Consider the following 72,089-nt stretch of genomic DNA (forward strand, 5'->3'; position numbering starts at 1 on the left):
CTTTTTAGTTTTGCATGACTTAAGCATGTGCAAACACCATGGTTGCTTTAGTACACTAAATGATAATGATGATGATTCTCTCTTACTAGGAGGAGCGTTCGTGAGAATGTTCCTGCTTCCACTTATCTTTTTGTTATGTCTGCAGGTTTCTAGAATTGCATGGGCAATTCCCAAAAAGATAGGGCAGTTTCCCTTTAGCTCACTATGCACCTGTTGGAAAAACACTTCTGTTCTTTTCCAGTTTGTTTGTTTGGGATTTTTTTAATTACAATTATTTGTCAAAAATATTTATGCATGCTGAGTTCCACGTTTTTTTGTTTGCAGTCCATAATTGCAGATTGCTGGGTTTTTCAGCTCTTGTAAAGCCGGATGATCTCTGAGGAAAAATATTTTACTGTTGAATTGCCCAATGGTGTCTTGCGGGACCAATTAATTAAGCTTTGCTAACTTTCTGTAGCATTTAGTGCTCATTGATTTACCATAGATACAATCCTTTTGTCATCCTGTTCTGGACACAAACAGCTCTCCCCACAGTCAGGTCACCTCAGAATATCTGAATTTACTGGATTTTTCTCATCTCTTTTTTCAAACTTCATAACTGAATACGAGTTGCAGGGAAAGCATAAGGCTGTGAAAGGAATATGCTAGCTGAGATGGAAAAATTTGTAAAATATATTTTGACTTACTCACATGCTGTTGTGGTGACTACTGACCTTTCTTTTATTTCCTGCAAGTTTTCTAAGTAAAATTAATACAGAAGAAGTAGATTTACTCCCCAGAAAATTTCAGGAGCATCAGAATAAGCCTCCTGCTATTTCTATACCGCTGGATTAAGGAGACCTGGGGACCATGCTGGTCCTAGGCTTACCTGTCCATACTGACACACTGCCAGGGCTCTTTCATCCCAGTTTTGGCCCACACCATCTGCTGGGCAAGAGGTGGGTCTATACCCAAGTTGTAGGTTTGGATTTGGTTGCCCTGTTTTGAATGATAGGATAATTTAGGGGAAAGAATGTGTGCTGTTCTGTGTAGGTTGGCTAGAGAATGGCCTTGGGCACACTGAATTTACTACCATGTCTTAGGCTATCTGTCCTGGACAGACAGGAAGGAATTCATGTTTTACTTCTAGCAAAGAAGTTTATACCTCATGGTGAAGGTCAGTAAAAGGTCACAGTGAAAACTATTGTCCTCTAATTGTTTACACAGTAACTACCTTTGCAGTCTGCACAAAATCCACTATCTCCCAGTGTAACCAGTGCTTTTGAGAGCACTGATATTCACTAGCGATAATGAGAGGAAAAAGACATGGAGCTTTGTTCTTTAGTGTTTGATGCATTTGAACAGCACTGAAGTCAAAGGATTGGAAATTATAGCTGATCTTGTTTCTCAGTAATCACTAGTACACCAAAACATAGAAAGAATATCCTAGCCAAAGTTTTCTGGCCCAGAGATCCTTATAAACTGTAAGTATGTTGTGAGTGGTGCAGCCACTGTCCTTCAGCAAAAATAGTTGTCAACATTGTGCTATTGGTAAGAATTTTTTTTCTTGATTAGAACATTATTAGAAACATTGACCTCTTACAGAGAGAATAATACATTCCCCATGAGACCTGGGATTTAACCTTGAAGGAATACCCTGTGGCTGAGTAGAAATCTGTATCTCTCTAGGTAAATGGAGAGGACAAACAAACAGAATATAAAAATTTGAATATTTCCTTACAAAAGTGTCAATATAGATGTTCACATACTGGCTCCAAGGAATGTCTGATATGTTTGCTGAAAAAATTTAATTTATGGCAACAACCATGTTATTTCTATTGTTAGTAAAGCTTCAAGGAACTAAGTTTGAAAATTTCAAATGAACTACTAGGGTAACATCAGTCAAATATGCCTTGCATATTGCTCCTAGACTGATAACAATGAATACAATATCATGGAATTTATTTTATTTAGCAGCCTCCAAAAAGTGCATGATAAAAAATGAGAAGAGTGTGACTACCAGACAGCCTTTAGCTTTTTCTGACAGCCCCCTTGCAGATCCACTCTTACAGTAGCTTTGGCCTTGCTGCTCTCTTGACTGTAACCCTAAAGTTAGAATCACACTGAGACTCACTTAGGGCCGCCAGCCATCAGAAAAACTTTTTCTTGTTTTCTTGAAAAGAAAGTAGATTTCAGTTTTCTTGACTGTTAGGGAGCACTTGTAGGTAGTCAGAGAAGTGGTTTAGGGGTGCAGGCTGCTGTTGCTGGGTGTGTCAGTACGGGATGCTGGGCCCCAGAAATGCTGCTACAGACTTGTCGGGACACCCAGGCTTGGAGCATCAATGGTGACGAGCAGCTGTAGCACCTGGTCCTCCAGCCCCAGCCCAGTGACTGCCCCAACACCCAGTGGCCCTGAGCCAAGGCAGCTCCAGGGTGAGCTGAGCTGCTGGGGTATCCCAAGGGATTGGGGTGCTTCGGGTGAAAGAGTTGTGGGAGGAGGCTGCAGTTGCTGGGCTAGTGGGCAGGATCTTCACATGCCTGGTGTGCTTGCAGCTCCCAAGGTGAGGAAGGCTGGAAATTTGTGGTGGCTGGCAACAGAAGGAAACCTTTCCCATCAGCAAACGTGTTTGCAGAATACCAGCAGTGTCATGGTATCAAAGAGCTCTTCTGAGGGACAAGGCATGAGAGGTGGCTGAACCAAAGCTGGCAGCATGAGTTGCCAGACCAGTTCCCACTTTTTCACCTGAGGGGCGCACAAATAGTGGTGACCATGGATGCAAGAAGGCAAAAAGGTCACGGAGCAGAGAGGGGAACAGCTCAGTGGTGTTATGAGGACTGCACATGCATCCCACCAAGAAGGCTGCCACAGTAAACTCTGCATAATTCATGAAGTGCAAATCTTATTGCTTGTTTCCCAGTATACTCAAGTCTATCAGGCTCCAAAGTCCTGTTCAAAATCCATGCTATGTGTTTATCTTTGAGCTGGTAGCTTTAACTAAATACAGGGAGAGAGGGAAGGAGATGTCTATTGAAAGAGAAGAGGGAAAAGCAAGAGTGGAAATGTAGAAGGACTCAGTAAAAATAATACAAAAATAAAATTTTTCTCTTCATAATTAATGCTCCATTAATTCTAAATTCTTAAATAAATACAATTCACATTGCTCATGTCTGTATGAGTTCTGCTTCACATTGTTTCAGCACACAGGCTGCTTCATATTCCATTAAAGAAAACACAAACCATATGAAAATACTTAAATGACTGTACATTTTGGTATGTTATTGCCTTTTTTTGATTGATGATGTGAGATTGCACACCTCATTGCAAAGTAATGCTTTTAACTTAAATCAAATCAATTTTAAGTGAACATGTTTTATGCATTTATGCTTGTAGTTTGAAAAAAGTGTTTCCTAAAAAACAGTACTGGCTTTTAATTATCCAGTGAACAAGTCACTGGAGATGCTTGCATGTCTCAACCAGTGAACATTTACCTGTATTGTCATGCAACTGCTACAAGTTTAGGGCTCACAGAGCTGCTGTAGTCTTAATGAAGCAGTTAATGATGTGTGAATTATAGATCCTGACAGCCTCTTTTTAATAAAATCAACAGGACTGCATCCACAGTCTACCATAGCTGCTAAATAATGACAATACTGTCTGCTTAACATAATGCAGTATCTTTAAGTAAAGTACCATTCTTGAATGCTTGTACTGAAAAAATCTCATCAATGTAAAGAGGAATGTGTGCAATGAAGAACAAACTGATGCACATGACACTTCATTTCTTTCAGTTTGGGAAAGAAATGCACTAGCCACAGGGAATTCACAAATGAAGCTTCATGTAAAGCAATGTGTTTTTCATTGTTGTTGTAACAGCACTTCTATGAGATCCTTCACTGGAGTAAAGAACAACATAATGGATGATGGACTTTAACAGTCAAAGTTTTCAGGGTGTTTTTTTGCTTTGTTTTGGGGGTTTTTTTGAAAGCATGTGAACTTTATGTTTCCAACAGCTTTCAATGAACAATTGTCTTCACATTGTAGCTAGCTAGAATGTGATCATTCCACACTTACTTATATGAAAATAGGTACTGTATATAAATATATATGTCAAGGGATTTTTTCCATACATTTAGCTAATAGAAAAAGAGTGATTGTTGTAAGAATGAAAGGGCTGGGGGTTTTTTTTCTTTTTTTTTTCTTTTTTTTTTTTTTTTTTGGTGTTTTTTTGGTGATCAGTCTCACAGCTAGCTAACAATTCAGGGAAAATTTTATGTGCTCCTTGTGCATATATTCCCTAAATAATCTTTATTGCCTGATAGATTGAAACTAAGCACTAAGGACTTTGGAAAAATCCAAGGCTATTTAATGTATGTGTTTGCTCTTTTTAAAGTTCTTTTTCCACAAAGATTTCAGGCAGCTGTCTTTCTCTCACTTATTTAGCAGATACTGAAGCAAAGAAAAGGGAAAAAATCCAAGTCACATTCACTAGCTCGTGTAATCACTTCATTTGCTATCTTGGTTCAGGCAATATCAGAGCAACAAAATACCAAAGCTAGAAAGAAATTGACATGTAAAAAAACCCTCCAAGACAACCCAGCTACAAAAGAAGGAACTACCTAGTCTGTTATGAGCTTGTGAATATATTCAGGATACAATAAACCTGGTCTGCTGGACTGAATTTACCCAAGTGAAATTTTTGTTTCCAGTAAATAAGCTACAGCCTGTAAAGCCTGTTGTAATTATTGTGTGCAAGCAAAGCAGCATGACTTGCTTAGGGAAGCACAGCCAAACATTCCCCAGAAGCTCAAAGTCTGTTTTCCTGCATTGCTGCAGCCATGTACAACAAACATTGGCCATTGCTGTACTCTTGAGCAAAAATCTTGGAAGTGCTTCCTGCATTTGCACCTTTCCACTCCTCTTTGCCTTCTTGCTTTTGTCTCCTGCCTCAGTCGTGTGAGTAGACAGATGAAAATACATATTCATACAAGCAGGTGTTTACATCTCCTTTCTTATGTGTATCTCTTAGTTTCCAGTACTTCATGACTGTCCTCTCTTCTATAATCTTTCTTCCACCCTTCTCAGTTAACAGCTTGTTTAGGCATCCCAAATAATATCCTGTATCCTCTGGTCCACTCAGCAACTACAGGGAAAAACACGACTGCACATCCCTTATGAATTGAGAGACCACCCCTACCAGTGAATCTGTTTTTCCTCCCTGATCCACCCTCAATGCATGGGGTCAGATTTGCTGCGTGGAGCAGATACTGGAGAGAAGATGGTGAAAAGAGAGGCAGACCAGCTGTTAAGACAATTAATCTTCCTACAGGTGAAGAATTTTGGGTGACCACAGGCCTTCCAATCATTCCTCTCTTTCAAAGCAAACCCAATTTTGTATGGAAGAAAACCAATGTGGAGAGGGTGGATGTACTTCTTGGGAAAAAAACTTATGTATCCAGTGCTGTGGATAAGGTAAAGTGCTCAAGCACTTTTGAAATTGAATACATGGAAGGCTTAGAGTCCTAATACCACTCATTATTTTTGCTATTACTAGAGTAATGAAAAACCCCAAAGTTGAGACTCTTTTATAAGCCAAAATCTCAGCCTAGTAGCTACTGTACAGCTCCTTTCACTTGTCTCGTCATTAGCATCAGTGGCAGCAAATCCTCGAAAAGCAGCGGTAGTAAAACTGCCGTCGGAGAGAGGCTGGGAATATGCCTGCTCGGGAGCACGCACAAGAACTGAAACAGAGTAAATCTCCCTCCAGTGCAACATGCCATCCACTTCAGGCAGCCTGAGTGGTGCCATATGCTGTCAATGTTCCTGTTCACATCAGTCACTTCCTTGGAGAATAAAGCACCACAGCTCCTGGGAATTATGGAAGGGCACAGGTCTTGAATTGATAGTCTCCAGCACTGGAAAATCAGTAACAAATGTGAAAAAACTTAATCTGGGGACAAGATTGAAGCCAGCTTTATCTTTTTGGTGAGAAAGCAAAAAGTGTGCTAACATTTTACTTATTTAAGGCTTTTTCATTTAATTATAAGGTAAATATCACAAGCAATATTGCTTTTCTTTTATTTTAGACCACCTACCTAAAAGAGAATAAGAGATCCAATCATGCAATGATCCTCTGCTTCATTACCACACGAAAAAGGTTTAGAAAAGCTTAGGATAAGCAGTGGGATTTGTGAGCATGTTTCTGAGTCAAACCTTAGAGATTTCTGAGTTTTGCTTACAATCCCTTGCCTTTTTCCGCAATCAGACCTTAGAGGACCTTGGAGAAAGACAGGTCATTAAATGATTCAGTTCTAATCTATAATGGCTTCTATTGATATCAGCAAAACCTGTGCTTTCCATGAACCATATCTCTAAGCAGTATTCCTTAACTAGGAAAATACTGGCCTATCCTGATTTTTCAGTGAGATTTTTTTCACAGTGGTACTTTTCTTTTGTTTCTCAGTAGTTTATGTATTCTTCTGTTGCAATGTTCAAGAGAAAATCATTGTGAAGGTGTGTCTTGCACTGCAGATTGCCTTAGCTGCTTCAGAGCTGGCAGTGTGACATATCTGATTACAAAAATGGCAGTATTTTATTATTGCAACAGAAAGAGCTAGAAGGTGAAAATCAGTTACACTCAATAAGCTCTTAAAATGCGTAGGTGCTTTCATTGCTGTTAGTGTTTTTCAGGGTTCTGAGGGGGCCAAGCCAGTTTCATGTGATTTAGGGACTTTTAAAGTCGTGTCTCAGTGGACTGCGCTGCTGTTTTCGTTAAAGCACAGATCTCATTGAGGCTGGTGCTGTAGGGAGTGTAAACTGGCATGATGCCACCAAAATGAATGCAAATCTGCTGCTTTTTGCATTGAGAAGGTTGCCCTGAGATAAAGCAAACTCAATTCATGTCCTATAATGACAATAATGCACCACATAGAAGCACTTTTAAATTTGCTTTGAGTAAACTCAGAAGAAAAGCATGTATCAAAATACAAAAAAAAAAAAAAAAGTGTCATTTGGTCTCACCTAAGAATACATGTATATAAAAGAGTGTAGCTTTGATGGAGACACTAGTGAATTGGTTATGTTTTCATAATGACTTCTTTACATTATTGAATACAATGGGAACTTTAAGGCCAACTGCAATAACAGTTTCTCATGAAAAATTAACAAAGAATTTATGGAAATGTAGAAAAAGTCCCAAAGCAATTAGCTTAGATTCCTCTAGAGTCTGAGAAAAGCCTGGATAATTGCAGACAGAAACTGCATAAAGTGGCTATTTTCATTATCACAGGATACAGAAAGTCCATTTTCCTCACAATGGGGCATAATGATGTTAAAGCTAACATGGAGATCTGTTTAAAGAGATTGAAGCACAGTTTACAGAATGGTTTGATTTACATGGCATTCGGATCCATATTAAAGATCCTTCTCTAAGTGATGCAGTGTTTTTTGTCTTCAAAGGGGTCTTCAAAGCCTCCTGCAAGGTAAGAAAGTAAAATAGATTTCAGTCTCAGGAAGCTAATTGCACATTAGGAGTGGAATGCACAGGAATTAGTTTAACTTGAACAGAGAGAATCGAAATTGGGATACAAATCAGTACATAAATACAGATATGAAAATACTCATTATATATATGTTTATAAGCTAGTGCTACATAGTTTGGAAACAGAGCATTTGTGCAGGTTAAGGTCACGTGAAAATCACCCTTAAAATTATAAGAACATTGCTGAGAGCACCTGTAACACCTCCTCAGCCCTATTTTCTGTTTTGTCTATGAGATCCATTGATGCATTTTATTTTATTTCACTACTCTGCGCATGGTGTGCTCTCGCCAATCTAATTACTCCTCACATGAACTGGAAAGTCATATTCTGGTTGGATGCCCATGCTCAGATGATTTATATTACATAACACAAGCAGCCTATCGTAATCACAGATGTCCTTTGCAATGTCACTCGCTTCAATCTACAGAGTATTTCTGCAAAAGACCTCCATAAATGGCTGTAGGTAAAAGTTTTCTATTACAGCTCAGAATAATTTCTACACTATTACAGTACAGCCCTGTGGTCATTGTGCAGGTGAAGTTTGCATTGGTCTACAAGGGGATTTTGACTACACATTCAGGCCTTATATGTTCTCACAGCTGAGTACCACAAATAGCATACAGTCTAGCTGTTAGGTTTGATTATAATCTTGTTCATATCAGTGTAAATCAAAGCAGCCTTGCCAAAGTTTTGCATAAGTGGAAGTCTGAAGTACAGATGGGCTAGCTTCTTTTTCCACTGGTTTGCCAGTTTACTTCTCTCTGAACACTGATATATATTGGTATAATTATAATTTAGATCCATTTTACAATAGATTAAACATGATTAATATATGCTAATGCATGATCCTTTTCTCCTCCATGAATATTTTGATAATCTTTTTCTCCTATGTGAGCGGGAAGGATAAATGGTGTCAGTGTTTTAATTGGCAGGGAGTTAACATCATAAATCAGAACTCATAGGTAGCTGCTTATCACCTGCATGAGCACAAGTGAATTTATCTAGATACTCATCTGACCAATTTTATCTGGTTTTGTGTTTTCACAGTTTTAAAAGTAAATATGCTCCTAAAAAGTTACCTATTTTCTCCTATCATACAGTTACATTAATTGCTGTATGAGACTAAGTAATAATAAGAGTCAATGCTTAAATATGGCAAATGGTTGTGATCTTTTTTTCCCCAAAGACTGCTTCACAAAAGGAAAAGAAAAAAAAAAAAAAAAAAAAAACAGGAAAAACCTGCCACATGAAAAAAAAAAAAAGCTCCACAAAAATATTTCTATAAGCCTTCAAGGACCAAAACCCAATTTGGATTCACTGAACCAAAAGCTTACTTGAAACTATGCTGAACACAAAACTGACATTAAACACCCTTGGATCTGAAACTTCTGAATGGTTTAGATACCAGTAGGTCAAATGAAGTCATTGCTCAAGGGCTAGTTTAAAACTACTTGTAACATGTTTTGATTTACAGATTATCAATTCAGCTGAGCAGCAGAGGAACATATTCGGGGAATCGCATAAACAAATACATTCAACTGTACTGCGGATTAACCTAAAGTGACACATTTATTTAAAAATCTGCCTACTACTTGTCCTCATTGATTAAATGCCCTTAAGAAAGTGAGTCTGATGAAATAGAAGCCATTAAGATTCAGCACACCTCCTCCACTCCTTTTGATGGTTGACACATTCCCTGGAGTGGGAGATTGGACGGCTGATAAGCTAACACTGAATTATAAGCACTTTGTGCAATGTCACCGGCAAATGAAAGATCTACTGTTTTGCTTGCAAAGCAACAGTGCACCTTAACAGCTCAAAAATATACACGGTGCAGAATTATTTCATCTGCTGTGCTGGGAATATAAATGAATGTATGTATATGCATTTATGTACATCATGTGTGGATTTTTATGGCAGACACCAGCTCACAGCACAGTACAGCTTGCTTGGAGGCACAGTACCATTGATCAGGAATACAGGAGTGTCTGTTTCAGTGTTGTCAGAAAGCCAAACAAGCATGGTGTGATATCTCTATTGTGTGTGCCATGGGAAGATTTTTCCAAAGCCAGTTCAGGGAACAAAGAAATGGAGAAATGTCCTTCTCTCTAAGTCTCACTGGGCTCAGGAGGAGATTATGCTTGAGTTTTAGAAGGACCAGATGAAAACAGTCTAGCGATTACTTGGAAAATGAGCTTTGGCATTTTGTACAGCTTTGCATAACTGTCTTAGGCTGTTGGGAGCCATTCATGCTAATTACAAAACCTTCTACAAAGGTGATGATCTCTGGGTTATTCCAAATGGCCAAATAGCAGAAACTAAACCTACAGTCTCACAACAGTGTGTTCAGTAGCAATGAAGGCGTAGAAAGCTGAGTCTTTCCCTTTCATCAGTCACTCCTTTAGCTGCCAGCCCAGGACACCACCAGGATACAAGATGACCCTGAACTGAGGAGCCAGTCCAGTAGGGAAAAAAACCAAACCTTAAAAAAAAAAGTCATGTGGACCCTACCACCAAACAAGGAACTACAGTCTCCAGTTTTTTACAGAGCTTGGCGTGAGCTCTGTCCTCTCTGCCACAAAAAACCCAAATCAAAACTAAACCATTTGACTGAGCTCTAAATTGTCTTAGCCTGTTGTAGTTCCAAGCATTGCACAGATTTTATTTGCAGGTAGCTAATTGTGAGGTCCAAGACCTGCTGTCAGTGCCTGTGTTAATACCTTATTGGTTTCTCTTGACATTGTTTATTCAATTTGTTGTTAGACACATCTGTGGTGTGGAGCCAGTTTTGACAGCTCCAGATCAGCTCACCTACTCATCTGGGTTATTTAGGGCTCCAAATCAGTCAGCTGTACTGTAGATATATTTGGAGTCTTGCTGTGGGACTTTCATGATTATTAAGAACAGTTGTCAAGGAAAATGTTCTTAATAATGGTAAAGATACTGCAGCATGACAAGCTCTGCCTCTAAAAACATCAGTGTAAATTGGCAGGAAAAGGAAGGGCTAGAGGTGAAGGTGTTTAGACAAATAGAACAATCAAGCACCACATTTGTTAGTTCCATGAGCTTACTGATGGGTTGCTCCTTCTGTTTATAAAAAATAGTTTTCCCTGAATGGGAGAACTAATGAAACCTGTATTTCTACAGAGCAGCATGCTTTATCCTGCATTTACAGTGCCATCCACGTAGTCAGTGCTGCTTCTCTACCCTTCTGCTGACCCCATTGCAAGGGGGACCAGTCTGCTCTGGTGCTGCTTGTGCACTGCTGGCCAGTTATGGCTGAGTACAGCCACTCTTCCCCTTTGCGGGGGCACTGGGAGTATTTCTGGCCTCTATCCAGCTGCCAGTTTTCACACAAATTCTAGGAACTTTATTATCCTGGAATTCTACTCTGCTTTTAAATTCAATGGAATTGGCAGAATTACAGCATGTCTTTTCCTCCTTTATTACTCTACCTGCAAATTTCCCTTCTCAGTTTCCTCCTGGCAGTTTTATGCCTCAGCAATATATGAAGAAACACTCAACATGCCCTCCCACATACCCTATGCTAAATACAGCTCTTTGGCATAGCTGTAAACCAGGACTCTAAATCACGACATTTTGGTGTTCGTGACAGGGAGGACAAATAAAGAATGGACTAGCACTGAAGTTTGTGCAGGTGAGGAGTGTTTCGGGTAGAGAGACTGATAAAAAGCACAGATAAAGGCACGTGATAAATTGAGTGGGTGGCTGGGTATGTGTTACAGGATGACTTTTTTGAGGCCACCACCTTTGCCTTGAAAGATACAGAGAAAGTTGTTAGAGTATCTCCTGACTTCCAGCATGAGACCATCTCCTAGAGTGTCTTTCTGCAATTGAGCACTGATGGACGGACTCAGCTGCCCATATAAGGATGTCAGTGACATGGTTTTCCAGCTGCCATTCCAGAAAGCCACAGGATTCCCAAACACTGACATCACCTATGCACAAAGACAGTGGGTGTCTCAGACACATGAAGGTCTGGGAGTGGCCATCACTTAACAGCACCTGTGTGTAGGCAGTGGAACTCATCCCCAGATTCATAAGTAGTTCCATCAGTGTGGAAGGAGAAAGTGGGATTGGGGATGCTGGGTAAATGTTTCACTTGTGGGGTTTCGCTTGTGAGACCACACCTGGAATGCAGGGAGGGCAAATATGTCCTGTTTTGGTTCCCCAGTGTATGACAGATGTGGGTCCACCAGGGTGGTGATTGGGCTGCAGCACTTGGCATGCTGTGTGAGCTGGAGGGCACTGAGTTAAGACAAACTGATCTTGGCCCTGAGAAGCCTGATCTAACAGGAATGGATCTGACCTCCCTGCATCCTTTCCCTGCCATGCAAGCGCAGGAGCTCCATTCAGGAGCCACGGCACCTTCAGGCTGTGCCCACTCCCCTTCATGTGGGCCAGCAGAAGAACAGGCAGAAGGTTCTGGACCATAAGCAGAGATACTCAGGGACACTGCTGAGCCTCGTGGCCTCTGGGCTCCCAGCTCATGCTGCCACTTGGCCTCTGCTGTGAGAAATACTATCCTGAGATGACAAATTTGTGGTGACTTGGGACACAGAGCTTGACCATCTGAAGAACAGCCTTTTTCCCACATTTTGACCCTATAATATATTAGTTTCAAATGTAATCTCATGGAAAAGCTTTTAAGAAGCATCACTAATTCCTTAGCAGTTGCTAAACATTCACCAGGGGTGTTCTGGCATTCAGACCATTTCTTATCTAACAGCTGTCATGTGAGTGAACCTTATAATAATTTTTGTTCAGCTTCTGTTGCTGTTTTGAAAAGTCCAGATTTACTCTGTCTACCTCTTAAGGCTTCTGAAAGGTACTGGGATACAATGACAACTCTATAATTATTTCTTTGCCATAAAGAAAGTCATGCACAGCATAAAAAAAAGCAGCAAATAACAGAGTGCACAACTCCAGCATGATAAGCTTACATCATGTACTTGATTGATGTCAGAAAACCAAAGCCATGCATTCAAAAAAACCCAAACCAGCCCCACCAAAAGAAGCCATTATTGTCTAATGATATGTCATGGCCCAACCCCAGCCAGCCACCAAGCCCCAGGCAGCCTCTCACTCACCACCAGCAGGAATAGGGAGAGAATTGGAAGCTGGAAAGTTCCTGGATGGAGATAAAGACAGTTTAATGGGGAAAACAAAAACCATGAACACAAACAAATTAAAACAAGGAATTATTTCATTGCTTCCCATGGGCAGGCAGGTGTTCAGCCATCTCCAGGAAAGCACGGCCCCATAATGCGTAACACTTTCTTGGATAAATGTCATCTCTCCAACCTTTCCCCACTTCTTCTTTCTTCCCCCCAGCTTTATGTACTGACCATGATGTCACATGGTGTGGAATATCTCTTTGGTCAGTTGGGGTCACCTGTCCCAGCTGTGTCTCCTCCCAGCCTCCCATGCAGCCCGACTTCCTCACCAGTGTGGAAGTACAAACAGCAGAAAAGGCCTTGGCTCTGTGTGAGCCCTGCTCAGCAATAACAAAACATCTCTGTGTTATCAACCCTGTGTTCAGCACAAATTCAAAACACAGCCCCATACCAGCCACTGTGAAGAAAGTTAATTCTACCCCAGCCAAAACCAGAACATGACAAAAGCTGAAATATTCCAAAAATCACTGAACATGCATCTCAAAAGACCCCTTTTATAGAGATGCCCACTGCCTTGCTGATGATGTTGATTCAAGCGGTCTTTTGGCACAATAGCAGCTTTTAATCCTTGAAGCCTTTGTAGAAAATGTTGCAGAGAGAAAAGATGACCAAATATGATTTTATTTCTTCCTTCATTTCATAATATCCTTGATATATAATCTATACATGCTGCTAAGAATGTATATTTTCAGAGAATAGGTGTGTGTAAGCACATATTTATTTGTTCCAGAAATACAATGAAAATTTCTGTTTATTCATTTTTAATAAGTCAAACTTGGAAAAACTGCCAACTTTTTAATACTTATCCGTATGAATTTCTGTCAGAATATTTAGCATTCAGAAAATATGACTATACTTTGTAATTTATAGCTTTGATAACTGAATCCAGGGATAAACGGCAAGAAACTAAAAAAAAAACCTTATCAATTTAACCAATTTTATCATACAAGTTGAAACTCCTTTAAAATAAAACAAAACTCATAGTGAAAGAAAAAATCTGACCCACTTGTTTTTGTACCTTTAGACCAGAGTAAAATTTTCCAGCATGTTCATTGAGTCTTTGGAAATATACCCAAGATTCTTCATTTGCATAAGTATTTAATCACATAAATACATGTTCCTCCTTACCTGTGTGAGTTCCCCTGAATAATCAAGTAAACCTTGCTCAAAGCATAGAGTCTCTGTGGTTATGTACAAACAAAAGTGATGGTCCCACACTTGTGCCAAATTTATCACTAGGCATTACTTGACCCTTGATGATAATTTTAGTTACCATAGACCAAATTGTCTGGAACTTGATCCACAAAAATAAAGTCTTGATTGAATGATACCGCTTTCCTTTGCTTAGAGTGCCTTTGTGAATAAAGGTTAGATAAAAATTATAAATCTTTTAAAAATATTAGATTCTTTAATATAGCACTGTCAAATGCTTTCTTTCCATCTAAGGACACAGGGATGGGAAGCCTGCCCAGTCCCCCAGCAGACAGTCCTAAATAGGTCAGTGCTTCTGCTCTCTAAATCTTCACTGGTATTTAACACTGCTTGGGGAAAATGTTTGTCATTTCATTTATTTCAGGTACATGTGTTCACAGTGCACTGTGTAAAGTAGTCCTAGTCCTACTTAATGCCAATTTTTTTCAGCTGTGGTGTAATAAATCATGGAAGTAAAGTCTAGATTGTGAGCTTTCAAAATAAACCTGACCTCACATTACTCAGATTATAACATACTATAACTAGCTGATTGTATTTTGTTACCTACACTCAAATCTGAAGATTCTGAAAGATCTATTAGAAAAATCTAAGGAAGGACATAACTGTTAAATATTTATGGACTCAGTTGAAAGGCATTTAAGGCATATTGCTTAAGGAAATAAAATAGGAGTGTTTCTTAGAAATTGAATATGAAGTTCAAGGTTGATACAAATGTGGAAGTTAAGAGCATTTAAATGAATCAGATATTCAAAGCTAGCTGCATGTGTTTGACTGTACTATTACTCTCTGTGTGGGATTGTTTATTAGAAATTCAAAGACACACGAAGACCTAGTATTTGACTTGGCCTTCAGCTGGAGGCGCTCATATTTCTTCCCAGCTGGACTATGTATACATAGCAGGAAAATGCAGACGAGAGCTACAGGAAGTGTGCATGCTGTTATAAACACATAGCTCAGAAAACAGTGTCTCAAAACTACGTTGACAGGGATTGTCTTGATATTAATGAGATGCCTTTCACCAGCACATATTTCCATAAATGCATATTAATATTTAAAAATGCCATCTAAGATTGAAAAAAATATTTTATGTTTGCTTAAACGTCAGCGTGTTCTAGCTGAAGAATACATACTTAAAACACAGTGCTGAAGAATGGATGCTGCATAAGGGTGCAAATGAAAGAAAAGATTTCTACCAAAAATCCCAAATAAATAAACAGAGAAGTAAAGTGTACTTAAAGATCATATTTGGAAGAAGGCTCTTTCAAGAAGAAAAGAGCTATCCATAAAAAGAGAATAGTATTTGAAAAGGCATTTGAGTTGTGGTGTGTTGTGGCTCTGTGGCATTGCACTGCTTGGCTGAAGAGAGGTTATGAAGAAAGACCCACCCGTGGGAAGACACTGAACATCTCATGTGTGTTTCACTGCAGCCTGTATTGGCTTGTAAATCAGTGACAGCCTCTGCAAGTGCAATGCTTTTTGAACATCACTTTTGAACATGGTTTGGTGGCCTGCCTTGACAGAAAATCTGTGATATTGTTTGTGTATTCTCCCTATCACTTAATAGACCACAGTAAAGAGAAACTTACTTATCTTAGGTGGTTAAATATCCTAATGGATTTACTGCAAGTGGTATGAAGCTGGGTGAGTGTGGCAATTTTCCCCCCCTTTCATCTCCCTTTATCTACCTTTTAGCCTTACCTTCTTTGTCATCAGCTTTTATTATATCTATCCCTTAGAGGATCTGATTCAAAAGGTACTGCTGTCAATGGCAACCTCTCACTGACTTCAAAGGACTTTGGATCAACCCCCAAATGACTCATTTTAAGCAATTGTATTACACACTGCTTTTTTGTTTGCTGTGTGAAATCATTTTCTAAACAAAAAGATGTCAGATATTTGCTGAAATGGTAAAATGAGTGATGAAGAAAAATAAATCATTCAAAGGTATTTCTTCTAGGACTTGTCCAAGTTTAACCAGAGACAGTCAGTTTCTAGAAATCCATTTACATGCATATTGATGCAAAAGCTACTCCATATATTAACAAAATGAATATCACTGATACCAATCCCATAGCAGTTTTCACCATGAAAAAAACCCTGTACTTTTCCCCCTTTTGCTCTGTAACATATTATTTGTGGCTTGTCATTGTGATAGGGGTTTAGTTACAGTTGTTAAAGCAGCATTACCTAATATTTTATTCTCATATACAGTGACACACTTGAAAGCACAAGAAAGCAGTGACCACATAGTAGATTAACTGTGGGTTAAACTGTTTCATATGGATGTCACTGGCTTGAATGTAGTGCATTTTGGCACAAATCAAGAAGCATCTGCTCTGAGAAACAGTGGATAATGCAGTGATAAAAATTCAGTCTATGAGACAGCACCACTACTGCCACTGCTACTTGGTCAGCAGTAGGAGATCTCCCTAAAATTGGAGAGCCATTTTGCCTTAGCTCCACATATTTTGGTGATATATGCCAGAAACTTAAAAGCATAACAAAGCTATTTTTACTCACAGTTTATTCAATGCATGGTTTATTGCATGACAGGGATTTTCACAAAGCAAATCTGAAATCTGCTTAACAGCATGGAATTTCTTGGGCCTTTCTCTCTTGCCCAACTCTCCCAGAAGAGAGGATGTATGAGTCTGAATTATATCTTCATGTGCTACAGCAGCCAACTTTTCTCCACTGCTTATATTATCTAGTTTAAAAGCAGGTGATAGTGCAAATGGGTTCAGCATGTGCTAATAAGGCATCATAAACAGATATTATGTCAATTTTCAAAAATTACAGTAGCTCCTCTCTTTCAGCTATAAACACTGCCAAGAGGGAAACAATACACTGCATTGCACGATTCTTAGGGTAAGCTCATACACTGTAAATAATTCAAATTAGTAACATGAAAATCTGTGCAGCTGGGCAGAAGTTAGACAATGTGTCTTTCATGTTGGAAATGATTGATAGGACTGGCCAGTGTGTATGGCAAAAATCTGAGGATGGATTCCAAATAAACCATGTCACACAATTGGTTATAACCCAGTAGTCAGTGTATGCTGGCAAACTGCATAGAAGAAAGGTGTACCCTATCTGCTGGAGGAAAACGAATCTACTTATGTCATGCATTTCTTAGCCTGAACTGGCTAATGAATATTCTTTACATTTTTGCATTATTATTATTATTATTACTGCTACAACTACTACCATTTTCTTTGTGTGCTCTTGTTTTGAAAGAAATTGTACTTGATCTGTAACATTTCCTTCGATGCTAAAATTAAGGACAAAAATTAGCGATAATCTCCTATATTTATCTACTTTCTTGTCCTGTTTGTCAGCGGGACCTCGCTAAGTTCAAGCTTATTTTCACTTGACTCTCTTGGTTTCTCTTCATTTTTAGACTGCTTATGGTAGTTAGTTAATTGTATGCTTTCAGGTCAAGCAACATCAAGACTAAAAATCTCCTAAAACTAAGTCAACCAGTAGAATTAATTTTTATGCTATAGAAAAAAATGTTGCAGTGTCCCCATTTCCGTGCTTGCAGGAAAAATTGAAAATAGAAGCACTAACACTACAAATACAAAACTCCACCTTACTCTTCCTCCAAACTATCATAGAATGTTTGGGGTTGGAAAGGACCTTGAAGTTCATGGAATTCCAACCTCCCACCATGGGCAGGAACACCTCCCACTACCCCAGGTTGCTCAAAGCCTCATCCAACCCGACCTTGAACACTTTTAGGGGTGGGGCATCCACAGCTTCCCTGGATAACCTGTTCCAGTGCCTCACAAGATAATTTTTTAAATGATATTTTTAAAATATTTTTTTCATAATTAAAAACTGAAGTTATGAGAAAGGCAGTTAAAAAGATATCCTTTATAAAAAGAATATAGAAGAAATATATAATAAATAAAAAATAATATTAGCCCTGACAAGATATATTTGAAGCCAAAACAAAAAAAAAGCTAGTAAAGGTTTTGAAGAGAAAGTTATTAAAAGCAAAAAAAAAGACTTTTCTTGCCTTTTAAGTGCATCAGAACCAAGAACCTGTCTAGAGAGCTGATGGAACTCATAGATGATTGATGTGGAAAAGAAAGATAAAAACCATAGCAGAAAAGCAAATTAGATTTAGTTTTGTCACTCAGGAGAAAATCCTAAAGTCTACTGGTTGGGTTCATTCTGCATGACACGATTCTATAGAACAGCTTAGGCTGAATCATCAATGAAACCTGCTTTTAGCAAATCCAGGGGGAAAGAGGATCAAATTACTAAGTTGAACCACCATGAAACCGCCTGACTTTAGGTTGGTGCTTTGCTTCTGTGCCTAATTTTCATTCCTGGCTTCTTCCACCTGCTTCCATTCATCACATATTACAGACTTAGAGCCTTTTGTGGATTTGTTCTAAAAGACTTTACTGACACTGCAATCTAGGGAGCACTCCCAGGAGCTGATGGAACTCAGGCACTCAGATGTTCCCTAAGGCATCTCTCAAGTGTCGGAAAGGTGAGCACTTCACTCATGCAGTCTTTTCCTATTGCTCTAGCCTTGCTGCCAGCATTAACTCAAGACTTTCAAAACAAATCAGATATGAATATGATGAACCACCAACGGGGCAAAAGGAACAATAGCATATGAAGAACTGAGAGCAAAACAAAGAATTGCATTAAGCTAGCATATAAATCCCTGACCACACTTAAAAACCACTAATCTTGATTCCTAAATATATTATCTGTAAGATAATAAACAGTACTGAAAGTGTGAAAAGGAAATGCTTCCCTACTTTTCTTGTAATACTAGGAATAGGAAGTATTCAATGGAAATCCAAGGCAATAACTGTAAGAGAAGCAAAAATTTCTTTTTTTTCTCTATACCACTTCTAACTAACATTGTCCTATTAATTGCTGCAGAAAACTGTGAAGGCCTTGAGCATAAGGGAATTGAAGGAGGGATTTGAACAAAATCACAGAATTAGGTTACTCAGTGACTGTTAAAAATGAGGATCTTGATTCAAGTTCCAATGAGAGTCTCTAGCCCATAAGTTGCCAGAAACAAGAACCTACACTGTGCTGTAGGTCCATTGTGCTAAAGTATGCTGTATCCCACTCTGAAGCACCTCATGCTAACTTGTGCTTGTTGGACAGATGCTTGATTTGACCAGTTGCAGTCCTTTTTATTTCTTTATATGAGTAAAGACAGAACATGGAGCTTGTATTTTGGTTTGCATTTTTTTGTTTGTTTGTTTGTTTTAAACAAAGTGACTTACATAGGATAAAATGTGGCAGCAACTCCAACCTTGGTACATACTGTTTCTTTAATGAAGAAACTAGCTTCATTCTAACCTAAAAAACAAAAAAAAAAAAAAAAAGAGAGAAGGGAACAGTGTACATAATAATTGTGTTATTTATGATGAATAACCTTTTTTCATGTTTTAATTGGAACAAATTGGCAAGCAGCTACTCACAGATTCACAGATACTAATCACAGAATTCAGGCGTTCTAAACATTTCTGACAACATGTTTATTATCTTTTCTTTCACCATTTTAATATTAAAAGGCCCCTACAGTTCATTATGCTGTTAACAGCAGTTCAATATACACAGAGAGCCCATATATAGCTATCGACTATGTGTAAAAAGAGGAAAAGAAGTATGGAGTGAAACTTCTTTTGTATAAACAAAAGAGAATCAAACAGTAGTAAATACATACACTCCAAAGTGCACAACTTTTTGCTAATAAATTCTCCATAAAACATTCATTTAGGTAATGTGAATTTGATTATTATTTGTAGTAGTAATAGTAGTATTTCAGCATATTGGATATCAGATTGTTGTTACTACTTCTGCATAAGAAGATGTAAAAGGGAAAAATCCTCCTTCAGTCTGTGGATCAAATAAGGTAAATTATCAGATAGTCTATAACAATATCTAACACAGATTATGAAACTTGCTATGTATTCCCAGTGTCTCCTGGATGAATATCCTACTTTTGGGCGAACTGCTGAGACCACCTTCATCATGAGTAGAGTCTGTGAATAACATTGACAATCCAGTTTCTAGTCCTGCAAAACAGCTTAGAGACTATTACAAGTAAATAAGTCAAAATGTCCTCACACAGAACAGTGACAGGGGACAATTAAAATTAATAGAAACCCTACCAAAGTCGTGTTTCCTAAGCAGACCCAAAGCATTCAGCCACAAAGGTCACATGGATTTTTTTCTCCAATGAGTAATCCTCTTCCCCAAGTCCTGTCCTGAACACAAGAAGCTGGTGATTCTGTCCATCGCTTCTTTTCATCTGGCATAGAGAACTGGAAAGCAAAGTCTGAAAAACTACATTTCCCCCCCACTCTGCAGTTTCCACAGACAGTGAAGTAGAGAGAACAGAATTTGTACTTGCATATCATCTTTCATAACCACACTGTGAAGCCAATGAAGGTAATATCTTCCTTATATTGGTCCGCATTTATTTCTGAGGAGCAAGTCCAACAGAGGCCTGCCAAATTGGGGGCTGTTGGTTGATGCATTCATTAATTGCACCAAACTGTAGAATCAAATTGGTCCAAACTAATTATAAAAGACATTCCTTCACTCTATAAGTAGACATATTAGCTACATATATATCATGTGATTTGGAATTAGGAGGAACTGCCACCAGTTCACACTTCTATGCATTTTAGAAGCACATACTTTTTAAAAATAGTTGGAAAAATCACGTCCATATAAAGTGTAGCCTTGAAAGTTGAGGGGCTCACAGGTGCACCCATCTCCTGGCAAAATGAGGAATAATACAGTGAGAAAAAATGAAAAGTCAGTGAGGAAAAAGCATAAAAAGATGTAGGAGCAGTAGTCCTGCCAATCCTCAACTGAAGATCTATATGCATTGCAAAGGGGGTGCCTTTTGAAAGAAAATTAGAGGATTTTTTACTTCCCTCAATTTTATTATGATATGTAATTGAATTTGTCACTTTGCCAAGAATCCAGCTAAGGAGATCTTTTTAGCAGGAATGAAAGGTAGGATAATTTTAAAACCAAATCTTTAAAGGTATATGGATTTTGTTTGGCATCATGTGTTTTCCCTGGATAACCTTTATTTTCATTATAAATTGCGTCTCTCACTTCACAAATGATGACTATCACTGTGTGGTGGAGAATTGAGAAATTATGCACACCCAGCTGGTATGCTAATCGTGTGCTGTTTGTTTAACAGCAGCATCAGGAATAAAAAATTGTCTTCACTAGTTCTCTGAAAGCCTTTACAAATAACAACACTTATGTAAAACTTAAGGTCTGAATATTCTGTGTTTATGAGTAACAGGATATTATCATATTAAAATCATTACTAAGCTAGTGCCTGAATATTTGTTCTGAATCCTGTCAATACTCTAATGGCAGTAGTCTTGGAAACTACACATCTGCTACAGGATTAATTACACACATAAAACATTATCATTGCCCTACATCTCCTATGAGGTAGAGAGGCTGCTAGGATGATTAATGGCTCTGTATGACATACAAGGGAATAAATGTAAATGTTACCCAATGGATAGGAAGATCTGTTCCTTGTTTATATTAGAACAAGCTGAAATACCTTATTGGTGCAATATTATTCTTTAAGGTCTGCAGGCAATGTTAAAAAATCCTAATCCACAAATTCTACAACATTTGCTGTACTGTTGAGAGAATTTCTATCTGTCATGGTGTTTTGAAATATTTTGAACATGGAGGGGCCCCCCCCCCCCCCCGTGCTCACAGGTGTATTAACCAGGTTCCCAACTTGGTGAGTCACCTTTCCTGCTTATTGTAAGTAGTGATGATGTTTCTAGGGCCAGTGTTAGACCTAAGCCATTAGGAACTTCTGAATTTTGACTTAGAATAAGTCTTCAGGCACAACAGGGGAAAAGCATTTCCTTTTATAGTACGTCAGGGAGCATAGGATCAGTTGTGACAGAAAAGAAGGAAAACTGGAGGAAATATTTAAAAGACAGTCCGTTGTTTACAATTAAAATTAACAGAGCAGAGTTCAAAGGTGACATACCAGTATGCAATTAAGGCCATGGGCAGCCCCAAGCAAGCAATTAGGTGAGAATTATAACAAATGTAAACTGGAGCTAATCTATTGATCATGTCACTTCTTCACGCTTCATTATTTCTTTAGACGTCCTTTAATAAAGACCCCAAGTGGTCCTCCATACCTTTGTCACTGAAATCTGAAATACTAGATTGCAAAGACTGAGCCCTTTGTTCTTACAAAACTATTTGTTTCTGTCCCTGCTAACTCATACTTCCTTCCTTCGGAGGATCACATCCTACATGTGGGACTGAGAGCTGTGGCAAATCATGAACACTGCAAAGCTGTTTGTCGGCAACGCCCTTAAAGCACAAACACGTTCATAAGCCAAATAAATCTCAGATGCATTTTGTAATTTATACTTGCATTAATATAAAATTTTGCAGCCTTCTCCCCAGGTGGGATACAGCTTGTATGTAGCTCAGCAAGCAGCATTCTGCAGGAGACCCATCACAAAGTAATTGCAGAGAAGGTGGAGCCAGTTGAGAACTGACTGATACTCCAGTGACATGGCAGAGCAAAGAAAGTGGATGCTGAATGGTGCCATAACCTGTGTCATTGCCCATTTTGTATATTAAGATGGCAATAAACTTGCCACTGATCATTTGTATTGGGGTACACAGGAAATATTGCCCAAGCTACATGCCAGTGCAGATGGGAACTCCACAGGTGAAAGAGAAGGTGAAGGAGATCGTGTCCTACCTTGATTTGATGCAAAAGGGATAGGTGCAGACCACAAGTTAAGACTCTGACCCCCAGATATCCTGCCCCTTGATACAGCACTATACTGTTTTTATACTTCTTTCTTATCCAAAGCCACCTGTATTAATTTCTTTTCACAGAGGTGTGAAAATAAAGAATGTGCATTAATCTCTCATATCTGCATGTTCAAGTTCTAACTGCATGTGCTTTTGGTGCTCGAGTGAGCAATGTGGAAACCTGAGCCTGATATAAGCCACTCTATAAAGTGCTTGGGCTCATAGCATCCATGGTAAAGCCTGGAAACAAAATAGGATGGTATATTCATTTTCCACACTTCGTTACTTCTAACTGAATGCTTAAAGCTAAAATCAGACCTCACCCTCTGATATTACCCTCGTACCAGATATTGAAGTCCCAGCTTTAATTCATTTATATATCCCGAAGGTTGTGCTGCCACAGACACATTACGGCCAGGCTACAGACTTCTTTTCTCCCCAGTGAGCACTGTCAGTGGCAGGTTTTGAATGAGTGCCTGCTTTCCTTTTGCTCTTGCTGACTTTATGTGTATGATCTTTTCTATATAAGACCGCTACTTTATCAGAGGAAGGTAGTCCAGTATCTCACTAGTGTGACTCATCACATTTCTCATTTGTGAGGCTGTTGTTGCTACTCCAGAAAATCTGGCTCTGTACATCTGAGAGGTATGAAGATACCAAAGGCATTATAGACTTCTGCAAACACACCTGTGTTTAGCTTTTCCTATCATCTGCATCTGGACTTTCAGCATCTCTCAATTTATCAACTTCATGGATAACTCACATAGCTCAGGTGCCTGCCTAGTTACTGGGAATCACAACATATGAGATGCGCTGTTGCACTACATCTCTGGAGGCTGAGTCGTGTCTTTAAGTGTCTAAATGTGTCTCCACACAGGGCCCTATGCTCCAATTATTTCTGCTAGGCTTAAAATTATTACAATGATTGTCACAGAAGAAGAGATCAAGTCCTGCAGCCCACACACCTTATAAGATATCTGGTCTGTTTACCAAAAGAAAGCAAACAAAACTTTTAGACAGCATTCCTGTCACCATTTTGGACACTTAATTTACTCAAATCTGAAGTCGAATATACTTTAAGTCACTGAGCTCCTAAAAATTACATGGGAAAATTATTACCTATATTACAGAAATCTTGTTGTTGTTCATATAATTGTGCCTTTTTGAGGAACATGTATTATATTAGTGATGAGGTGTAGAGAGTATAAACAGAGTTTGTAATTAATAACAGCAGAGCTTACCAAATTCAGATAAATAAAATTTTGAGTTAAGCTTCATAAGTACTAGCAGCATACAGTATAAACAAGACATCTTGTGGTAGGCTATAATGACCACATTATCCTAATCAGCACAGTTGTACTCATCGTTAAAATTTAATTAAGGTTTTCCCTTTGCTTTGTGTAATTATTAGAGAACCTTCCTGTGAAGTCTAATTGCCCTATCATAAACAAACAGAAAAGAGAAAGCTCCTTTGTCCAACAAACAAGCTTTCCCTTTACAGCAAAAATATCACATAATAAAGATTTTCAGAAAGGATTCAGTCTCCGAAAGGCATAATTAAAGTGCTGGAAGAGAAGAAACAGCTACTGCAGGCTTAAGAGATTCTGTGCAACCCCTACATTTTTAGAAAACACAAGGGAAGAACATGAGCATCACAAACAAGAGACACCCTAACTTCCATGACTGTCAGAGAAGAAATACACTGATCTAGCACAAAGGAGCTCCGCCCTACCCCCTCCCCACTCCCCGCCTCTGACTAGATAGCAAAGTGGAATCTCTTTTGTGTTCCCAAGTGCCAGCTATGCATCAGGGGGTGGATGCACCTCCTTTACATCCCATCAAGCAGCACGCAACTCCTGCTTTAGATAAAAAAGGCAGTTGTGAAGAGTTTAGCAGGGTTAAGTTTATAATTGCTTTTACCAACAGTAAGATAGTTGAGGATATGTTTTTTGCCTTGTCAAATATTAGAGTGAAACAAATGTAATGCACAATGGTTTGCTTCCTCTAATAATTTAAGTGGATAAACATGTTCTTAGTATACAATCACCGTATTGCTAGTTTTTGATGCTTTTCCACACTACAATAAAACATTTTTGTCTTACATTGGCAAACAGGACATTTTTGTTTTTTCAGAGAAATATCTTAAGAAATTATGTTGATGTCTTGTTATTCCACAGTTGCAGGATTATGCAGTTTCCTACATTCATACTCTTGCAGAACACATGGTGGAGGATAATGAGTGTTTTGTGTGCAAAAAATGCAGAGGAGATGTCCATCAATAGCTGGAATTTTATGTGTTGCAAAATGATTTTTGCGTTTCTTGCTTCCTAAATCAATCTAATCCCATAAGTGCAGTCCACTTCAGGAGATGCATTAGATCATACAATTATATAATTCATGTAATTGAATTTTGTTTATGGTTGAAAGTGGTAAATAGAGCCAAAGCATCCTCTCTCAATATGGTGTTGGAGACTCCAGAAAGAACAAATTTTGTACTCCTCTGTGAAATCATTAGAAACTCACAGGTTCCTTTTAATTAATAATCAATAAAATGTAATCCTTACAAATTACATTTGCCTAAAATCCTTAGACATGTCTCCTTGCTTCTAAATTTGTTTAGGATTGAACCTGTGCATTATGGTTTCACCCCAACCAGCAGCCAACCCCAGGCAGCTGCTTGCTCACTGCCTCACCAGTGGGATCAGGGAGAAAATTGGGAGGGTAAAAGCCAGAAAGCTCACAGGTTGAGACAAAGAAAGTTTAACAGGAAAAACCAAAGCCATGCACACCACCCAAGCAAAACAAGGAATTAATTCACTGCTTCCCATGGCAGGCAGACATTCAGCCCTCTTCAGGAGAGCAGGGCTACATCATGTGTAACAGTGACTTGGGGGACAAGCCTACCATTCTCCCACAGAAGTTTTATATTAGATCCCACAGATTTACATCCCACTGACTCCAAATAAGTACAAGTTCATCTTAAATTGCCTGCTGAAATCCCATTAAGTCAGTGACAAAAAAGCGGTACTTACAGTTGGCTTCACTCATTTTTTTGCTTGTCTTTGGCTATACTTAAGCCCATGTGTAAATCTTTGATAGGTCTTTGTTTCCCTTGACAGGCAAAGTTTTCTTCCCCCCAGCTGGCTAATCAGATGCATGATGCAGCAAAACAAGCAAGGCTCTTCCAAAGACAAGCTTAAGTTCAAATTCTGCAAAAGGAGGGCAGCTGCATTTGGAGGCAGCAAGTTGAGTTGAAGACTGAAGTTTTTCAAGAAAGGGTTCAAGGCATAGGGTATATTTTGTAAAATATGCAAACTCTGGTCCTTGCTTTTCTACTCATAGCTTGATCCTGGGAAATCACTTAGTGTGAGCTCACTGATAATCCTAGCTTTTGCATATTGTGTGACACCCTTAACAGTTTGAGAAATGCAATAATTAGGTGTCTAAATATTTTTGTTTAGTAGAGATGGAAAATGAAGATTTTAAACACCAGAGGCATAGTAAGGACATCCATATTAATGTTTGTGAGGATGTGATGAGAGCACCCAGTGCCGTTATGTGGCAACCATATGATTAGAGAGGAAAATTAAGATTTCTGAATGAACATTTTGAAGTATACCTTTGTAATTTAAGAAATACAAATGATATGCAATAACATCATTACAAATCATCCATCTTTGAATCAAATTACTTTATGCCAAGTTTCATAAGGTATTTATAGATAAATGGATTTAAAATTAGATATTTTTTCATATATAAAAATATTAGTCGGTCTGCTTTATAAAAAGTGATACAGATTAATCACTATGAAGCACACACATTGCTGTTTTACACACAGTAATATCAGCTGTGGATAGCCATGAGGGTATCAGCTGTATATCTGTGTGGGTGAACAAACTGAAGGTAATGAGATCAATTTGGCATGGAATAATGTTGCAATGCATATATTGGAACATTTACTGTGTCTAGTCTGACTAGCCTTTTCCTACTTTTTGGAAGACTCTTGATTAAATTATTTGTTTTTTAGAAATTTACAACTTGTTATTTTTGTAGACATTAAGCTGGTTAAAAATATTAGACATGCTAAGCCATTGCTAATTTCCAAGACATTTCTCCAAGATAAACTCAAAAACTTTTTTTCTCTGACATTTTTCCCACTTCTATATGTTTCAGAACAATCTGGTTTTCAAGTAAGCTAAATACGAGAAATAACATGAGTTTGTAGAGTAGTAAAAATAAGCATTTCAAACAGCCTGAAGTGTGAAAATACTGAGCTACATGACTGGATGCAATAAAAAGTATAAAGGAGATAATCAGAGATGAGAGCTTTCATGTGAATACATCTTTAGTAGACTGAGAACCCAAATTTGTTACCACAAAAGAGGAATGACTGAATACAAAATGTAACAGAAGCCTGCGAAATGCTGAGGGACACAGAGGCTGTGGGTATGAAGTGATGATTCACATTTAACACAACAGAAGAACTAACAACCACACAAACAAAACTATCAGGCTTAAAGCTGGAAAAGGGAGCTTACCTGTGCTAGTTATCTTAAGTGAAAAAAGTATTAATGTACTCCATATGAAAATGGAACAATTAGATACACTCCGCCCTGGAAGAGGGATTTACCAGGAGGCACATTCAGAATTGAGGTTATGTACAGCGGTCCATGTCCCTCCATCAGCAAGTTGACAACAAATACAAGGAGGAAAAGCTAAGCTAGCTTTGATTCTCATACTTCTTCACTTAGCAGAGGTAAGAGACCGTGATCAGTAACAGAACACAGAACTTAAGAGAGCCTGATGGCACTATTGCATTCTTATAATTGAAGAACTCTGATATATTAATTTCTCAGACAAGGTATGAAAAGACTTTTGACAATGAAGCTAGGAATTCTGGTTCTACAAACAGGTTAAGGTCTGTAGAAACATCTACAAATATGAATGTTTTAATAGAATCAGAAAGTGTTGTACATTTCTGGTTAAATATACAAGTAGTAGAGTCATTGAATATATGACTTTTCAGTTTATTTTTGCATCTCCTTCTGGATGCCAGATTTTACACTTTCCACATTCTTCTGAGATCCTTTTAGTTCTTATATATGAGTATTTTGTTCTAAAGCAGCTATTGAAAACAAACAACGAAACCCCACATACCTCTCTCTTTTGCTACAGAATATTTCTGTATTAGTTGTGCAGGCATGCAAGTCCAGAAGGACTGAGCTGAAAAGGAGTGATTCCTGGCTCATATGAACTGAAAATACGAAGAAACCTTTCAACTTAATTTAGGGAAGATACATCTTTGACCTTGAATGCATTTTTCTAAAGTAATTTTTAGGGTGTGGTGTGGCTTATCTTTTGTTATGTTTTCACAGTTTCTCATACAATGATAGCCCAACCTGTGTCTCTAGTAAAAAATGATCAAACACAGTACAATAGTGATATCAGTCCTTCATTATAAGCTTCAAAAAAGATAGATGTTAATCCTTGCTAACCTATGTTAGCTAAATATACAGCTTGTTAAAAAGCATGAATATCAGTACCGAGCTTTAAAAATTACATTTTTTAATCCCAGCTACACCTGCAAGAGAAATTTTACTTTCTGAATTCAAGCACGTGTGCAAGTTTGTATATGAAGTCATATTACATCCTACTTAAATGTGCTATAAACTTTACAGCCCTTCATAAAAAAAAAAGTCCTGTTGACTTGAAATGGCTGTGAGCCTACTTTGTAAACAGATTGCACAAGCCATTTAAGAGTAACATGAGAGTGGGATGAAAAGTAAAAACAAAAAGCAAACAACAGCAACAAAAAAAGGAGGAAAAGAAACTAAAATGTCCCTTCCAATCCCTGCTTATATAGGCTGATCTGTGGAAAAATAAAATTACTCTATAGAAATTAAGGTTAGAAATCAAGAGTTGTTCATTACCATATTTTATGTTAGAAGTATTTTATGCATGTATCAAGGGCATCTGAACACAAATGGTTTAGAAAAGTACAATCTATTTAATGAGAAAGATAGATGATAAGTGTGAAGATTTTTCAGAGATTAATAACACCCTCTCTAAGGGTCACTAAAGAAAGAAGAGGAAAGAATTTCACGTAAGAATAAAGCCACCAGGTCTGTCAGGCATGCCACTAGGCAGTTGAAAGAACCTGAAAAGATGACTGATTAAAATAATTTCTCACTTGTTAAGCAGCTTGCAGAAAGACTGAATTTAAGAAATTTGACAGCAATAGGGACATGTGAGGACTGGTGCAGTACTGAAAAGAGAGGTAGATCATCATGTGAAAGATTCACCTTGGATACTGTAAGACTGTTTACCTTGAAATATGAGCTGCTGTGTGATAGCATCCACACAGCTAATTCAGGTGCTGTGAAAATTCCACACAATTCTGCTAGCGTGAAACTTTATTTCAATTGTTTGCATTCAATTATTGCACATTGCACAACAGCGCAAGTGAAAGATTTTTCCTTTTGTTTTTAGTATGTAGTGTGTGTACAGTAGGTATGGCATGCAAGTTGAGGCAAATTCTAAGTAAAAGAGTCTGAGCCAATTGATTTTCTGTAATGATATGATTGTGCATTTGGGTTAAAACCAATTTTGTATGGAGGAAGTTGCCAAAAAAGTTAATACATGCACACTGACATGTTGCAGATATGCCAATCCAGCCTTTGAATGTTACAACTTAAGATTAACCCTGTCTAAAAGGATCCATACTCATGTCAAGTCTGACAGTCCTGGCTGAATGGTGCACTAAAAAGCTAAAGTTGCTACTCTTGTTATTCTGATTTTTAATCTATGTTTTGCAAGAATATTGTCAGCTTGCAGTGTGACAGGTATTGGTAGAGAGACAGTTAATGGAAATTAAATAAAAATGAGAAGGACTTGGGGGTGTTGGTCGATGAGAAGTTCATCATGTCTCAGCAATGTGCAGAAAGTCCAGCAATTGCAGAGAGCAATGTGCACTCACAGCCCAGAAAGCCAAATGTGTCCTGGGCTGCATCCACAGCAGCGTGGACAGCAGGGGAAGGAGGAGCTTCTGCCCCTCTGCTCTGCTCTGGTGAGACCCCACCTGGAACACTGCATCCAGCTCTGGGGTCCCAGCACAGGAAGGACATGGACCTGTTGGAGTGAGTGCAGAGGAGGCCATGAAGATGATAAGGGAGCTGGGTCACCCCTCTTATGAAGACAGGCTGAGAGAGTTGGGACTGTTCATCCTGGAGAAGACAAGGCTCCAGGCAGAACTCGTGGCATCATTCAGTACCTAAACAGGGTCTACAAGAAGGCTGGAGAGGGACTTTTTACAAGGGCATGTGGTTGACAGAAGGCAGAATGGCTTTAAGCTGAAGGAGGTAGATTTATATTAGATATTAGGAAGAAATTCTTCACTGTGAGGGTGGTGAGGCACTCAGGCAGGTTTTCCAGAGAAGCTGTGGATGCCTCTGCACTGCAAGAATGCAGGGCCAGATTGGACAGGGCTTTGAGCAGCCTGGTCTAGTGAAAGATGTCTCTGCCCATGGCAGGGAGACTGGAACCATAAATAGTCCTTTCCAACCCGAATCATTCCATGATTCTGTGGCTCTGTGAAATTCTATTTGCACCAGTGAAATGCAAAAGTAAACTCTCCATAATGGCTTGAAACTTGTTCAGAGCCACAAACTCATGAAGTTTCCCCATGTAAATAACAGAATAAAATGATGCCATGAGCTAATGTAAAATAGAGCATGGCAATTACATGACAGTGCATGCCTAATATATAACTGCCTGATAGTTGAACCAATAACTTACATCTCTGCAGACAATGCATGTTTTAATAAATTTTCACTCTTCATGAGTTGCATCAAAATTGCATTTTTTTTTTAAAGATGGCTGATTTAAATTGGGTGATTTCTGTACTCTCTAAGCCCTTTTTAACTTTCTGATCAAAATTTATATTGTAATATTATTAGGACAAGATACAAGGTAAGATTGTAAAGTCTGATATAGCCCTGTCTAACACAATGATGTGCTTCTCTGTCCTTTTTGTATGTCTGGTATTCAGGTTTTGTACATTTGTATGTAAAGGTGTGTATAGCACTTCCCTCATTTTTTAATGATAAAGCAGTTGCAGCAAGTACTGTAGTATAAGGGAGAGCATCTGAAGTCTTATGCAGTCCTGGTTTATCTGGTCCTCTGCTTATCAGAGAGGTGCCTGGAGTGTGGAAGAAGAGTCAGTGGTAACAAAAAGCCAAAACAAAACAAAAGAAAACAAAACAGAAAGCTTTAGTGAAAACTGCAGAAAAAGACCTTTTGAAATCTTTGTTTGCATATGTATGTGTGCATGTGTGGCTTTCCTGTGTTGACCTACAACATAAGTGCAGATGAGCCCAAAATGATCACAAAGTTATGTTTAAACTAAAACAGCACCTTTTTAATTTCAGCATCCCTTTGACAGAGAGAAATTTGTTTCATCTAGCTTACATCTGAATGATTTGCTGAACTGTAGAATAAACCAACATTCTCAAGCACATGGACATATAATGGAGCTTAAGAACAATTAGTCAGCTAATATCAGGAAGCACACGCCCCACAGCTATATTCTTTTTTACTCACACAGTCCTCTAGCTGCCATCTGTTCAATACAGCGTGGAATAAATCTCTTTTGATGTGTGTTAACACTATCCCTGGACGAGCATTAAAAAAACCCAACAAAACAAAAAAGCAAAACAAAACACAGCAAAAAAGATGGAATATTAAAGTGAAAGTGTAACACAGTGTGAATAGCAATTTGTTGATCTCAGTGGTTAGGATTTTGAAATCTTGTTGGCACCGCTGGCTGAGCCCTGATGAATGGAGTGCATGTGTTTGCCACTAAAAACAAGTATAATTTATTATTTTGTTCTTCTACTATATTTTAGGAGGAGAAATTTGATTTTAAAAAACCTTATTAAAACCTGTGGATACTTATGCTGCCACTGACAAGCCCAGTACTATTATTTACGTTCTATTGTCTATTTGCTCAGTTGAAAATTTATGAGAATGTATTTTGTCTCATGCTTTTTTTCTCAAAGGTTAAATGACAACACTCTCTTTTACTTCAATGGCAGCAACATGTCTATAGGTATAAACTTTTAGAACAAATGTATTTTCAATAAGTAGGGATGAAGTCAGCTATAAAATAATATTTTATGTCCTAAATGTGTAGCTGACAACATGTTAGGACTTGTTGTAGTAGTAGTAGACTACTGTGTTGGTTGATACTGTGTGAGAGAGCTACACTGTCACCATGTTTATTACAAACTCAATTGAATTGTAATGCAAATTCTATTGAAACATTAAGAATGATCCTTTTCTATAGCAAAGGGGTCTCAGCTTTTTAATTTTTTTTTTTTTTTTTTTTTTTTTTTTGGGCAAGGGGAGGAGGTTGCCCGTAGAGAAACCAACAAAAGATTTACAGTGTACACTGTATGATGGGATGTGCCTTTTTGGAGATCCTTAACAGCATTCTTGATTAAGCCATTAAAAATCATAGCTAAATGGCTCATTATTAAGTTTCATTTTTGGAACAGAGCATTTTGCCATGAGCTAGGACACAGAGTAACAGAAAGCTTGTCTAAACTAGTGTTGTGTTTCCCAGCCATTTTGGTAATGAAAACTGTGTGGGAGCAGGGGATAAGAAGATTGATGAACTTGCTTTTGTAAACTATAAAGGGAATTAATTGTACCATTGTACAGTCACTTTGAGATGGGTGCAGCCATGAGGCTGACTCCTTTGTGTTGGAACAGAATGTGACATCTCAAACACTTCAAAATGTTGCTTCACAAAGTATGAGAATATCCAGTTCCGTAAATAAACACCGTTGTTATTCTCTGATGAACTTTCTTTGTGATATATATACCCTTTGACCTGTAACATATAGGATGTTTCTGCAAACCTCCATAAGTCTGAAATCTGCAAAAGCCCAGCGTGGTTGCTCTTGGGATCACTGTAATGGTCTGTTAGAGAAAGTAAAGTTAACAACTTGGGGTCAAACCCATACAATAGCTTGAGTTGTTTGTGTGTGAAGGAACTGGCTGCTTCATGGGCGTAGGAGCACAGAGGTCAGCTGTCTGTAAGTGACAAGGTCAAAAGTTGACCTTTCCGTTTCTTAGGGAATTCTGAACTTGGGAGGAGAGGGGAGGGAACTGCCCCACCCTGAAACACAAATTATACATTTGAGGTTTTCCCATAGAAGGGTAAACATAATACTTTAAAAATAACCTATAGATTTTCCATCTGAACCCAACCCTGTAAACTCCAGCCAAAGGCTCTCAGCTCTCTATTTTGGCAGATTCCTGAGAAACCCAAAGTGGAGAAACCCTTCCTGTCTGGCTGAAACATTTTGCCCTGGACAGCATAAGTTTTTCCAGGATCTTAGACTCATTTCAGGATTGCCAGAGCATTCAGGGCACAGCTTCATCACAGGAGACAACACATTTTGTCTGGAATATTTGGAAAACACCAAGATCTTCCCATGTGTTAGGTCACAACTATGTCAAAACCAGCACTTTAGGCATCATCTAGCATTGAATGAATATAGTTTCACAGAAAAAAATATTGAGTGGGAAAAACTATATGCTGTGTTATTTGTGACTTTAAGTATGTTTTAAATCAGTTCAGAATAGTTTGATTTGGCAGGCATGGTTGGCAGATCTGTTAAACCAATTTTATGGAGCTGTGTCCTGTGTCTTAGAAAGGGGCTGAAGATTTTGCTTCAGCTATGGCCACTGTTCAGTGATCAGCAGTGATAAATCTACTGCTGCATCCTGGTGTGGTTCTGGGTAAGTCAGTGGATTCTCTGTTTTGATCTTCACAGTAGGAAGTGGTTTAAGAATATTTATGTGTCCTAAGAAAGGGTTTGGATCCTGACTTTGCATTTATCCATTAAGAGCTTTGAGCTTTGTAACAAATCTATAGAAAATGCCAGATTCTGAAAAAATAATTCTGCTTATATACATATATTTTTTTTTTTTTAAATTTTTTTTTTCAATTGAACTAGTTAGAATCAGGTAGGTTTTGGGGCACATTTTAGGGATCATTTTAAACCATATGGTTGCAATGGCCATCAATTTGTGATTTTGTGACCAGTTGCAGACACAGTCAACTGATTACATCAGAGATATTTCATTTTATTTTAGTTTTATTTTGTTTATTAGTCGATTTATTTTTTCTTTGTGTTTTGGAATCCCTCTTACACAGTCTATCAGTGTAAGTTATGTCAGTTCACCCTACAGTTATTCCACATCACCACAGAAAGACTGGAAAGAAAATGTACCCAAATCAATTTAAATAATGTCATCAATGTGTGCTATGAGATCTTACTTCATTAGAAGACAGAAAGAAGATTGGTCAAAACCACTGTACAAATACAGCTGGTGCACCACACGATCAGGAATCACTGCAGTTGAAGATATAGTGAAAAAAAAAGTTTTCAGACTTTGCAGAATATTCTGTACTTCCTGTCTGGGGTTGATGAGACACACACACAAGCTGCATTCAAAACCAAAAATCCCTTCAATTTATTGAAGGTTGATAATACAGACAAGATTTTTCTTTTGTAGATTTTTAACAGAAAATTATTTTCTAAGTAGTAAGCAAATTAAATATAAATTATTATGTATTCTTTTGATAGGTTGTATTCAAGTGTTTACCCAGTCAAGCAGCTATGTCAACATCACATGGTTTGTTTGATCAGTCATAGCCAGGCAACATACACAGAGGAAATACTCAGTGCGAAGTATACAGAAGCTTTCATGGGGTATATTTTCAGAATAAATTAGAATAATGAATATGTTAATAGCAATGATGATGATCTGCTCAGCGATATTCAATAGTCAGGAAAAGAGGCAAATTCATCTGCTAAATTATACACTGCAATTTATTCACTTAACTCTAATAGTCTTGATTAATGCTTATCTGATCTAGAAGGTGAACAGCAAAACGCCATGACAATAAGAAGGAAGGTGGAGAAAATCAGTATTACTGCTATTTATTTGATTCACAAATGTCTGTCACTGGAAAGCCAAAACGTTCCTCTTGCGAATTCTTTGCAGAAGACCACCAACTGACTCTAATCAGCAAGGGATTTTACTGTGGCTAGCAATGGAAAAAAATCCCTCAGTATGGAGGGTCATGCTTGGCATTTATTTCCAAGGCTTCCTTTAGGTTGGAAGCTCTATTCTCCCTCATCCCTGTCTTGTATGAAAATCAAATTTATTACAAATGTTTTGTCCATTTCCTCCCTCTCCTCCCAGGTTTCAAGCTTGAGACAAAGGATTCCCTCTACTACTACCACCATCCTTGGTCAGGAACCAGGAAAACAAATCATGGAATTGTTACAATTGAAAAAGACCTTGAAGTTCATCGAGTGCAACTGTTAACCCAGCACTGCCATGTTCACTGCTAAGCCACATCTCCAGGTGCCAGTGATTCCACCACTCCCCTTTCACCCTTTCAGTGAAGAAATTTTTCCTAAATCCAGTCTAAACCTCATCTGGATCTGTCTTGTTTCATGTCTCAGAAGAAAAGAAAAGAAAGAGAAAAATTTTGGAACCTGTAGAATACCTATAGATCTAGTCATTGCAACAGACATAAGAATGATCTCAGAGTTAATTAGTAACTTAATTCTTTTAATGAAGAGAATGCCTGAGATACAGTTGTACTTGAACTGGTGGACAGAAAGACAGGTACACACATGGTTTGCTGTCTACAGTTCCTTTTTGTCCTGCCTGTAAAGCAACTCTGCAATTCACTCAAACAGACCCAACATATTAAATGTATTCTGACTGTCTTTTCTGAGAAAGTTTATTTTCCATTTTCCTTTCCTCTGTCCGCAATGCAAGGCGATAACTAACTAATCGCAGCTTCCGTGTTCATGCCTTGATTAGCCACAGTCAAAGCCCTTGGTGATATAAATCACTGGCTAAGCAAGCAGGCCAGTGCAACATCTCCTGCCTTGAGTGATCTTTTAAAAGATGAGGAGACTACCAGAGACGCAATCCTACAGAATCGAGCAGCAATAGACTACCTACTGCTCGCCCACGGACATGGCTGCCAAGACCGTGAAGGGATGTGCTGCTTCAATCTCTCTTCGCACTCAACATCCATCTGGGTGAACATCCAGAAACTACAAGAACTAGTGAAAGACATAAAAGTAGGTAAGAGCCTAGACTGGGTTGATGAGCTTTTCAGACAATGGGGGTTAACGGGATGAATTGCATCTTTGGTTAAGAGTGTTTTGTGGGTATTCATTGTAATTCTTACCATGTTACTTATGTTTTCATGCCTCCTACATTGCTGCAGAAGAGCTGCTGGAGAGGCCTTTTTACTAAATGCAGAAGGGGGAGTTGTGGGATATGCCCAGCCGCTGCCCTGGAGGGAGGCCTGCTGATAAAGGGATTGCATAACCTCCCAGCAGAATCCCCTCGGAAAAGGCAGCACTCTTCAGTTACGGCAAGAGAGGACACAGAACCATGATCCTCTGGGAGACCCTATGTAGATCTTTTGTGACCCATTGGCTTTTACCCTCTCACACCCACATAAAAGAATCCCAGTTAGCTCAGTCAGAAGAGCGAGCCTGTCACTGGCCACCTTTCGCGGCTGCAAGACAATAAAGTCACCTATGCGGGAATGCTACACAGGCCTCTCGTCTCTCTTTCCTGGTCTGGCCTGGAGATTGCCTCACAGAGCAGGAGCTGAAATCACTAGCTGAAAATCACTAAAGAGCTGTTATCCTGCTGAAACAGGCACCTCTCTGCAAAGGCACTCCAGCGGCTGAGGGAAAGCTGCACGGGCCCTGGGAGACAGTTCCTTGCAGGACCATCTCTCCGGACTGGTTGCGGCTTCCTGGGTCTGAGCTACAGACCCCACACCAGCTGTCACATCAACTCTCTGTTTTCCTCTCATTCTAACTTCTAACAGATTCTTGCCTGCTTTCCCTATGTCTTTCATCTCTCTCAGTCCCTGCTAGTCTTTCTCAACTTTGTCTCTTCATTGCCACTTCCATCTGCACAGCTTCCCACTTGGGGTTGTACATGGCTGTCCAAGCAGAGTTGTGTCATTCTGCCCAGTGACCCAAATATAAACAATTTCAGAGACCTAAGAAATTTAATCTGATGGTGTTCAGCACAGTTTTCAGCATGAAGGACTTTGCAGCTTAATCTAGACAAATGCTCTGAAAACTCAACTTTCTTGGATTCACAAGCGCAGGGAGAGGGACTTCCAGGAATTGACCTCCAAGAAAGAAGGTGCTTGTTCTGTACTGAGGTGTACTTGTCTCCAGACTAATGACTGTCTTTCAGCAAATGGGCTGAACAATGTTCCAAGGCTTTATCATCATGATGCTGCTGTCAAATGAGTCAGTGGTACGCCAGGAAGCTCGAGGTGCATTAAAGCTGTCAAGCTCTCCCTATCCATGATAATGTATTGCATGTCAGGCCGGCTAAACAGCTCAGAGCAGGGTAAGCTGAAATGTTAAAAACATACTAGTGGACAGGAAGCTTGTTTCTGTGTTCTAGCACAGTACAGGGCTTTGTGGTCTTTAGCTACTTTAAGTGGCCTTGAGAAATATCTGAACTACAATTTCTTTCAAGATCATACTTCCCTGGGGTACCTAGGTCTAAACTTGCTGTTCTCTAGTTTAATTATGCTTATTAAGTCCCAGTTCATTTCCTGTTTTCTACACAAATGACACCCTAAAGCATTATTTGGTTATACAGTAGTCTGTTTAATGATTCTCCTTCTCCACTTCCAGATTCAAATAACAAATATTTGCCTTTAGCCAATAATTGAAGCTCTGTTTATGGAGCTGACATGAATGCATGAATAGAGTACAACATGTTTGCAAATATATAGCCAATATATAAATATACATATATATATATGTATATGAAAATTTAATTTAATTTCACCTTATAGAAATCATGTATACATTCTACTGTGGTGTAATATTCTATTCAGATATTTTCAATGCAGTTGTGTTTTCATTGGCATTCCAAAAGGGTTTTTTATTGTAAAGCCCTCCACTGACTCTGCTCATGCTTGCTTATTATCCTTCCAGCTTTGTCTTCAGCTGAACATACTCTTTTTTCCTCCACATGATTACTTGCATGAGGATTTGCATTTAAATGGATGTAGAAAGTCCATTAACAGCACCTACAATAACAAAGCAAAAACTGCTCAATACTTGTTACTGTCAGATATGAATTCAAAACAAATCAATTAATGTTTCATGTAGCTGTTTTCAGTGTTTGCATTTAGGTGGAAACTCTTCTTTGTATTATGCTTAACACAGACTGTGCATATTTAACACAGATTATGCACAGAGAATTATTTATGTGTCAGTAGGCTGAACAGAAAAAAGAGTGATGTTCAAGATGTAGAAGTCATGGATGAGATCTACTTTCTGTACAGATGATTTGGATCCTTAGAATCTCAAGATTAGATACTTTATTTCCAGTTTATATCTTTATTTGTTTTGTAATAAAACCAGTTTAAATTATTTTGGGATTTGGAAATCTAAGCCATTAAAGCATTAGAATTATCTGGTTTTTGTTGTGCAGATCATGGAAATTTTGCAAATAGCTCGAATATATAAAGGAGACAGTGTGGTTATGAACAGAACTGTTGTGACTTGCATATAAAGTATGAATGTAAGATGTTCTTTTAGTGCTGTGAGAAAAATAAATTAAACTTGGCCAAACCATTCTATTGCAGAATAATGATATTTATTGTTAATTTTCTTGTGCTTACAATAGCCCGCTTAAATGTATATTTTTTATACAGTAACATAAATACATAACACAAATAATTTACAAAAAATATAAAATTAATTTCTAATTAACTTTTAGCTCTGGTGGCTTGTAATTTGCTCCAGATAAAAGTTTCTGGTCTTCTGCCAGGACTTTGAGGCATACAAGTCACCATAATTGCAAATATTGATTTTTTAATGTATCATTAAACTAAAGATGTGTCACAAAAGAGAAAAGGAGAAGAAATGGTAGGCTGGGAGTCAACAAACAATATTAAACGTATGTTTTTCTTGAAACAAGGTAGAAGAGAGAAATTTGTCATGATTCTGAACATAATATGGTACTGACACCTGCGAGTCCTAAAATGCAAATATTGTTTATTACCCAAAATAATTTGCTATATACTGTGTGTGCTAAAGAGAAATCCATAAACATCAGAGGTAAATCACTAACAAGTCTTTCTTGTTCATACAAACAAACAAACAAAAAAAAATCTGTATTTCTCTACCTATTGATGTGGAATAGGCCTAAATAAAGCAAATTCATTGCTTCCAATGAAAGCTGCACTGCAGCAGTGAAAGAACATGATTTCAGATGTCACAATTAATGTCTTCTATGTCCGTATTTTAACAAATGTAATAAATATGGCAGGTTCTAAAACTAGTCCTACAAAACCAGTAGCTGACTTGTAGGTTGCAAGAGAAACAGTGATTTGTGAATGAAACTATTTAAGTGGAATCAGAGGATTAACAAATATTCTCTTCAGGTTCTGTAATGTTAAATCTTCCCCTGTAATCTTCCTTACAGCTTTTCATAATTTTAAGGTAGTAACTAAGAGGGAAGGCAAAGTAGTAACAACTGGAGTGCTTGTGTGTGCTACCTTCATCCATGCAGTGGAATGGAACAGGTCACATCTGTCCAGGCAGGGCAAGAGTTGGTGGTAAACACTCATCTCCTTTACACTGACACCCACACTGCCTGCAGAGGAGGACACATGCAGGAGGCAGGGCCACCCGTGCCACAAGGGCCCTGTGTGCTCAGAGCAAGTTCTGAAGTGTTGCTGTATGAGGCACATGTGTTGTGCTGGTACAAAGTAGGAACTAGGCTGGCAAGCTCCCTTTGATTAAATAAATAAAGCGAACACACCCCCCTTTATACCAGTCTCTACCTCTGTTAAGGAGTAAAGAACAGTTGGCTTAAATTAACCTAGATTTACTGAAATCATCAGTATTTTAGATCAGAGGAAGTTCTGCCTCCAATGTCTTCACTGATGTTTTTATGTCCATTTAGTTCTCCTGATGAGAATTCAATGCACAGAGTGCCTGAATCCCCTGCACTTTTCCATCTTCAGAGCTGCCATCATGTCAATAGACTAATTTAGACTGAGCGGAGTTCTGTGTGTTATTCTTAATATACTTTCACAGTGTGCAGTGTAATTGCTCCTTTGGAGCTGATAATGCATTTTTATTGCCTAAAAAAACAATTTGCTGTACTGTGTGGTAATATAATCATTGGTTTATGTTGTAAATACATGTCATATATAGTGGGCCAAATTATCAGTTAGGGTTTGTATCCATATGCATTAAAAGTAAAGCCACAGAAGTCAAAGAAGTCCACCTCACAGCCCAATGACGAAATTTAGAGGGAGCCGGGGTTGTTTAGCTTGGAGAAAAAGAGGCTAATGGGAGACTATCACTCTCTGCAACTCCCTGAAAGAAGGTTGCAGCCAGGTGGGGGTCAGTATCTTCTACACATAACAAGTGACAGGTCAAGAGGACATGGCCTTGAGGTACACCAGTGGGGATTTTGATTAGATATGAGGGAAAAATTCTTAATGGAAAGGGTTATAAAGCACTGGAACAGAATGCTTAGGGAACTGATTGAGTCGCCATCCCCAGAAGTGTTCAAAAAACATGGATATGGCACTTGAGGACATGGTTTAGTGATGGACATGCTAGGTGGTGGGAGGTGGACAGTCAGACTTGACGATCTTAGAGGCCTTTCCAACCTTAATGATTCTATTATTCTATGATTTTTGCCCTTATATTTTACTGTCCTCTGGGGTGTGCAAAAAGCATTGGACACTGCATGCCTCATTCCCAACTGAGTGCACTGGTGTCTGGGCAGGGGTTCAGCAGGAGATGAACCACCTCCATCTGCCTCTGCTGTGCGGCTGGTTAGGGCTTTTTAGGTCATGTCTCACTTGGTCAAGGCCTGAGATAGTAAAGGATGGGTCTGAGCATGGGAACAAGTAGGAAGGGCAGCCTGGAACAGCCTGGAAGACTACTTAAAACTTAAGTACTAGGAAGCTTCAGAGTCTCCTCCAGGACTATGTATGCCAGGGTCACCTGGATGCTGAATGTGATGTTCATGGCTTCATGCTTAAGCTTTCCTTCAAATTCTATTTATTGGATAAATAAGGAATGAGACACAAACGTTTCAGAGGCAAATAAAGACCAAACAAAATTAGGAAGAATGTGTTAGCTCATCTGAATGTCTGAACAGAGGCAGATTGTGGTTCACTAGTAAATGATTCCTAGCTTGAACTGAGCCAACCAGGGAATGGATTCATCCTCTGATCCATTATACTTGGGAATGAAGTGGGAAATCATACATTCCAAGCAAGGAGCTCTGTCCTATTCAGGGCTGGCAGTGGGTTCCAGGGAACTGTAAATCTTCATACCTTCTCAGCCTCATCTACAAAGCAAGTGAGTACTCTGAAAAATCCATTGTCTTTTTTTTTTCCTCATACTAGAGGAAATAAGATGCCATGAGAGTAAACCTATGTATTTATAATGGATTTTTAAAAATATTGAATTTGTCAAGGAATGTTATATTTGATCTATAAATAAAATGTTTTATTTGATCTATAAATAAAATATTGTGCTTGATTGTCATTAATTGTCCCCTCAGAATATAGCACTTTATCATAGCAAGACTGTTATATTACAAAATCAAACAAAGAAACCAAGGAATAAGGAGCTTTAGGAAACATAAAATAAATAAACAGCAGTAGATTGCCCTAGGCACATGCTTTTACTAATTTTGGTTTGTTGTCGTTCATGTCAGTTAGGTTCAATAAACCAGCTTTCTGGTAATGATTTGCTTTCTTGTGTGACAATTCAAGAACCAGCTGACAGTTTGCTGTGTTGTCATTAGATTTTCTAGTTCCATATGGGTATGTAAGGTCCAACTTGCCTAATTCTGTTAGATTTCTTACAGTTAGTTTCAAAAGATGCTTGGAACAAGGCCAGCAGCAGAACTCTCTACATGTAAGTGTTACTTCTGTGTTTTGCCTCACAAAATGTTCAAAGGGAAGTTGAAAATGTTGCCTGCTTCACCAGTTTGCAAAAATATTCTAATTAGAGCTGGCTAAAGTGTGACAAAAATATCACAGTCAAAAAATTATAAAAGGAAAATACAGAGAGAGAGAGAAAAAAAAAGAAAAAAGAAAAGAAGAGAGAGAGAAAGAACAATCTATGACTGCATGCCATTGTTTCTTTCTTTGAGGATCAAGAAATACCATTAGAGTATTAAGTTTTAGTAAGAGAAGGCTGTTCCTATTTCCTTAAAGGTGCACTTCCTCGGAAGAAACTGTAGAAAGCTGATTCCATACTTACATGAATTCTTCCAGCCACTCTGTTCCAGACACTTTCTTCTCCCTGTATCAAACACGTAAAGGAGATGTAGGGCCAACAGAAGTTTTTCAGACCTCTCACTGCAGCCCTTAAAATCTGGTTGACTGTAAGAGTGAGTAACTGTATAGGCAGGACCTGTATAGATGTTCTGAATACATCCATGTCTTTCACCCCAAAACATGCTCTTATCTCTACTTTGGTTACAAATTTTCATCAGAATAGATTTACATTCCTCAAATCTGGAATAGTGTTTCCATTTACCTGCAAAAAGTTGCAGAATAAGTTTAGAAGGCGGAGTTGGTTGGTGATAAAATAGCATATAAAATCAGTGTCTATAAATGTTAGGTAATGCTTATACAGAAAAAAACCATCCTAATGCACAGCATGTACGGTTTTAGATTATTAAGTTGTTCAGCTAAGAGGGCTTATCAGCACTGTGGATAGTTCCATAAAAGGTAATTTCAAGGGCAATACAAAAAAGGCAAGGATAATGTTAAGAGTTATCAGGAAAGGCCAGGCAAACAAAAAAGAACACCACATTATCTAAAACTATAAGTCCATGATACAGACCCTTTTTTAAGGGCACTGCAGAAAGTAGTTTTTTCTGTCTCAGAAAGAAAGTATTCAAACTAATACGAAAAGCAACAAGAATTGTCAGGATTGGCAAACAGTTTTTCTCCAGAGAGAAAGTACACAAAAGAAAAAAGAAATCAGCTCAGAAAAGAGATGAGGTGGAAGAGAAAAGGAAAAGGAAAAGAAAAGGAAAAGGAAAAGAGGAAAAGGTAAAGAGAAAAAGGAAAAGGAAAAGGAAAAATGGAAAAGGAAAAGGAAAAATGGAAAAGGAAAAGATAAAAAAGGAAAAGGAAGGCCTGTGAAGCCATCAATGGATCAAGGAGATACTCAGCGAATGCTTATTCACTGCCTTGCAATATAGGGACTGGGGTGCACAATGACTTTATGTAGCAACATGTTTAACACAAACTTTTCACATGCTGAATGGTTAGAGGGGGAAATATTCTGTCACAGAACACTGGGGGATTGGAAAAGAAAGGAATCAGCTCAGACAAGGTCATAGTGGGTAGGCTTATTAATGACAGATGCATACAGCCCTTCTGCTGAGGTAATCATTCACCTACTGTTAGGTGGACATCGCTGCTTTTTCAAGTGAGTCAAAATTAGCTATCTTAGGTGAGATTAGTGCCATAATAAATTTTAAAGGTCCTCTCAGGATCAATAGGGAAATGCAACTGAATGAAAGATAATGTCATGTATTGTAATAGAAAGAAACCGTCCATCATATCACAACCCATGAATTGTTAATTCAGGAAAAATGTGCATGCCACCATGCATGACATTAAATTAAAGAAAATCTGAAGCAATGAGTAGAAAAAAACACAGAAAGCGAGATGTGGTCTTACGCAATTTCAGTGCACAGCAGATTTTGGGTACAGTGAACTTCTGACCAGCCTATCTCAGACAATATGATACTAGCCCACAAGAGAAACATGAAAAAGTCTAGAAAATGGCAATGAAAATGGTTATGACCTACAAAATTCTCACGGATTAGTTATTTGTAAAGACTATTTAGCTCAGGAAGAAAAGGCATTAAGTAGGACATAGTAGACCTATGTAATGGAATTAGTGGAAAAGGCTGTCTTGCAGCTCCAGTTCACCAGAAAATGAATCAGAATTCATTCAGAAGATGACTAATTCTAAGTTCAGAAGAGCTATTTTTTCTGCCAGTATTCCTTAACCCACCTGATTTGAAACAACCATATGTTCAGTCAGAGGAAGAAAAAGGATAAAAATTATGTGCTGAGTAAATCAGGAGAGAGAGAGTACTATCAAATCAGCATATGTTTTATTTTTTCTCATGTGTCCTCTTTCCAGTACTGTAATGATGTCAGTAGAAGCAACTACTTTAAAGATCTGAACCTACAGCACTCAAAGGAACAACCTTTTTAGGCGTTCCTCCCCAGTTGACTGCTTTATAGGAAATTAGATTTGTCAAGGACAACAGGAACCGACTTCATCAGTCTGAAGCTTTTTTCCAGAAGTAGGGACTATGATGCTTAGAAAGACTGAAGAGGGTGATAAAGAGAGACAGTTCTTAAATTTGGGTTGTATGGCCAGTTAGCTTAAAATTTCATTGGTTTAGAGGCTTCAGTTGTGTCAGCTTCTCATTTCAAGGCTTGCAGAACCAAGTCCAATTATTCCTCCGTTCACTATGACAAAGTTGTTTCATTATTCAACCTCGACTGATTTCTTAGAGAAAATTTTCTATTTCTACCTTTTCCAAATTTTTATTGTAAAGAAACCTTCTGAAAGGATCAAAATAGTTCATCTTAGAAATAGACAGCTGAATTTCCTCCTTCAAAATGCAACTGATGACCTGCTTTGGACTTGGAAATAGCCTACCGCTTGATAATATTTCACTTTGGCTGCTTCTTTTTTGTATATTATTTTACATAACCTAATCTTAAAAAAGTTAGCTTTTGGAGCTGTTGATGATTAATTTCGGTGTTTCCTCTGTTAGTTCCATTAGTAACACTGTCTATTTCTGATTCTCATTAACCTGTAAGATAAGAGCTTTGGAATCACCATTGTAAGAATCAAAGCAGGTTCTAATAAGCTGTAATTAAGGTGAATGGAGGTCACACATTATCTCTCACTGTGTTTGTATGTTAGTGGATTGATAACTTTCTGCTCAGATTGAGTTACAGATACATAACTTTTTTTACTTGATCATATCATACCTCTGTTTACAGAAAGGGCAGGAATAAGGCCTTAGCCAGAGAGGAACAAATTTGTTATGAAATAAAGTGTCATGTACACAGTTTAGCAGGGACCCTGTTGCTGAGGAGAGATAGATGTATTTGGAGCAGTCCTTTCGGGAAAGTGCACTCTTCACACTTGCATCTGTCAGCAGTTTGGTGTGTTCAGCCTACCAAGGGCTTTGTATTTAAATTAACACTGCATAAGGATGCACAAGGAGCTAAGCTTTATGTACAGCAAAATGACAGAGTCAGATTTAAAGCTCCTAATGGCATCTGGTTTTGATCAGCTTCACAGAACCGAAACATTCTTAAGGCTCTGCCACAGAGCTCACTGATTACCTTGGGAGAAACCTAATTGAGTCCATCAAAGTGGGTAGTTTACTGTGCCTGTGCTAGCTACAGAAATAAACCCTGCCTCTGTAGTGTAGTCATGAAGCTCAAGCAACAATTTTATTCACACAGGTGACCAGTACACTCTGAAGATCTCTTTAGAAATACCGTATATGTGACAAAAGAAAACAATTGAGGATGACCTATGGTTATTGAGATGTCATGGTTTCACCCCAGCCAGCATGCAAGCCCCAGGCAGCCACTTGCTCATAGTCCACCAGCAGGATTGGGGAGAGAATTGGAAGAGTAAAAGTTGGAAAACCCATAGTTTGAGATAAAGACAGATTAATGGGGAAAACAAAAGCTGCACACACAAACAGAGCAAGACAAGTAATTAATTCAGTGCTCCCATGGGCAGGCAGGTATTCAGCCATCTCTAGGAGAGCAGAGCCCCATCAGATGTGACAGTTACATGGGAAGTCAAATGCCATCACTCCAAACATCCTCACTTTCCTCTTTCTTCCCTCCACTTTGTGTACTGAGCACGATGGTCTGGAATATCTCTTTGGTCAGTTTAGGTCTCCTGTCCCAGCTGTGTCTCCTCCTGACCTCCCACGCCCCCCCAACTTCCTCACCAGTGTGGAAGTACAAAGGCAGAAAAGGCCTTGGCTCTGTGTAAGCCCTGCTCAGTAATAACAAAACATTTCTGTGTTATCAGCCCTGTGTTCAGACCAAATTCAAAATATAGCTCCATATCGGCCACTGTGAATAAAATTAACTCTATCCCAGCTGAAACCAGTAGGATCATTCATGTCTCAGTTCATAGCCAAGAATTCACCTGGCTAGTTCACTTGAGAGGGTTACAAGAGAAATGGAGGAACAAATAAAGTTGCATGCTAAATTATTGGCATATGATGGACAAATTAATTGCTGATAAACATTTCTGAAAATGTGTCATTCATGGCAATAGCATCATCATGCCCATGAATCACATTTCTTTTTAGGATATTCTAAGTGCCATTGGATTTGCTGCCCACCTCTCTTCTATATCTCTTTTTCCCTGCCTTAGCTGTCCCCACAAACAGCTGAAAGGATGAGACAAGGTACAGATTAAAAAACTTGGTTTGTTGGCATTAGGCCCATGCAGGCAACTCTAGTGATTCTTGTTCAGTGAAATCAAATTTTGCTTTAATGATACTAAACACCCACGATTGCACCTTTCAAATTATTGAAGAGTTTATTGCTTCCCACGTATCAACAGATAGCTCCAGAACCAATAAACACTAGGCAATGGGGGCAGGAATGAAGGAAGGTTACTACCTTTGAAAAGAGGCAAAGACAAATAGGTAACTGTCTTAAAAGGGAAACAAAGGGAGAGAGAAAGACCAGAAAGGCAGTGAGATGGAAGAGAGACTAGGTAAGAGAGATGAATGTGGGGTAAAGATTGAAAGCTTTTGCTGTTGAAAGTACCTGCTTACAGATGCTCATGTTCCAAATTCTCACCTTTCTGCCTCATGATTATTCATAACTGGTCTCTGTTCAAAGGTAAATTTCCCCCCTTCTACAGTTTGGGTAAAATGCTTTCAACTGTTTCTGATTTTGGCTTTTGTGAAAACATTACACTTTTTAATAAAGAAAGAGAAAAGCTGTTTTGACTTGATGTTTTCTCCTTAGCATAACTTAGAAATGACAAAACTTTGATATATGAAACTCAGGATGTAATTAGTCCCCAGTGAATAGTACATATTTTTGCTAGGTTGTATTAGAGTTAATTGTAGAATAATGAAGTTATGAACATTTTAAAGCATGCCCCAGAGCAAATGCAGTAGAAAATTCCATCAATGTTTAAATGGAGTTGTTAACCAGAGATGCACATGTGCATAAAGCCGATTCTCTGCGTAACACAATACTAAAGCTACAACAAAGGTTAACTTTTCTAAAAATATTTGCGTGTTATTTTGGCTTACCTCAAAAGGCTTTTTTCCTGTCTTGCTATGCACCTGCATCTCAGTGAGTTATTGATCGAAACCAAAGATCTTTTGACATTGTCTGCCACACACAACACAATGAGCTGCTCTGGAATGAGCAGTGAGTAATCACTGGTGAGGCTGGACACATGAGCCTGGCCCAAACTCTCTGGCAACTTCAAGCTACGGTCCTCTCCATGTGGTTTAGAGGAGTTAAACCTAAATATACATGACTATGTAAATATACTATGACTATGAAAAAGAATTACTGTTTAATTACTTATATAAATAAAGCAAAAATATTCATTTTTGGCTAGCATTTTTAACAGAACTACATTGCTGAAAGCTTAGTTTTTATGTTCTATAGGTTTGATCTCATTTCCTTTGAAATCAAGGACTGAATTGAGGCCCAAATCGATATGTTGAAAATAGCAACAAGACTGTAAATATTTCATGAGGTGAATAAACTGTGATTTCCTTCTAATAATTTATCTTGATATGAATAAAAAAAATTGGGAAAAAATAAGCTCATTTTGAAAAATGAGAGAGTCTATTTCCTGGCACAAAACTTGTCTTGCCTACGCATGTACAGCTGAGCTACTTCAACTGCAAGCTATTCAAGATTTTATAAGCTGATCAAGTTTGAGTCTGTTTTTTAACAAGATGGACAATTTCCAAAGCAAACCCAGGTGCTGTAGAACATGATGTTGATGAAACAGTAGGTGGCAAGTTTCTCTGCACTACACCACAGGCCCTCACCAGCCTTAACCCAAACACATGCTTAAGTTTAAGCGGCAAGTATTCCCACTGAAATGAATGGGTTTATTCACATGCTTAAATTTAAATAGGTGCATACATGATTTTCTAGATTGGAGTCTGAATCCTTGGGAAGGTGTCTGCTGCAGGAGATGTGCATTGGGAAAGAGGTCCTTAGCCATACACAGTAGGCGCTTTGTGTTTATGTGACATATTTTGTAAAGATAGGGTAAGTAATACCACTTGAGTAACCACTTTCTTATCTAGAAATTATTGTGCTAATAACCTGCCATAACACTGGTGTAGGCTGCTCGTACTAATAAAGCACTAATAAGTGTTAAGCCTATGAGATTGTCATGGAAAAAGGTGTTTCCATTAATATATTTGAAGTTAAGTTCAAGTGGACATTTCCTCTCTGATTTTTTTTTTTTTTGACTTCTTCCTCAACATTGCACTATGGCTTGCCCAGGCTTTGAAAATTCTTCATTTGTTTTTGCAAGGAAGAACAGGTATAGGATCTACTTTTTTTTTTTTTTAATTTCTGGTAAAGTTCTAGGTATGGAAAAAAAATGAACCCAGAATTCTTTTTCATGGTACTACAAAACTTGCTAAGGCCAACTGTGTCTGTGGAGTGAGCAGTAAATCAGCATTAAAATTTATAGAATTAATTATAAAATTTATATTATAAAATGTATAGAACAACTTTACAGGCTACTTTATGATAGCAGGGGCTGTGCATTTGTTATAACTGATGTTAAAGTAATCAAGCAATGTAAACTTCTACTTTCTTACTGAGAGAATAGTAGCAAATATTTTTACTTATTTTTCCAAATAAATATTTTTCTACTATCCTGGAATAACATTAGCTAAGAATTTTAAAAAGTTATTTACTACCCTTGTTCTGTGTGTTTTTGATTATAATGCATTTAGTCGGCAACAACCACAGCTTAAAACTCTATTTTATGCATATAATTTTGAGTTAGAAGTAGAAAACCCAAGAGTGTACTTTTCAGCACATCTGGTTTTATTGTTAATTGAGATGTGTGCAATTGGAATGCATCTAGCATATGAAAAGATTTATTTGAAAAGATTAAGCTTTAATTATAAATGATGCAAGAAAACTCACCATGTGGAGTATTTGCAAAAGAAAGCAAACTACTATTTAACATGGTGGCAAAACAGCCTGTGACAGTAACTAATGTTAATTGATTGGCCATGTTTGATACACTGGAGCACACAGACCAGAGTTTGTGTGCTAGAGTTACAGCACACAGAGAACAGTGACCACACAAAAACACCCAGCATTTTGACTTTGTCTTTGATAGGGTTGTCTTGATTATGTAGCACAAGCAATAATAGACCTGATTAAGTGACTTTATTTCATTGACATCTTTAAATAGCTGAGTAGGCAATTTGTAGCTTAACCTACTCAGTTACCTTTGTGTTACCATGGCAGTAAAATACACACTGGAATGCCATTTGACATCCTTTTAATTCTTCATAATTTGCCATCAAGACAGCTCTATGAGTATGTTTTATTTTAAGGTCCCTTGAAAATAACAGAAATGTAAATGCTATCTTCCCAGCACCTCTAAATCATAGTATGCATTGGTTATGTTTGCTTTTGAAAACGTGTATATGACTTGGAATCACTTGAATAGAACTCTGTGGACATCAGTTTAGTGGTCAGTGTCAGTCTGAAATGAGTGTAGAATATTTGCACTTAATTGAAAAGGAGCTGGAAAGTAGATAGAAATCACTGTGTTGATCATTGTCTAAATCCAATTTCTTGAGCACTGCACTTGAGTTCTGGTTGCTTTTCTCATATAAGATACAGAAACACAACCAAGCCAGGCCACATGTGCGGTAAGTTGTGTGGGGCATTTTCACATGCAAGTTAAATAGAGACCTATAAAATAATGAAAAACAGTGAGATTATTCATGGGTTCTCAAAAGAAAGAGGGCACTGCAAGTTTAAAACAAATAAAAGAAAGTACTCTTTCATAGGATACATAAAAACGAAGACTATAGAAACAGTCCCACACAAGACTGAATGTATAAATAGGTTTAAAAAGGCAGAAGAATACCTATTTTCTGGGGTCTATTAAATGTAGTTGTCCATGTGCAATATCTAATTCAGAAAGTCAGTAAATTGTTGTGGGGAAGAAGCTGGAAGATGAGGGGGGCTAGTCATTTCCTGTACGGACTATTCATTTTTCTAAAGTGTCTGCTACAGCTATTTTTCAGACATTAACTACATGTTTGACGCACCTTTTATCAAACACTGTTCAGTAATTCTTAGGTATCTTATCTGCTAACAAAAAAAGCATACATTTGAAAGGTTAGTCACGTCAAAATCTGCTCTAGATAATAACATTACTTCAGCTTTTAAGGACACCTAGTTTTAGACCTGAAAAGTTCCTGCAGCAGCATACCACATTAAGTGTGATGACCTGAAAACAGGTCCTGAAAATTTGCAAGGTCCAAAATCTGACTTACTAAATTAAAATAAGTTTTGCATGGACAGTTTTCCCGTTTCCTGCTGCTGTCTTCTGCCAGGGTGATGCTTAAATCTCCTTTGAGGCTCTTCAAATACTTTTGAGAGGAACATGAGGGGAGAAGATTAGCTAGAGTTTTTGACTCTGGCTAGTTTTTTGGAGTATTTTGACTTCCCAGTCAGAAGTGGCAGCCTAATCAAGCTATTCATTTTTGCAGACAGAAGAATGATCCCCTATATGAAAAGTTGTTGATATGGTCAGAGGTCTGGTAAGCTGATTTCCCAGTAAACCAGCAGGGATCTCTGACTTCCAAGATACTTAATCTGAACTCAAAATCTCAAAACTCAAAATTTATAGCATCACAGAAATGCTTTGAAATCCACTTACCCCATTCAAATACAAACGTCATGATCATAGACCATAATGATCTGAAACAGAACGGTATTCCTCGCTTCAAATTTTAGGGTTCCAGCTTGTCTTCAAGTACAACTTCTATCTTCCCTTGGATCAGCCACTTAAAAACAATGCTTAAACATCTAATTAGCTTCATTTGGTTACATTAGTTAAATGTGTTACTGAACATCAAAACCTTAATTCTCACAAGATACTTATTAAACAGGTAAACAAACATTGGTTTCCCTCTGCTACAGATGAAAGAAATGAATGTTCAAGTAATGTATGCAAGGCCATGCATTGAGAAAAATGGTAAAGTATTATTTAAATGTGAAGATTGTTGAGGTCATTGAAGACTTTTTCTGGAAAAGCATGGTACAACTAAGGAACATTATCACAAAGCAATCTTTGAAAAGATGCAGTCCAGAAAAATCAATGTTATGCTTTTAAATACAATTTGAAGTATGTTCATAAAGAAAATGCCTTTATTGTTACTATGAGGTGCTTCTGTTTAGCAAAGTATAGGTCCCTTATTGCCACAACAGCATTATCCAGCAGTACTTTGGCTGTATCAGCATTTTCCTTAACTTTGCAGTCCATCCCAAGGTAAAGTTTTACATACTGTAATGTCAGTGAAAAAAATGTCAGCATTTTGTAATGTTGTCAATTGATATCCGATAGAATTAGAATAAGGAGGCCAGGGACCCGTGGCTGCTGTCACTCTGACATTGTCATATTGTGAAGCCAAGGAGAAAGAAGCAGGCAACAATCCTCTTCATTATACAGAATAGCTAGACTACATAAGTCATTGCTGCCAAAGGCCTTGCAGCCATTTTCAAGCATTCAAAAAGTAAATTTGACAGTGAATTACTTAGGCAGATTTTCACTCCTGCAGATGTCCTATTATTAAAAATAATAGCCTTAAAGTAATTTCTGAACTCACTGGCTGCACTGGTAGGCATAGCCCTATTCACCTTTCATAGGTGCTTTGGTAAGGCAGATATATTGCAATTCTGAGAAATTGAGTTTAGAGCTGACTGCTCACATCTACTTTGTGATTACCTGAAAATAAGTTTTGCTATTACCAAAGGCTGTAGATTCTGCATTTTTCCCAAAGAATCTTGAGACAGAAACACTGCATAGAGGCTGGGAGGGAGGTGAGGGAGGCATGAAAATTGGGAAGGTTACTGGGTCTTCCAAACAAGGGAGGGATGGGAGGTTGTTAGATTGCAATGGCTGAGAAATGCTGCAAAGATTATCTGAGTTTCCGTTTTGGTTGGTATTGCTTTTTATTTCTTTGCCCGGTAATCTTCACTCTTCTGCTAGTTTTTCATATTGTTCTTACAATATGATTCTTAATTAGTCATGAACTAATAAGGACAGTGAAAAATTAATTCAAATGACCAAGCCAATATGCCAGAAAAAATGGACTTGCTGACTTTAACTTCCATTCCAAATCAGGAGATAAGAAGCAGTGTGGAGCATCTGCCACTGCCTTTCCAAGACAATTCTCAAGTTTTTTAATATACTCAATGATAATAATCCAACAAACTTCCATACTGCCATCAAAAAATAAAGATTAGTGCAGACAAACACTGCAGTTATATATAAACAGTTTTGTGTGGGATGCTATTTAACACACAGCAAGAGAGGTGAAATGTCTTCCTCATCAGGACTGTGATGTGGAAGCTGTTACAGACATCATGAGAAGTGCCTAATCACACATCATACTTACTAATTCTTTACCCCTGGGAATAACAGCAGAGTTATTTTCATCTGTTTGTAAAGGTGAACAACGTTTCATCCAGTGTGAGGTGGGGTGATATCAATGGCTCCTAGCAAACAGCAGATGGTTAAAATGCTTTCATGCGGTAGCTATACAATATATTGTTGACCTCTGTTTTATAATAGTACTCAGTATTAATGAGAGTCTGTGTTCCCAAAACCAATAACCAGCAGGCTGATGGAGTTTATGGGGTGAAGAAGACAAACATAAGCATGGCCTTCACAGCAGGGACTGACCAAACCCTTAGCCAGAGCCTTGATACAGTGTTAATTAAAAAGACCAGACAGAACTGACTATGGCAAACACAATTCATTTGTGTGAATATGAAGAAGGAAAATTAGTTGGATATCTGACCCTGACCTGCAATGTCATTATAAAACATGTTTTCAAGCTTTGACTTTTCTGTCAAAGGTTATATCAAATGGCAGATTCAGAACTTCATAGTGACTGCTTAATCCTGGTTTTCCAGCCTCTCCAGTTCCATACTCTTCCCACAGATAATCAAAGACCCAGAGAGCTGATCTTGTCATCTCTACTTACTGCAAATATATTAATCTAATCAAGGGAAAGTAAAATACGTCATTGCACTGAGTCAATTTTAAAGTCCTCCTGACAGAATGAATATAAAATAGATTTAAAGGTCTAGATTCAGCCCAGCTTGAGATCAGAGTATCCACTGGAAGTGCATCATTTCAATCAATGATGAAAGCAAAGGGTGGAAGAGACACAGACTTGCAAGTTAATAACATTTTTCAAATGAACAGAGTGCCAAATACTAGAAATTGATGTGTAACTTTACATATCCTCTCATTTGATAGTGGGAAATAATTATGAGCAAGTGCTATTGAACACGACAAGGAACATCTTCATGGAAAACAATAAATAGATTGCTACCAGAAAATAGCTTTTTTTATGTTTCTTTGTGAACTATCTCCAAACAATATTCTCACTGGTGTGAAAAAACCACAAATACATTTCTCAGCAATATGACTTTGTGAAAATGTTTTATTTCTCATCTCATAGGTAATTGGAGTTCCTTTTTCTTCTCTTTTTATTTATTTATTTATATATTTATATATATTTAGATTAGAATTTCCTGAAAAACATCTTTCCAGGTCAACATGAAAAATGAAAAATTATTTGAGAGGGAGTTACCTGAACAGAAATGACAAACAGAACGTCAATAAATCAGTGGAAGCATGACATCACTAAAAGCATCAAAGTCATTGGTGAAAGACAGATGGTGAGACTTGTTGGTCCAGAACTGTGTGGAATCATCCTTTTGTGTGAGCTGTAAGGCAGTGGAATACAGGAAAATGGAATCATAGGATGGCTGGTTTGGAAGGGATCTTTAAAAACCATCTTGTCCAACCCCTCTGCCTTGGGCAGGGACAACTTTCACTAGATCTGGTTGTTGAAAGAACCACTTGACCTGGCTGTGGACATTTACAGTGATGGAGCAACAGCTTCTCTGGGCAACTTCTTCCGGTGTCTCACCATCCCCACTGTAAACACATCTAGCAGAATGTCCTAAGAAGAGTTGGAGTCAGATGGTCTGTATGCTCCCTTTTCTTTCAGCTGTAATACCCTTCTAAGACACAGTTTCTTAAATTCCAGGATTGTAGTATGATATATAGTTGGATTTGGGATGGAAAACATAAGAGCACCAATATCTCATTTCCTATAATTAATTATATAATTTTATAAATTTCCTATAATTATACTTAAGACAAAAACCTGTACTACAGAAAATTTTCTGCCAGGTGATCTTGTCAACTGAATATTAGACAAGGAGAATGGGTCTTCTCTGTTAAGTTCAGTTACATTATCAGTCTCAGTTACTGCTTATGATGTTGCCTATGTGGGCAGTCAAGAACCTATATCTATGCTCTTGTATATAAGTATGGAGGAGAGATAGTGTTTTAAAGTCTAGGTTGGTTTTTTCAATCTCAAGGTCAATGCCAGATTTGCCAATAGCTTCAAAGTTCCAACATCAAAGTTACAATACACACTCCTTCAACCAATAATGATGTCTAAAATTTTGTTTCTAATATTGGACTGGAAATGCTGGGAATTTTCTCAGGGGAAAATTAATTAGATTTACCAGAAGATTCTCTTTAAGAGTTATAAACTATAGTTGTGTTGTAGGAAACCACTTCAAACACAAAAAATATATCATTTTATGGATTTGCGTATATTAAGGAATTCATTGCAACAGTTCCAATTGTGTAAGATTTGTTCCTGGGGACACTGGGTAGGTAACATGAATACCAAGTTATATGACTTTCCCTGACTTTGTTACTCTAGGCTTTGTGCAATTTAAATTCATCTCTTGTGTCAGGTAATATTCAGATTGATTAATTTTCTAGTTAACAAATTGTATTCTGGTGAACTGTAAACTACTGAGAAAAAAATAATTGTCAATCTTTGGATAAAAAACATTATTAGACGTAGAGAAAAACAATGGATCCACGAGCAAAGGAAATAAAACCAATAAGCCCTGAAAACAGCAAAGGAAACATTAATTCAGTCAGTGCCCTTTCAGTTCGCCTTAGGAATCATGAGTAGCAATTTGAAATCCTGTTTTTCTCCTGGGAAGAAATGATGCTCTAAACTATACTGATCAAATAAAAAGGGAAGCCGCAGGCTACAACAGAGAGAAAGAAGTTACAACAAAGAAAAACAGCTACTTGTATGAAATGACACATTTATACACCAGCAAAGTAAAATTAGAATTCTCTCCATTTACTTTGTATCAGCTGCAGAAGAAAAATAGCTGTATTACAGATACCAGACAACAGAGTAACATAAAATAAAGGATGATTTTCAATCATCCCAGAGGATATTACCCAAAATATGTACTTAGGATATGCAGACAAAATGGTATCATTATGCAGTTTTTGGATATATATAAAAAAAAAAAAGCAATAATCTCAAATATATTAAAGAGATTTAAAAAGACAGTGTAAGTAAAAATCGGTAAATAAAAGCCATGTTAAAAAAAAAGGTACCAAAGAAGAGAAAAAAAGTCCTTTATTTGTAATAGAACAATTACAGCCTGAAATCTCTCCTTCACTCTAGTCTGACTGATATGAAGTCTTTAGACTACACTGTCCCAAAAAAGAAGAGAGGTATTCTTAGCAAGTGACAGGGCCATAGGAAACCACTGACAGCTCCAGACCTGGGACACAGCAGCAGAGGTGAGAGAAAATGGCTAGGTTACACAATGTCTTTGAAATCCATTGTGTGCTGAAACATTCCTGTTCTATATTCAGTCTGACTCCATGCTTCCAATAAAGAGGAAACAGTGCCTCAGTAATGGTCTGAGTATTTACATTTGCTATTACAAAATAATGGCTTGGTCTATTGCATGTGATGGTTGAAAAAAACCCACCCTGTAACACAACACAGAAGTGACACAGCAGAGCTGGGCCCTCATTTCAAAATTTTTTGACAAACACAGCAGTCCCAAATTTTAGATCTGAAACTGATATCACTGCTAATTAAAGAGCAGCATGCAATGGATTAATTTGATGGCTTCATAACAAAGTAGGTTTAGATGGGATCAGATACCCAGAATGATAGGAGAACCCCAGGTCAAAATCTTACATGTACATGAAAATTTATGAAAAATATCAATTTAGATGCTTTAAGTAAACCATCCAAAAACTTAATAGAGGTCACCTTAACAACTGTTCTGATCCTTCACAGCTGTGAGAATAAGTATTAAGGCAGAAGGAAAAAGGAATAATCCACATCTGTGTTATGCTTGTAATCAGGCAGGGTGTAGCAAAACTGAGTTTTACTCAAGCCAAGAAGGACACACAGGAGTTAAGATAGGATTAGGGAGTTTTCTAATTTTCATCACCCAAACATAACCAAAAGTCAATTTTTCTTTTCATTTCTCATTTACTTCCTGTAAGAATCCAGAGACATATCTGTAACTTAGTAAGAGGTGTAGCTAAAAATAATTCTTTTCATTATTTTCTGAGGTTATCTGGACTTTGGATGGCAAATGATTGCTTAGGAAACTATAATTAAAACAATTTAAATTATAATTGGAATAATACAGTTTCACAGTGGAGCAACAAATGCAGTCTTAGGGCAAGTAAGTGATATTTGTCTTTCAATCCATCATCATTTGAGTTTCTTTTCTAGTCTGTTTGGCAGGATGCATTGGGCATGATGTGAAATCAGATGCCATTTTCCACAGGTCACTACTTACTCATTACCACAAATGAGAGTTGTACCTTGGAAAAAACATTCTCTCTCTTAATTTGGTGCTTTTGATAATGTTGTGTTTCCCTTTATTCAAGTTATGGTCATACTTATTGCACACTATTTAAAGTTTCCTGCAGACTTTCACATCAGATGGGGCTGTAAAACTGTTCTGTTCACCTGTTCTACAGATGGAGCCAGGTATCTCAGAGATATTAAGGCCAAAACCTGAAGTACGTGCAGTTTTTTTGGGTGCCTGGTTTGGAAACATACAGTCTGTTTCCTCACAATATTAAAGGTTTTTACATCGCTTGGTAAATGCAAAATCTCCTTGATGTTAGAGATAACAATGAGCTCTGAAAAGTTCAAATCATCCACTTCTTGAGCTGAGGGCTTAGAAAACGAGAAACTTCAATGACCTTCAGGTAAAAAATTTATTTAAATAACTAGCTGGTACCTCAGGGGAAGACTCAATAACTAGCTTGACTTTCAGGTAGTTAGTAAATATATAATCTGTTTTTTTACTGTTTCTTGTCTCAATCACTCTATAAGTTGCAAAATCTTTAAAAGGTAGGGACAAGTTTTATGGGCAATTGCTTATTAGAATGTTCAGGACTATTGTTGCAGAGGTACCACAACAGTACTTTCAAGTTAAGGAGATGTGCCACAAAAGCGAAATGCAGTGGGAGATTCAATAGACACTGTTATTAGTTACCAATATCAATGTATTAGTTGATTACATTTGGATAAAAATTACTTCCTCACAGAAAAAAAAGGCCAATATTCACTTCTCTCTGTAAACAAACATATGTGACTGAATGTATTTCTGTGTGTTTGCTTGCTTTCCCCTATTACATCTGTGTATAAATTAATGTTTGTACATTTTTTTTAACACAAATCAATAATATATTTGGAACATTGTTACGATAGTGCATATTTGAGTTTTAAAAATATGTATGCCAAAGTATTTTTGTTTGGACACCCCAGAAATTAAGTCATTTACAACACATATTTACTTATTTATTTCATATATACAGTAGAAACAGCAGACCAGTTTTCTATTGCTTGAAAATTAATCCACAGGAAGATATCCAATTTGCAAATGAAGATGGATATCCCTGTGACATTAAGGTCAAAACTTGAAGTAAGGCCCCATCTTTTTGGTGGCCATCATTATCGGTGACCATTCTACTATTTTTTAGAATATTAAAGAGTCCTACAACATTTCAAAGACAGTGACTTGACAGAAGCCTTAGAGTGTGCAAAGGGCTGATTCCTCTCCATCACTACATTGTGTATTTCCAGCATAATGAGGGCTGAAGCCTCAAAGTAGGTTATGGAGCAGCAACAGATAGATTAATCTGCCTAGCAAATAGGATCCTCTGATCCAGCTGGCAAAGTACGACTCAGAGGATGATTAACAGTTGTTTCGTATGTCTGCCAAACAACATGAAAAAGGCATCAGACAGCTCTCCAAAGATTAGATTTAGAGAGAATCTATTTTTCAGAGTACCTGAGAATGAAAATGTATTTCTAAATTGTCAAAACTTACAACTGGAACAAGGAAGAGGGACTGACTGCTTCAGGTGGAGTTCAACATTTAAAACTGAAAGCTCTCTAGGGCTGCGCTGTTAATCACCTTCTTTGGAGTACTGAAAATAAGGGGTTACAAATGAAATAAAAGAATCCCTGCTTGCTTAACCTTCTCACTGGAGTGAAACCCATGACAAAAAAAGATCTAAAAAAACCCCAAAGACATCACATTCAGCTGTTTGAAAGTAGCTGTAATGAGGGCTTGTAACATCTCATTAGGAAACCGTCAAACCCCAGGTTGCTTTATAAATGGACAATCATGAGCTGCAATTACAAAAAAGTGGGAAATATAGTGACAGAACCAAATATTGTGGCAGGAGAGTATAAGGTGCACAGCATGTACTGGGAATTGAACCTGAGTTTCTTCCTCTAAGTACTTTAGAAAAATAGTTTAAAGGAAATACTAGAGTAATTTTCATAGGCAAAGGAAGAAGAACATTTTATCCACTTTTCCATTGAGACTAGAATCTCTGAATAACAACACCAGTATAGCAAAGGTCTCAGGTGAGGACTGTCAGGCTTTTGACACCAGGAAAGCACACAATGAGACTTTTACTGTTTTACCATAACAATACATTTAGCATCAGGGTGATAGTGCAACATATATACAGTTTTTATTGAGTTTACATAAAAGAAGATATAAAGGATCTTACCTAAGTACAAAGGAAAACACAATCAATGATTTATGAATAACTGAAAGCCAGCAAAAACAGTGACTATTTAAGAAGGAAATACTTAGTTAATATCTAAAATCACTTCTTCTCCCTATTTTATCCAACTGAATTGTAATTTTTAAGCAAAAGTATTTTTCCAACAAATGAATTGTAAGGAAAAAAGAAAAAAAAAAAAGAACTGCTACTTCTTTCACAAGAGAAATTACAGTTAGTTATTCAAGGACAAACATCTGGGTACACCCACATGGTATCTACATGTGGTACGACAGAAAAAACATCCTGCATAGATCCCACATGTACCTGGGCTCCCAGTTCAGAGATAATAACTGCTACCAAAACTTGGCTAATAGGCATATTTATCAAAGAATGGTTTGTGAGAGATCCAGCTGTCCATGGAGGACTGTTCTGTAACAAACAGTTCCTAGAGCTTGCAGAAATATGGAGGGAGGTGTTACTCCATACACAAATACATCCTGTGGTAAAGACTCCTCTGGGAAAACCTGACCTCAGGCAATTCTGACAGTGGTGGCAGATCTACCTGCTGCAGAAAAAATGGGCCTTCTTCCCGTTTTCAAAGTGAATTTATATTATGCTGCTTATGCTGGGCGCTTAACCATGAGTGTGGTCTCATCTGCCAGAGGAGTGGTATCTTGTTTTCCTTGTCCCAATGAGATAACCAGCCAGGCAGCCCTAGTCATGTGCGCATTCAGAGCAGAAGGATGAAGGAAGAAAGCCTGACAGCACAAGAAAGAAAGAGAAGAAAGCAGTGCACACCCAAAATGAGAGACAGAAAGTTTTGCCGCCTGGGAAAGACATACCAATGGACTCTACTAAATTTCACATTAAATGTGGAGAAATTACGGAAGTGGAACAGAATTGCAAGGAGATAACAAAAGGAAGTGAATTTACTGCTGTTCTTGTATGGTTGCAGTTTCAACCATTTCCTTTACTTACTAATGCTCAGTACCTTGACTGTCAAAGAACTAAATTCCCATGGGAATAACTCTTTAAAAACAAGTGAAAAATTAAAAAGTCTTCTACATCACTTAGTTCGACTATTACATATGACATGGTTGTGCTCACTCCTTAAATTCTACCTAATTTTCCATTTATCTGACAGTTAAATTCCTTGAATTATGTGCAGGATAAATTTCCTGATTAGAACAAGTTATTAGAATTTTCTCCCTGCATAAGGCAAAATGAATCAGTCATAAAACCAAAGCACTAATGTCACCGTTTTAGTAGTGTTTGTGACAGATTTTCACACACCTTTATTCTTAATAATCATAACTGTGCTTTGCAGAGACTTGTTGGATTTTGACAGCACAGAGAGTTTTCAAGCATTTTGAGGCAGGGAAACTGAAAGTGAGAAACGGGGAGCCTAAGGATGAATGTGTTGTTCTGTAGAGCAAATTTACAGCTCAGACCTTGACCAAGATATACCCGCTCCAGTGCTGGAGACCGGCCACCGTGCCAAGTGTTCAGAGCCCAGGTTTATGTTTTGAGTTAGATATTTATGTTTCTCTTCATGCAAGACACTTCCTCTGAGTATGCTTTCTCTAACATTAGCTAGATCCCTAAGTGACACATGCAGTATCCAGTATCCAGCATATTAAGTGAAAGATATTAGGGCCCGTTTCTGAAAATATGCAATGTATTACCATTCACCAGCTGAATTTAAATATTCTACATTTCTATTAAATAAGATATCTGTTCTTTGGAGTGTCTTTGCTTGTAGCCCGAGCTCAGTAATAAATAAAGTCTTTTAATTTTGTGCATAGCCACCTATACAGAAAAATATATAGACTGTTATTCAGAAAGTAACCTACTAAATGTGCAGAGAACAGCTTCTTGAAAAAATTCCTTTATACTTTATTGTTTCTGCATATATATTTTCCAGCTCTCACTTTCTCTCATCCACATCCTCTTTCTAGATATTTTATAAAGTATGTATTAAATAACCTTATTCCAGAAAAACAAAATGAGCTCTGTGGGAACAACCAGCAAAATTTCTGTGTAAATTTGAAGCAACTTAGTTTTCCAAAAGATGAAAGAAGTACATGTGTTTACTGATCATTTTCATGCCATAAGAGCTAAAATAAACTAAACAAAAAATTCCAAGCTTTTATCCTGAACAAAAAACTCAAAGGCATATTTTTATTTTAGAACATATGCTGCTGATAAGTTTAAATTAAAGGCCAGTCTAAAGACCAAATGACACACACCAACTGGCTCTCTTCTATCACTTGAGCGCGTTCACAGCTAACAGTTCAGCAGAACTTGGATTTCTTTATTCTGAGAAGATAAGAATAGTCTTGCTGATTACTCTGTCAACCAGCAAAAGCTTTGAAATATTTATGAAAACTTTTGAATTTCTGGAATTATAACGTGCTCCTATACTAGTAGATGTTGGATTCCGCCCAGTTCTTTTGGTGTACATTTTTATCAACAACCAGCAGTCAGAGTGATAGTCTTATGGAAACTGCAATGAGAGACCATATATGTCTGAATTCTGTGAGTGAACCTTTATAGTTCTAATACTGGTTCAAGGCCTTCCAGTCATGTAGGCAAAACTCGAGTCACTGCCCTTGGAACAGGACTTAGGACTCCTTCCCACGCAGGAAGAAAGGACATCTGGAGTGGATCCAGAGAACTGTGCTTTCAAGACACAACTTGGGAAATAAGAACAGCAGGGGAATTATTCATTTTTTTTCCATGTGCATTTTGTTAAGTTGCCCCTTATGGATCTCCCTATTTCACCAATACTTGAGGCCATTCATGGTGGTATGTTTCCACGTTCCTGCTTAAGTTAGTACCATAACACGGTGGACAGCTGGGCAAAAAGAAGAAAGCAATAAAATATAATAACCATGTAGAGGAATCATAGCAATGTAACTATGCTATAATTCCTGATTTTTTTTTTAACTGAGCAGTGTTGTTTTTGTTTGAGGTGATTATGAAATTACAAAATTCTTAATTTTTTTTTAGAGTGGGCAGGACATAACTTTTTACTGCAAATTAAATTCTGCCTGCAATTTAGCTCAGCTCAGACTACTTATTATCAAAGATTGTCAATCATATTGAGGGAAATTTGTCACAGCAAAACATTTCTATCATTTGTATGAATGACAAACTAATAAAGGTTGCAACCTAGGCTGAGGCTTAGTTCAAACCTCCCAAGGTTAAAGACAATCATTCCTAAATGGCTGAGAAAAACTGAAACTCTGAGATGGCCTAATCTGAACCATTTATATTTCAACTTGGATCTACAAGGAAAACTGAATTATTATTTTATGCTGTTTGATTTCAGTGCAAAAGCATAATTTTACTAGATTAAAAAGATGTTCCGCTTGCACCAGCACTCTTCTGTTGTGCATAACAAATAAGAAAGGGATTCTCTTATTATTACATTCTAGACAAATATTAATTATTATTGGTTTTCTTTTCCTATTGTACAGTTTATTGCCCTGCCTACACTAGCAGATCCTGTCCAAGGAAATACTATACACTAAAGGTGGTCAGAGAGTGTTTTTATTTGGACTATTCTTGATGTGTGGCTTATGTATTAGTAACAATATATATTAATTGCTCATGTGGAACACTGGTACTTCAAAACTTAGGGGTGGTCAAATCCAGATTTTTTGTTTAGGCTACTTCTGGACCAGGATGAAAAAAAAAGATTGAAAAATTAGATATGAAAGTAGTTTCCTTATGTTTCAGTCTTGTATTTTGTGTGTGATTACATGTGTCCTGCTTCATAAATATAGGTATTTCAATATTTACGTTTTTTAAAAAAATCATAGTTAGAATTTCAGTTGGCTTCATTTGGATGATAGACTTCCACAAGTTCATTTTCTTGATGGTCTGGAGCTATTGTTCTGGTTCTTTCCAGTCTCTAGAAACAGCTTGACCAGGCATCTAGAGATAAATTGAGGCTCCAGTGTTCACTATGGTTTATCTAATGATTTGTTTGGTATTTTCAGCAATACAGTCTACAGTCCCCATTTTACAGTCAGCTCAGGTGGTATCACATTTAGAGATGCCAGGCCTACCTCTGCCTTCCCCCATTTTCTCTTACATATGAATAATCAGACTAAGGCAAAAATAACAAAAAGAGACACTTCTCACACTTTCTACTTAACCATTCACCTATAATGTTTTATGTAATGAACACCTGGCACAAATTTTAATGGAAGCACCAATATTTAAAATATGTTTTAACAACATTTGTTAAATTTCATAATATCCTGGTAATTTAGTATGATGATATTGACATCATCTGAACAAGCATATAAAACTTATCCCTTGGGAAGCTTGTAACTTTCTGTTGTTGGGAAAGCCTGCAGTAGTAGCAAAAGTGAGGTTTGAAAAGGAACAAGCAATGAAAAGCCTATGTTTTCAATACTCTTTAGAAGTTTGCATGGCAAGCAGACATATTAGGAATAAGAAAATTAATTTATGCTATAAAGTTGTCACATCACCAAGAAAAGCAATGAGAGAGTCACTCATTCACTATGATTAAAAAGAAAAGGAAATAAAAAAAGCACTAAGGTAGGTGGTGTGGCTTTTGGCTTCAAGTGGTGGAGGTTATTCAAGCAGATATACCACAGAGGAGGTCCAGGAACAAGAATGAATCATCAACACACAGGATCTGTGACCTGATATATTAACCACCCAGATGGGAAGGAAAATGCAGCTATGCCTTTTTCCTGGAAACTTCATTACCCTTCAGCCTAGCATAAGCCAAATTTCTTGTCCCTATTTTGCTTATCATCTCTCAAAAAGCAAAGCTTTCTGTTTTCCTATTGATGTGAGACCACTGACCTCTTTTTCCTAGATGCAATCTACTGACTCCAGAATATGTACAGTAAAGTAGGTTAATAAAACATTAGCAGATATTGAATAATATTCATAACACTTCAGTTTAGACCCCTCCAAACCTTCAGGCCATTAACTGTTTGATGGAAAATACAAAACGGATTAAAAATTATTTGTTCAATTCCCAGAAACTGTGACAAACCAGCTACCCTGGTCAAAAGATCTTTAACTTTCACCTGACTGCCACACAACATCCGTACACTTTTTACTGACCATATTAAAAAGAAAAAAAGCACACTATTAATAGCATCTTAGAAAAACAGGAACCATTATCTAACTCATCAGCGGAGAAGTTCATGTTGTTATCCTTCTCACTTTTTTAATGAAAATTTTCCCTGAAAAGTATGGTATAGGGGAATCTAGATAATTTTGTTGTAATTAAAACTTAAGTGATAAAAACAATGTAGAACATAGTGAAATAAAATGTGAGAAAACACAAGCATGGTGAAGTTTATAATTATTAACAGTAACTTCAACTGGAATAGGAAAAAACAACAAGACAAGAAAGGGTAAATGCTGTTCTGTCTTTTTCTGTGAAATCTTGTCAGCAAAGCATGGAAAGAAATAGCATTTTTTTTCCTTAGAATACTGTTATTATAACAACTTATTGGGAAGATTTAATTCTTATTATCTAACAACCTGGAGCACTAGTGTTACAACCACAGCTCTTTAGTGCCTCTTCAAATATAGCCTCTAACTGACATCTAGGACCTGTCTCAAGCCACAGATTCCAGAGAAAGTTTGATTTTTATTAATTGTATGTTTTCTGTTTGCTAAGTTTAAAGAATTCAATGAAATCTTAAATGCTGTGAGCTGATTTGTACATTTTCTGATACATCTTCTTTCTTGTGCCAACCATGTTTTTCCTAAATTTCAAAGCAGACCAAGGAAGTTGCAATCTCCCCTCTAGGACAGCACTATTCAATTTTTGCCCTAGTTACTCCAATTCAAAACAAGCAAATTTTACAGAAAGTTTATTCTACTAAGTTTGGAAATACATACTAGTATAATTTAGATTTTGATGGAAAATTGCTTATAAAACAGTTCTGTGTCACATTAGTTGAGGAAAGAAATGCCTGACAATGCAGGCTCTTTCTCAGTACCACTTGTGAACACAACAGAATCTGTTAATCAGTGTGCACACTCCAATCTGCAACTCAGACCTTGTGAGTTATGCAAACACTGCTTATATTTGCTATTCCCTACATTCACCTAACTTTCAGTAACAAATATCTTCATTTCCTAAACCTACACAGACTGTACACTGTTAAAGACTTCTGGATGTTGAGGCTGTACAAAGTCCTAAATATTGTGCCTCATTGTGACTAAAACCCAGTAAATTTTTCTAGCAGCCAAACTGCTACTATTTAGAGACATACAAATGGCGTTTCAGCTGACTTCCAGTCTTCATTTTTGTAACACGTGTGAGTAGAGACTGTTGAAATAAAAACTTCTGCTTACGATAGCCATCACTCGTGTTCTACCTTCATTGTCACTAGTCAAAGACTGGATCAATTTTACCTCTTTTTCTTTTCTGAGAAATAGCCATATTTTTCAGCCTGGCTGTCAAAGTGATTGCTGTCCTAAGGCCTAGATACACTGTCATGCGACTCTTTAATGCTTCAGTAAAAACGAACTTATAATGTAACATGCTATTTTCATTTTATTCCTGTGTATTCATGTAATGCTTTTCGTGTGTCTAAGTGTTCGCATTATATGCATTGAGCGTATCTTTCACTTTCGCAAAATTGTATTTATGACATTTCTTGCAGCTGACAGAGCTTTGGTCTTGATTAACTGCTCTTCCAGCAAAACAGGTAAAAACTTGGTTGGGTGAACAGTGAGTGGTACAGTTTCATAGTCCTTCTTATTATATGACTGTTTTAAAACACATTTCTTTGGGAAGCCAGGGCATTTTTTTCGATAGAACAGCACACATTTCATAAGATCATGATGAGGAAAATGCAACTCATCTTTATTTCTGCTTTTTTGGTTCCATTTGCACACGTAATAGCTATAAACAGTGATGCCATTTAAATGAGTCACCTCCTTAGTAAGCATAATGTTGCTGTATTTTCAGTAGTTTAATTTAAGGAACAGACTGTGAATAGAATGAAAGCTTTCCTCCATTGCACACTTCACTCTTTTATGTTCCAAAATAGGAGAGGGTCTTGGCAAACAACTTCCCTCATGCCATCCCAAAGGGAAGACATTATGAAAAAGCACTGTGGATCCAAACTCACAAAATTTCCTCTGTTCACAGTGGATTAACCCATACAGAAGAGTTTTGTCTGAAGGAAGACCAAAGTATTTATTCTGTTATGAACAGTAGCTATAACACTGGACTTAAACAGCAGGGAAACAATTGCCCTGGAAGTCAACATGTTCACTTGCTGCAAACCACAGTGGGAAAATCAGTAAAAAATGAGAAGAGGATTTGATAACAGTGAAAGTCTACACCTTTGCTCTCTGCTAACCTCCTTTTGACTCCAAAGGCAAAGACTGCTTTCTCTTATGAAAGAAATTCAGTAACCTGCTTTTCATCAACCTCAGAAAGGTTGTGCTTGAAAACTAGGGTAGGCATGCACAATTATTTTAGGTAGAAACCAGCACTGTAAATTTTTTGCTGTTTCTAGGACTGCTAAGAATAAACCTGGACGAAAGATTTATCACTTTTATAACAAAAGTCAATTGAGCATGACTGTAATATATTGTTCCAAGAAAACTTTAGCTCAGCTAAAGTGAGACTGGGTAGGAAATTTAAAGAGAAGCAATTCTTGTTATCAGTTTTAATGAATGATATTATGTGATAACAAAAAAACAAAGGGAAAACAAGATTAGTGATTGCTCAGAAAACATACTTCCTAGTACTCTAAATTATCATGACACCACAATCTTTGGCTGTGAAGTTAATTTCCTTAGTAATTACATTCCCCTCAGAAGTGCAAGCCCTCAGAAATGCCTGCTTGTTATGTCTTCCCCAAGGTATGACAAAATCAGATCTTCGGTGCCACGGTGGAATTGTACGGAAAGGAGGAAAGCCTCTTGTAGCCTCATTTTCAGGACCTATAATATATATTCCTGTTGTCAAGACTCCATACACAGTGTGCCTTTAGACTGCAATATTCATGACAAAACTGGTCTCAGAAGCAATTAGTAGCATCCAGTCAGCCAAAAGTGTCATCCTGGAAGGACTCAGATGACCTTTTAAATTACCTGGAATAAGTCCTTTTTGTCCCTTAGAAAACTGAAAGACAATATAATTATGTTTTGCTTTAAAAAAATTGAATTTCTGTTTAGATGGGTGCACAGAATACAGACTGTAACACCAAATTAATTCTTAAGTGCAATTTGTCACCAGAAGCACGTACCCTAAGCCTATGTGAATACTGTCTTTGTAAAGGAAAAAGCAATTCACTAGTTATTTGTCATAGCCACAGTAACCATGGCTCAGAGACAGTGTTGCTTTCCCAAATCACACTTGTAAGGTTACATCTTCAGTCTTGGATCTCTGCCATGGAGATTTAGACACTCTAAAGACCAGTACATATGGGCAATGAAAGATTTCTTTTGCAAAACCATACCACAACGTGGCTCTGCAGCCACAGTTACCCCTGTTCCTTGTGGTAAGTCCTACCATGAGAATAAGTCTCAGATATGTTGCTAACAAAGAGAGGTAGCATTCCTAAGAAACTGTAAAGTATCTTCTCATTTATGGAAGCTGAGTGAAAATTACAGCCCCAGGTCAATAAGCTTTGGAGCTAGGACCCAAGAAAAACAACAACAAAAAGAAAAGTTAATACGTACATGAAAAAAAGGCAGCAACCTTACAGACTTCTGGAAAGGGAAAATTTTCAGCAGTGTCACTGATGCCACATTTAATGATAAAAGTATCATCTGAGGATATTCATATCCTGTCCCAAATAAACAGGTCAGGACACACTGAACAGTTCTATGAGACATCCTGTCTTTTGTGGTGTCTGATTCAAAAGTCATGTAGCTTCACAATTATCTGCAGTGCTCTCCACACAGATTACTGTACTGGGTCAAAAGGAGCAGCTTGAATGGTAGCTGACAGAAATGTAACAAATGTAGATGTCACTAAAAAAAAAATCAGAAGGCTGTTATGGGATAATAGCTCTTACATTTGTTTGTGCAATTCCTTTTTGGTCAAAATCAAGTTCTCAGCCTTACCCACTATTTTAGTGTATTATATGGTCAAGCAGATAATGAGATGAAGGTTTTTGGTATAAATGCCATTATTTCCTTAAGGTGAATCTCTACAAATGAACAAACAAAACTTTGTTAATTTATAAAGGGCCTACTTTATGCAAGAGAAGATTTATAATCCTCTAGAGAAATAATTTATATCTGTTTTCCTGAGGCTCATGATAAAAACAACAGAAGATTCATAGAAATTATTGAAATCCTTTCAGCACTGTTCGAAAATGTCAGCCTGTCTTCTTGTACGCTTTGGCAGTAGGGTAATGTCCTGTAACCCAGCATTAATGTCAGAAGAGAAATTGTATTTTAAGCTGTCTGTTCAAAGACTCCCCAGAGGCTCCAGCAATACAGCAGTCCTAACACTAGATTCCTGCTCTAGAGTCTAGAACATAAATCTTAGTAACAAATTTAGTAATTAGTTTTCTAGTTACTTAGGAACTGAGAAGCTGTTCTAAACTTGTCTACACATTGAGTGGTAAAGGGTGGCCACATCTCATAGCAAGGAAAGAGATCACTTCCAATGTCAAAAGACTCTAATCTCGCCCCATCTATAACTTCAACAAGTACAAACAAAGTAAGAAACTTCTGAACCTACACATATAGTTTATAGCTACATTTAGGGTGTTTATTTTTCATTTATATTCTTGACAGCTTACCTTACTCTATATATATATATATACACAATTTATTACTATATATATATATATATATATATATATATATATATGTTTACGCAAACTAAAAACTATACCAGTTATGGTTTTTGCTGACTCTATGTAATAACAAACAATAATTTAACAAAGCTTTGGAAGACAAGGACTAAAAAAAAAATTAAAAAACCCCCCTACCTAATTTAAACACTGAGATGGGGCCTTTGATGTATGCAACTTCAGTGCATTTCCATCCCTTCTTATACCTAATTTTATATCTAGTGTTCAGTTTGATCTGACTTGCTGTGTTTAAGCTCTCTGAAAGTGGGTTTCCTTTACCAGCCACTTTATCACTTTGATATTTTCACCTTAATATCCTAACATGCTTTCCACATTCTAAACCATTTACATAATATTCAGCTCATGTCTTCTCATGATCTGAGTATCATTCAGTCACACTGTCTTATTGTTCATGCTATTACAAATGTTTTAAAAGTGTCAAAGTATATAAAAATAAATATACACTTTTCTAAAAAAAAATCAGTTATATTTTTACTTAGTGTAGATTTTTTAAAAATACATTTTTTCCAAATGGATTTTTTTAACAGGCACTGTTCTAGCTTGACAAGCGGCATGTGTACTTTGGAAGAAAGTGAAGAAGAACAAGGAAGGGGGCTGGAACTTACAATTGCAGGACACTAGAGAAGCTTCAAGAATTTTCTCTGTCTCAATGGAGAATGTGGCATTTGGATATGCACTGTGCATAAATGCTGCTAGGGACTTTATGTAAACAAAATTCCAGGAATTTCACAAACCAAACAAAGAGATCTCCTTTCCCGCCTGCCAGCTGCAAAAAAAAAGGTCCCAACGTGCCCCTGTATTTTGCGTCGTAAAAGAACTGAAACATGACAAAAAAGATGTTCTTTTTTGATTTCCAAAGATCAGTAACACTAGAAGTCCCTGTCCTACACTGAGAACAGGCATCATCCACTAAGATCTAGTTCTTGGCAACCTGATAGCTTAAAGGTTTTTTTAACATATATGTGTATATATATATATACATATGTATAAATAAATAAATAAATATATATATATATATATATAAAGGTATGTGTGTATTTTGTTTTTATTTTCCCAAGTATTTTTCTTAATGAATGAAAAGGTGCTCTACTATTTGGAGTGAACCCTGAACCCAGCCAAAACTTCCCCTTGTTTAAGCCCACTGCAGAAAGAGTAGTGGTCAGCTGAAGCACTCCTTTCCAGTTGTCATGTATTATTAGGACTCTCTTGCTGCAATATGTCTAATTCCAATTGCCTGTGGCTTTGCAAGTCTTCTAATGTAATGCCTCACCAAGACTGAAGCTAGACCAGGCAGAAGGCCTGATTGCACTGCTTGCTATAAATACTGCTTTTTAATTTGCACTCCTGTCAATGGATATCTACCCCAAATTTGTGAATTTATTGACAAAAAGATCACCGGTATCCTTTCTGTACTGTTCCTAGCTTGCCCTACTGCAGACAGCTCTTGCTTTACCAAAGCATTTGAGAGAGGCTCTGGCTCCTTCAATGAATAAAGGTGAACACAGGCAAAACAAAAGGGGATATGCCTGTATTTTTCTTGTTTATGATGGTCTGAGTTGCTGGCACATATTTCATTGAATCCCTAGTTCTATTGCTTCCTTATACAGGCTGTTTATATTTGCTCATTAATGAAACAGTATCATGACTGAACATGTGGCAGCCACAGTAATTAGCAAAGCATCTCCTTCTATTCTTTAAAATGTCGTCAAAACACTTGTCAGGAGACAAACTCATTTTCAGTCTCTGCTGCCATTTACAGGGTTTCAGGCACTGATGATAGCTTGTCTGCTTAGTTTAAAAGAGCTCGTGATATAACAGAACCTGACACTGTTTACTTCAGCCTATTATGCCTGCTGCATTCACTGAATGCTTCAGTGGAAAAGAAAAATCGAAAGAAAGCTACTCATTGTAATGCCAGCTGCTTTTTAAAAAAAGGAAATCAATTTTTGCTTGAGCTCAGAATGTACTCAGCGGGCCCAGAGTGACCCCCACTTCTGATGTCAACAACAAAAGAATCTGTCTGTGTTTTCCACAACAAGCACAAAACACTAAAGAACATAGAAAATGTAATATTAGTTTCATCCTATTTTATGTTCAAATTGGTACCTACTAATACAGACAGTATCTCAAAATTGAAAGACTGCTATGTCACAGGTTGCATGTAGAAACACAATGAGAAACAAGGGCATTTTTCAACATATTACCTCATTAAAAATTACTTGAAAGGACCATTTTAAGGCTGAATTTAAGTTACATTTGGTATTTATATATGTTATCACAACTACTACCAGTTCATTATTTTATGGCCAGCTTGTTTCATATAAAGCGATCTAATTATGACAATGATCACAATGTTTTACATATTCATGACAGCCCTACATTTATGTCATTCAAAAAGCCTTGCTATGATGAATGTCAAACCAATGTCTTTCTCTTAACCTAAATTTTTATATAAACTTGTTTCCATAATATGAATGAGACTGCATGAGACTTATCATAAGACTAATCATTATTATTATTATTATCATTACTCTGGCAGGGTAGCCATGCACAGATGAAAATCAGGACTGTGCTGTGCTAGGCTGTATAGAAATGCAGATTACAAAAGTAGTCGTTGCACTAGAGACTTTGTAATTTTGACAGCTAGAATTCAGCAAAGCTCACAAAACGCCTGGATCAGCCTACTAAGAACCTCTGTTCTGTGGCGTTCACTAAACTCATAAGGATAAAAATATCAAAGTGAACCCCTCCCATCACCAAATATCTTGGTTTCTATAGTTCTTGCCTTGTGTTTCTGGCTAGGTTAGAGAGATACCAAAACACTTTCAACTCTAGAGAATCTTGCACAGAAATGAGAGAAAGAAAAAATGCAACCAACCATTTTTTTCTCTCGCATTCAGAAGATAATGATTTTAGCACTTTATGCCTTTAAAGCGCCATGCAGTCTTTCCAGTGGTTCAGTATGGTTTATCAGGCACAGACTGTGCCAACTTCCATGGTGTCTACCAGTGCTGATATTTTACTTTTGCAATAGGGTTTGCATTACTCTGGGTATAATTCTTACCTTTAGAAACCTACATCACACATTTGGCTAAGTC

The 72,089-nt window shown here is 37.5% G+C and overlaps 1 long non-coding RNA gene across 1 annotated transcript; it reads right to left on the minus strand.

The window, feature by feature from the left end:
* Window positions 1-12,633: 12,633 nt before the first annotated feature.
* On the minus strand, window positions 12,634-27,986 carry LOC121657371. The gene is made up of 3 exons (XR_006013593.1): window positions 27,912-27,986; window positions 19,193-19,268; window positions 12,634-12,670 (listed from the first exon to the last, which is right to left on the minus strand). It is a non-coding gene; the product is annotated as an uncharacterized LOC121657371 (long non-coding RNA).
* Window positions 27,987-72,089: the final 44,103 nt, after the last annotated feature.

This window comes from Corvus kubaryi, unplaced genomic scaffold (genome assembly GCF_017639235.1).
Source record: "Corvus kubaryi isolate FWS band 111438036 unplaced genomic scaffold, C.kubaryi_AGA036_p1.0 split1-37296, whole genome shotgun sequence".
Lineage (NCBI taxonomy): Eukaryota > Metazoa > Chordata > Aves > Passeriformes > Corvidae > Corvus > Corvus kubaryi.